This window comes from Mesocricetus auratus, unplaced genomic scaffold (genome assembly GCF_017639785.1).
Source record: "Mesocricetus auratus isolate SY011 unplaced genomic scaffold, BCM_Maur_2.0 Super-Scaffold_100015, whole genome shotgun sequence".
NCBI lineage: Eukaryota > Metazoa > Chordata > Mammalia > Rodentia > Cricetidae > Mesocricetus > Mesocricetus auratus.
In genome coordinates, this window is record NW_024429198.1 from 10,135,054 (window position 1) to 10,207,142 (window position 72,089).

Genomic DNA, 72,089 nt, shown 5'->3' on the forward strand with positions numbered 1-72,089 from the left:
CTTTGGTCTGAGTTGAGGTAGAGGTAAAACATAGTGGCCAGTTGCTTTGGTTTTCTTATCTTCATCTTGAAGCTCTAACCCAATATCCATCTCTGGGTCTTTTATGTACTGTATTACACTCCTGTACATGAATTCAAAGCACTTCTTGGGATATCAAATTTAAATGAAGAGACTTCTGTCCTAACCTTTTGTTTCTTATCACATTTCTCTACTTTCCTGCCTTTGGCAAAAAATTTTTTGTGCTACCATAAACAGCTGAGTTTCTTGCAGACCTGTGTGCCAAGGTTCTCATCATTCTCTTTACCTTGTCTTTTTACTTATGATTACATAAAAAACATAATCATCACAAAGACAACCTCTTAGACCTACTTTTATGTTAATGTCAAACTACAGAACACCTTTTAAGTGACTACATGAAAATTGCTTTCTGAACACAGTACTTTTTAATCATAACCTGTCATCACTGCTGAACCCAACCCATTTCTGGACATTTCATGATTACAAGAATATCAAGGATCCACATTTCACAAAATGAGTAACTACTGCCACATAGAGACTTACTATGATTCCTTAAAAGGAAGCTATGTTACTTTCCAAAATAAATGTTGGAGCTTTGTCAGATATCACTGTCCTCAATTCTCATCTATTTGTATATGAATGAACACAATACACTTATTTTCAACTGTAGTTTGTCTGCTAAGAGGTGGATCAGCTATCCATTTAGCACAACAGGGCACATGTAAACTTAAATTGATGTAGTAAAATCAAATCCTCATGCTCTATTTATAGCCTTCGATCCTATCTTATCTTATAATATATCACAGGAAAATTCATTATTTTGAAAAACTAAAATATTTTTTCTGCATGTGTCTCTGTGTATCACATACATACATAGTGCCTGTGCAGGTTACAAGGTATTAGATACCCTTTAACTAAAGTTCCAAAGGACTGGGAGCCATCATGTTGATGCTAGGAGTCAGATCTTGGTTCTTTGGAAGAACAGTCACTGGTCTTAATCACTGAGCAACCATACCAGCACCAATATTTCAATTTATAAATATTTATTGATTTTGTTTTACTTACTTATATGCATATGTACCTTGTGTATGCCTAGAGTGCACTGAGTCATTTCACCAGTTCTACAAAATCCAAGTTTTAATCATTTAAATAATTTCCTTTCTATCTCATGACAGTTAGAATATTTTAAGAATCTTCTTTCTTGAATTCTTTTGATGTCCAAAAATGTATTTGCAATAATTTATAATACTCATATTTAAAATTTTAATTTTTAACAGTGGTAAGGGTTAGAATAGTTGCATTCTGTTTTGTTTCTCCTGGGCTTTTACTAGAATGATGAAATGGCTTAAATTGCTTTGGGACAAGTACCTGTTTCAATTCTTTAACATATGTCAAAATATGTATTTGCCAGAGGCATATAGATATGTATGCACACAAAAATTAATGAAAATATTGAGGTATAGGATAAATGAGCATAATGGTCCATTAATATTATAATCTCCAAAATAAAATGAAAACATCCTTGCAAACAGCCATGAGAGTTTTGAACTTTCAAACAACCTGCTAGGGACTTGATTGGCAAGGATATCTTTCAAATATGCATGCTCTTTGTTAACACTGCACATCCCGTGTCAAACTTTGGTGCTGAGGACAATGTAATTATCTGGTGAGTAGAATAAGAACCATCTACATTTAGTAAACTTATTTTTTTCTTAAGCTTTACTAAAATAGGAGATTTCTTCAGTGAGGCAGATGAAAGAAGACAACCAAGGAGTGCAAAAATTCTTCTCATTTACTTTAATATTAGAATAATATTAAATAATAATAGTACTTGTCAAATAAATATAAGCCAAAATACTGGTAAATGGTTTCATATGAATATTTGCTATTCTCAGTAAGAATAATTTTCATTATTTTTGTTTACATGGTGCCTACAAATAGAAGTGAACTAAAAATAGCCTTGTAATTATTTACAATCATATATAAGAATATGATCCAAGGTTGGAATTAGACTATAGTTTGAAGACTAAAGTATCAGTCTATTAAAAAAGATTAACACAGTATAACTACTCTTTCAAGAGGAACAAGTCATTAAAACAATATAGAGTTTTACAATAGGATATAAAATGTGCTAGAAACATAAAAGTAGGGAGTATGAGTGAACTCACTTTCAATACCTAAAATAGCCTTTTACCATTGTTGTATGGAAGCCGTGATATTTCCTTAAAGTAAAAGTATATAGTAGTGCGCAAAAGAGCATAAGGTAAGAAATCAAGACACACCTCCACAGAAACTGACAGATAACAAGGAAGACAGCAAGACAGAAACACATTATGTTAATGGAAAGGGACATAGGTATCAAAATCTTACCTGATATTAATTCATTAAAAAATAGATTGGGTTGGAGAGGCAGATAAAGAGGGAGAGTAATGAAAGAGAAATCTTTCAGGGGGGGGAACAGTTTGAGGTAAGGCAGAAAATTAGTGCAAGTGAAACTCTTAGGAAACTCCAAAGATAAACTCAGCTAAGTCTCCTACCAATAGTGGATATATAGTGGGAACTGGCCACTCCTTTAATTAGATTGGTAACTACCCCCAAAATTGGTATCAAACAACCTTCATCTTGTTACTGATGGAAACAGATGCAGAGATCCACAGCTAAGCACTGGGCCAAGCTTGGGAAATACTATTGAAGACAGGGAGAATTGATTGTATGAGTCAGGGATTCAAGTAAAGCCATGGAAATAACTAATCGGGGTTCATAGGAGCCGGCAATGCTGTCTACATATGTGTGACAGTTGTGTAGTTTGATTTCCTTGTGGTACTCCTAGTAGTGGAAGCAGGTCCTGTCCCTAACACTTTGTCTTCCAGGAACCTATTCCTCATATTCTGTTATCTGGACCAGCCTTAATACAAAGAAGAAACTTAGTCTTATCTCAGGTAGATATTCCATGAGTTGTAGACATGAATGGGAGGCTTGCCCCTTTCTCAATAGAAACAAGGTGGAGTGGATTGGTGGGGCAGCAGCGGGGAGGTGGGGAGAGAATGGGAGGAGAAGAGGGAGAGGAAACTGCAGTTAGGATGTAAAATTAATGAATACACCATAATAAAAAGTGAAATAAAGAGACATTAAGTAAAAAAAAAACAGCTTTGTTTAACTTCCACAAGAGATACATTTTCGTTTTAAGACAACACAAAAAATAGGACTAGGAGATGGCTCAGAGGTTAAAGGTGCCTGTAGTCATAAGTGATGATGTGTGCTTAATCTCTGAGTTCTACAAACTGCAAAGAAAATAGTGACTCCCTTAACTTATCCTCTGACTTTCACATTCGTACCACAATAATGATGTTGGATAAATTTTACATAAATAAATGAATGCATAAACAAAAGAAATCTGAATATAGTATCACATCAACCAAGACAAGATAATTATTTTTCCATACCTACATAAAATATAGAATAAAAAGTATTGCAAATTTATGCAGGGTGAACTTCAATAAAATAATTTTAAGTATGTATGTGTCAATTATCATTGTATATAAGTACATAAAGCAGATATTTCAAAAATATATGGGGAGATAGGAACTGAGATAATAATTGAGCACCACAAGTACTCAATTAAACACTGGGGATATTGTCTAGCCAGAAAAGCAATAAGAATTGTTATACAACCCTGCTTTAGACCAAGCAATCAAAACAGACATATGGAACCATTCCATGTAGCAGCAGGACAATATGTTTTCTATTCAAAGCCATAAAAACAATCTTTCATAAGAGATCATAGGTTAGACTAGAATGAATAGCATAATGGATTAAAACATAATTAGATAATGCCTTTCAGACCAGTGTGTTACAAAGTTAGAATTAGATAAGAGGGAAGGTTTTGCCACATTCATATGTATACAAACCAAACAACATTTCACTTAACAAACAATGGCTTAAAGAAGATATTAATAGGTAACTTTAAAATGTTCGTGAAACATTAACAGTATGGAATCCAAAGTATCAAACATGTGGGGTTCATCCAAAGGCCTCTAAAATGAAAGTGTTAGTAACAAATACTTTCAGCCAAATTATTAAAATTACACAACTGTATAAATAACCAAGTAAATAATACTGTATTCCAAGAACCAGAAAAGCAACAAATTAAAGGAAAAGTTACAAAAAGAAAGAAAAAATAAGAGAATGGAACTATAAAAAGGAGCCAAGAAAATAAATATAAAATCTACAAAATTTTAACATTTTTGAAAATGTAAATAAAACTGAACGATATTTTAGCTATAATAAAAAGAAAATTCATAAATAAAATCACAAATGAAAAAGACTACATTCCTCGTGACAATACATAAACTTAGATTATCAAAGAATCTACTTGGTACAGACATGTAAAAATTGGATGACTTAGAAGAAATTGATAAATTCCTTGAAACTTTTAACCTAATATTATAGAATTACAAAGAAATATCATATCAAGTCATCAATAAAGGCTATTGAATCAGAAATCAAAATGTTCTTTCTAAAGAAAAGTGTAAATCTTTATGTGTTCATGGGAAAATCATATTCAAAAGGGAAAATGTCTTGTAAAAGTTCAACTTTTTTGTTTTAGAGAATGTTTGTGTGGTGTGCCTATATTTACATTTGTGTTTGTCTCCTTCGTGTGTGTATGTGGTGTGTGTGTGTGTGTGTGTGTGTGTGTGTGTGTGTGTGTGTCTGTTGAGGCCAGATGTTTATGTCAGGTGCCTTCCTTAATAACTTCCTAATTTATTTACTGACAGAATCTCTATCTTGAATCCACAGTTCAGTGGTGCTATTAGTCTAGCTTGCCAGCTTACTTCTAGTAACCCCTCTCCCCTCCTATAAGGGGCTGCGATTGCAGACATGCCACCAACAAAGCTTGTCATTTAAAACATTTATAAAGGTACACGTATTTGAAGTTACTCAGACTAGTAAGGTTACTCTCTGCATCACATCCCTTGCCTTAAATTTCAAATCTTAGCTTAAAGTCCTACAATCATGTGTGTGAAGTTTTTAAATGATTTTTTGTATGTGAATAGAGTTGGAATAGCAGCTGAATGGGAACTATAAAATATCAGCATGCATAAGATTATGTAAAATCTGTTAGCATTTTAGAAAGATATAATGATGTTCAAATGTGTTAGGAGATTGTTTAAGCATATGGATAAACATATGGAATAAAATAAGCTTTAATCTCACCAACTGTAACATCAAACTTTAACTTCGAGATGAACAGAAATTGAATATAAATGCTAAACAACTAGAAGTTTACAAAAAAGTATCTGTAGCTGGTTATTTTGAAAGTCTGAAGTAGATACAAACTTCTTAGCAAGAACATATTTTGATAGAATTTTTTATAAGAAGGGATAATAGTAAAGAGAAAATATAGTAACACAGATTTCATCAAAATAGAAAACAGTGAAATATTCAAGAAAAATCTCTAGCAGAATTAAGATTTGTGTAAAATGTGTACTCTTATAGTTCAACTGTTAAAAACAACACACTGGAGTCACAGATCTGGGGTAGAGTTCTTTCCTAGCTAGAGTCAGTCTCTAGTGTAACTGTACTATGATAATAATATTTTTAATTACAGTATACTATTATAGGATATCCCACAGATATTCTACAAAGACATGTGTAAAATTTTACAATTAACTTGATTTGAGATAAATACTTCATGATGGTATTGTATAAGAGAATAATATCCTGAAATAAGTGGAAATATATGCATTTTAGAGATATTAATTAACCAAAACAAAATAAACAAGACATGAAACTTGTGTGCTTAATGGTTCAAAAACTATTCTTGAATAAGACAAAGACAAATACATTTTAATGATATAACAATATCTTCCTCTGTAAGAGGCTAGGGTTCTAAATAACTTAGCAATGATATAAAGATAGTCTTATCTTAACAATGTATAGTCAGTTGTCATACATTCAATCTCTGCTTATTTCATTCTAATTCAATTTTATCTCAAAAATAAAATTGCATGGGAAATATTGAACTAATTGACTTAATTAACATTTTGATTATAAATTTTAAGTATTAAATTATTTTCCATTTTTATTTTATTTGGATTAGTGTGCCAACATAACGATATAAAAAGTGAGCCTCTTCCTGTTTTAATATATAAATGCATAAAATATGTCTTGAATTCCTGGATAATATGACCATAATTATGAATTCATCATGTCAATAGATGAACATATAATATATACATAATAGAGGAAACCAGAGGAGGTAGGGAATCCAGGGAAGCAGCTGTTACTGTGGAAGCATCAGATAAACAGGCCTGCTTCCTGGCCTGTGTTCCAGTGCCTGCAGATCGCCTGGAAATTGCACAGAGCTCCCAATCCTGCCTGGAGCCAAGCACCCCAGACTCCAGATCTTCTCTCCCACAAACGAGACCAGGAAACCAGAGGAGGCAGGGAGTCCAGGGAAGCAGCTGTTCCTGCAGCAGCATCAGGTAAACAGGCCAGCTTCCTGGCCTGTGTTCCAGTGCCTGGGGATCGCCTGGGAACGGCACAGAGTTTCTAATCCCAACGGGAGCCAAGCACCCCAGACTCCAGGTCTTCTCTCCCACCAATGAGACCAGGAAACCAGAGGAGCCAGGGAGACCATGGGAGTACCAGTTCTGGATCAGGTACAACAGGGCCCAGCATAGCGCCCCAGATTCCTGTTCTTCTTCTCCACCCATGGGAACAGAATGAAGACAAGGAATAGAAGAACCACCAGATTATTGGACTTGCTAGCACCCACCAAAAGGGAACTCTGGTCACCAGACCAGTAAGAGGCTCTTTCTGCACCCACTAGAAGAAGAGATGGGAAAAAGACAATACAAAAACACACTCAGCAACAGAAAAACAAATATGACACCACCAGATTCTAGAGACTCCACACCAGCAAGACTCCAACATTCCAATGCGAATGAAGCAGAAGAGAATGACCTTAAAACAACTTTCATGAAAATGATAGAGGCCCTAAAAGAGGATATAGGAAAATCCCTGAAAGAAATGGAAGAAAAAACAAACCAAAAAATGCAAGAAATGGAAGAAAAAACAAACCAAAAAATGCAAGAATTGGAAGAAAAAACAAACCAAAAAAGGCAGGAAATGGAAGAAGAAACGAAGCCAAAAATGCAAGAAATGGAAGAAAAAACAAAGCAAAAAATTCAAGAATTGGAAGAAGAAACATACAAAAAAAGGCAGGAAATGGAAGAATAAACAAAGCAAAAAATGCAAGAAATGGTAGAAAAAACAAAGCAAAAAATGAAAGAAATGGAAGAAGAAACAAACCAAAAAAAAGGGAGGAAATGGAAGAAGAAACAAAGCACAAAATGCAAGAAATGGAACAAAAAGCAAACTAAAAAATGCAAGAAATGGAAGGAAGAACAAGCCAAAAAATTCATAAAAGGCAACAAATGGACGAAAAGCTAAAGCGAAAATTGCAAGAAGCAATGCAAACACAGCAAGGGTTGAAAACTGAAATAGAGACAATAAAAAAAAACATAATCTGAAAAAAGGCAGAAAATAGAAAAGCTGGGCAAACAGTCAGGTACTACCGATACAAGCATTACCAACGGAATAGAAGAGATGGAAGAGAGAATCTCAAGTGTTGAAGATACACTAGGAGAAATGGATTCATCAACCAAAGAAAATCTTAAGTCCAACAAATCCTTAACACAAAACATCCAGGAAATATGGGACACCATGAAAAGACCAAACCTAAGAATAATAGGTATAGAAGAAGGAGAAGAAATCCACCTCAAAGGGGCAGAAGACATATTCATCAAAATCATAGAAGAAAACTTTCCAAACCTTAAGAAAGACATGCCAGTGAAGGTACAAGAAGCCTACAGAACACCAAATAAAGTGGACCACAAAAAAATCCCCTCGCCGCATAATAATCAAGACCCCAAACATACAGAATAAAGAAAGAATATTAAGAGCATCTAAGGAAAAAGGTCAAGAAACATATAAAGGCAGACCTATAAGAATCACACCTAACTTCTCCATGGAAACTCTGAAAGCCAGAAGGTCCTGGATAGATATTCTACCTACACTAAGAGACCAAAGGACCCAATTAAAAAGTGGGCTGCAGAACTAAATAGAGAGTTTTCAATAGAGGAGCCTAAAATGGCTGAGAGGCACTTGAGAAATTCCTCAACATCCTTAGCCATCCGGGAAATGCAAATCAAAACAACTCTGAGAAAGCATCTCACTCCTATCAGAATGGCTAAAATCAGAAACACCAAGGACAATTTATGCTGGAGAGGATGTGGTGAAAGGGGGACACTCCTCCATTGCTGTTGGGAGTGCCAACTGGTTCAGCCACTTTGGAAATCAGTATGGAGATTCCTCAGAAAAATGGGAATAAACCTACCACAATACCCAGCAACTCCACTCTTAGGCATATATCCAAAAGATGCCCATTCATACAACAGAGATGTCTGTTCCACTATGTTCATAGCAGCATTATTTGTAATAGCCAGAACTTGGAAGCAACCTAGATGTCCCTCAACTGAAGAGTGGATAGAGAAAATGTGGTACATTTACACAATGGAGTACTATTCAGCAGAAAAAAACAATGGAATCCTGAGATTCGCAGGCAAATGGATGACACTAGAAGAAACCATCCTGAGTGAGGTAACCCAGTCACAAAAAGAGAAACATGGCATGTACTCTCTCATATATGGATTTTAGACATAGATATGGGGAATGCCAGCCTACAATCCCATGGCCAGAGAGTCTGGGAAACAGAAACTTCATTTAGTGGCTGATCGAAGAAGAGGCAGACTCCCTTGGTTAAGTACTGAGCTGAACTCAAGAAAGCCAGTAACAGAGAGGGAGGACTGATGACCAAAGGGATTAAGACTGGGCTGGTTTAAGCCCCAGAAACAGCTGACCTGACAAAGGTTAACTCTTTAATCCCAGGCATCAGCCTGGGAATCCAGCATGGGACTGATCAAGACCCCCTGAGTGTGAGTGTCAGTGAGGAGGCCTAGGTAATCTATTGAGCCTTGGGCAGCAGATCAGTACCTATCCCGAGTATACACACGGAATTTGGACTCCCATCCAACAATGTGAGGTACACTCTCACCCTGAACTCTTGGGGAAGGCTCTAGGCCCTGCCCTATATGAAATGACAGACTAAGGACACCCCCATGGAGGTCCTCAACCTCCCTGGGGAAATGATGGGATAATGGGGGGGGGTTGGGGGGAGGGCAGGGGAGCTGGGGAGGGAAAGGGAGAGGGACCTGGACCTGACTTGTGAAGCAACCTTGTTTCTTATCTAAATTTAAACTGAAAAATAAATAAATGAATAAATAAAAAATTAATAAAAATAATATATACATAATATACATATATATGTGTGAGTGTGTGTGTGTGTGTGTGTGTGTGCGTGCGCGCGTGTGTGTGTTCTGCTCATATAGAAGGTATAGAATCTCTGCGAATACCTGGGTCAAGCCTTGATCAGAATTTTTTTCCATATGAAGACACAGGGACCATATCTAATTAGAAGCCAGAATTAATAAGAAAAAGTATGGTTGTGAGCCTATCATTTAGCAAGTGAGCTACCCTCTAAACATGTTATGTACTCACTCACTTATGGATATTAGACATAGAGAAAAGGATTACCAGCTTACAATCCACATCTCCAGAGAAACTAGGAAACAAGGAGGACTATAAGAGAGGCATACTCGGTCCACCAGGGAAGAAGAAAGGGACAAGAATCCCTGAACAATTGGGAAGCGTGGGGGGAGGGGCTAGGTAGATAGGAGATAGAGGAGGGGGAAGGAAAACATGAGGGATCAGGAATATTGAGTGAGGATAGTAATAGAGGAGAGCAAGAAAAGAGACACATCAATAGAGGTTTAAGGAAAATCTGGCACTAGGAAATTGGACAGAGATCCACAAGAATGACCCCAACTAGTAACATAAGCAATAGTGGAGAGGCTACCTTAAATGCTCTTCCCCTATAATGAGAATGATGACTGCCTCAAATGCCATCCTAGAGCCTTCATCCAGTAGCTGATGTAAGCAGAAGCAGAGATCCACAGCCAAGCACTGAGCCAAACACCTGGAATCCAGTTTCAGAGAAGGACGAGTAAGGAACAAAGGGGTCAAGACCAAGCTGGGGAAACCCAAACTAACAGCCAACCCGAACAAGTGGGAACTCATGGACCCCAGTCTGACAGCTGGAGAACCAACATAGGACCAAACCAGACCCCCTGAACAGGGGTCTCAGCTGGGAGGTCTGGGCAGTCTATGGGGCCTCTGGCATGGAATCAGGATGTATCCCTAGTGCATGAAAGGACTTTGCGCACCCATTTCCCATGGAGGAATACTCTTTTAGTTTAGATATACAGTCTAGGCCCTCCCCCAAATGACTTGAGAGATTTTGATGATCCCTCATGGAAGGCCTTAGCCTCCCTGGGGAGTTTGAAAGGGATGGGATGGGTGGTCCATGGGAGGCATGGGAGGCTGGGAGGGAGAGGGAACTGGGATTGATATGTAAAATAAGATTGTAGTCCTGAAAACAGCTTGGTATTGTCACAAAAATAGACAGGTAGACCAATGGAATCGAATTGAACACCCTGATATTAACCCACACATGTATGAACATCTGATCTTTGACAAAGAAACTAAAAATATACAATGGAAAACTTGTTTCTAATTTAAATAAAGTCTATTTTAAAAAAGTGTGATGCAAACCCTGACTGGTTCCACTGTCAGAAAGAAATGGATGGAGTTCTGAAGATCATAAGAAATGTCTCAAGAGTAAAGGAAAAATGACTCTTGAAACTAAGAGAACGTGTAAACAGCAAGTGTGTGTAACTGAAAAGACTCCCAGGGGCTACCTGGTAAAATTATTGATACCTTCTGAAACATGTTTAATTAAAAAATTCTTTTAATATTTTAATAAATTTCATCATTTCCCCTTCTCTTTTTTATCTCCTGTAACTCCTTTTCCTGATTCAAATTAATATATATGTATATATCTATGTATATCTATGTATATATATAATATCAAACCTCCTCAATGTGAACATTTTTGAACATATGAATTACTATTTCCTATAAGTTCAATTTGTCAGTTACTTATATTTATGTTTGACTAAATCATTAAAAATATATTTATGTACATATTCTTGTACCAGTGTATTTATATTCCATGTTCGTACAGTCCATAAGAAGCCATAAGATGGTATTCAGTTCTCTGAAGCTGAAGTTACAGGCAGTTCTTTGTCATTGAGATCTGCTTCGTGGTCCCCTGTTACAGCAGCAAGTGCTTCTTAATGCTGACTGATCTCTCCAACCTCTGGTATGTCCTTTTGTATCTACACTCCAGAAGCCTTAAAATATTCCTTCCTTGTTAAGCCTGATGTCTGACTATACTCTGTCAACCAAATAGATTTTTAAAATCTTCATCTCAATCCATTTTGGTTTGATAGATGTATTTTACTGAAATTTGGATTTTAAATATATTTAATTTCATATAAAGAAGGAAGGTGATACATATACATTTGCTAGAAAATTATTTTTTCAGTGTTGACAATAAGTATAAATTTATTTTTAAATCCAAATTCACATCTTAAATGTAAGCATTGTTTTATTTTGAATCACTCTAGCAGATTCAAACAACTGTTCAGTTCACATCTTGCACTATTTTCCCTCTTGTATAAGTAACATTTATTTCATAGTCATAGATCTACACTGCCGTTTCACTTACCAGCTTGACCTCATGTTCAATCTTTTTCCAGCCTAGCCTGATTTTGGTAAGGCCATATCATTATAATGTACGACAACACTTATCTTTCTTGCCTCCTGAACCAACAAAGGACGAGAAGTGAACAGATGTTCTCAAACTCCAGTGGCCATCTGCTGAGCCCTCAGCATTACTCCTGACAGGGCCACAATCTGCACAGCACTTACTCATAAAACAACCATTTTGTGAATGAAACGATTTTAGTGGTCTCCAAGGTGATCACATTGCCATCCTCTGTCAATACTGAAATTAGTGTGGAAATAAAAATAAACAAAGCATTTCCTTCTCATGTTTCCTAAAATTTATTGACTTGTTTAAACATCTAGCTTTACTACAAACATGGTTTTATTATAGTTTCACTTATACTTTGATAAAAACAGTGATGTCCCATCTTGTTGCCTTTCTTCTTTAAAGAGTAAACATACAAGCTTAATTATGAGATCATGAGATCATTAGGCTCCTCAGGTGAAAATGCAGGTCTTTCTTTTAATAAAGATTTGTTTTGTAATATAGAGACACTAGATTTTACAAGATAATATCCTAGTATTTCATGTTAAATTCTTCATGGATTTGCCAGAGGTCATAAAGGAGATAATTACCATGTGGTTGAAATAAAATAAATGTATTGTTCATAACTTTGAAAGCTAGTGATCCAAGGTCAATGTGTCTTTGGGTTCCATGAAAGAAGAATATTTCCCTAACTTGCCTTCTTCCCTGTAGAAAACCTTGTCTTAATTCATCTTCATGCATTGCTTCTTCTGTGTATGTGCATTGTTTCCTCAAACTCTGTAGCCTTTCTTATATAATTCATCTACCAATATCCAAGACTATTCTGTGCTTCTATCCTGCTTAGGCAACATAGGATGACTACCTATCAATTTCTCCTTTTCCCATATCTATTGAATATCCATGTAACTAAGCCTATTGCAGTCTTAGGACAGTGGTAATTTATAGATAGATATCTAGCTATGCTTATCTTCCCTTCAAAATTCTCATTGTAACAATCTCTACTTTAGCAGCATTGGAGGACATGGCCTCTGAGAAGTAAAAGTGTTTTTAAGTTTCTTCCTTCTGAAAGACCTTAGCAGACCTATAACAGTGTAAGAAGCAGAAGATTTCCCCCCTCTGGTCATTTTACCTCCTACTATGCTGCATTAATTACTTTTACATTGCTGTGATAAAATATCAAGTTCAAGATAATGTAGAAAGAATTTAATTGGGCTAATGGTTTCAAAGGGTTAGAGTCCATGATGACAGAGAGAAGGCAACATGACAGCAAGAGAAGAGATTTCACATCTCAAAATTCTCAAGGAGACAGAAAGAATATTCTGGGAACCCTCAAATCCTTTCCCCAGGGACACATTTTCTAATCCTTATCAAAGAGTTCTATGAACATGGGACTAAGCATTCAAACATATGCCCCCTGGGAGCATTCTCATTCAAACCGCTACACACTCCTCTGAATAATTCTGCTCAAAACAGATCATGGAATGTTTTGTTGTCTTGTTGTAGATTCTCCCACCAACAGATCTATGAGAAATTATCTCTCTAACAATCTCTTTAATCTGTCTGATATGTACATGTATGTAGATATTTTATTTGTTTGATGTATGGGTATATGTGTGTATATTCACACATGTGTTTTGTGTGTGTGTGTGTGTGTGTGTGTGAGAGAGAGAGAGAGAGAGAGAGAGAGAGAGAGAGAGAGAGAGAGAGTGAGTGCATGTATCATGATCTGTATGAGAAGGTTCATGGGCAAGCTCATATATCAGGTCTCAACAACTACCTCTTTTTGGAGAGGTTCTTTTGTTCACTGCTTTGTATGCCAGTCTAGATTGTAGATGAGGTTATTGGAGAGTTTCCATTTTTTTCAGCTGTTTCACTGACAAAGCTCTGCATTCCAGTTATTGCTACTGTGTTAGCTTTATGTCATTGAGTGTATGTGTACATGCTTATGAAACAAGTGCTCTATTCACAGAGATTTGTTATACTTTACAGTAATAATCTGGAGCAGTGTATTTTGTTACAAATGTACACAGCCACTGGAAAAACAAACTCACCTTTGCCTTGTAAAGGTATATTTCTTTGTGGAACAGCTTCTCATTGTGTGTGTTTACATGCAGGCAAAAAATACTTGCAATGTTCAGTGGACAAAATTGGAGAACATGTTTAAAAATGTTTGAATTTATTTAATTAGAGGAAACTGAATTGTATAAGGAGACATTATATAGAAAAGATAAAAGAACAACGTAAAGTTACACTTGAATTTGTGTAAATTGTTAAGATTTCCTAAGAAGACGACCTCTAATAGGAGAAGACAGGAAAGCCATCCTTCACTCTCAGGATCTTAGTGACCATGCATCCCATATAAAAACTAATCAAAACCTGGGCCTGAACTTCAGAATTCAAAATAAAAATGTTCTCTTATACAAAATTTAAAAAATAGTTGCAAGTATTTGTGCAAATTTAATAACAAAACAAAAAAAACCCAAACCTAAGAAAACATTGATTTTCTTCAAGGCCAATCTCATGCAAGGAAAAGGTGATATGTGATATTTATTCCTGCAAGCTTCCATTTTCCTTCTCTGCAACCTTGTCTTTCTAACTGGAGCTTCTCTGACTGCTGGGGTACACTGTCTGTTCTCAAGGTTATTGTCATAAGCTTTCATCTTGAATTCAGACTTCTAATGTAGATTTCTACCCTTGTCAAGGCAGTTTCTATCTGTGACAATTTCACTTGGGATTTTTTCTTTGCAGATTAAATCAGAACAGGGAATTAATTTTTATTCATTGCTCATCCCAAAGCCAAGCGTCTAAACAGTTTGCTGATTATGGGTCTTAAGTCAAATCACTGACGGGAAAGGAAGGTATAAATAATTTAGAGACTGAGGAAAGTAAAGTTGGCAAAATACTTAAATTAGATTTGTAGACGTTAATTCATGCTTTCTATTTGAAATAACATAAAGAAGGTATTTTAACCTCTAGATTCCATTTGCTAGAATGGGAGATTCATGACTCCTTAATCTTCAACTTGCTGTTCTCATCTAAATGGGAACATTCTTAAAAACCTTTATAATGGAAAGGGAAATTTATACTCAGTTTCAAAACAGGCAGATGAAGATGCCTAACTGTTTCTGTCTTTAAAGATCAATACGTAGTTAACCAGGTAATTCCTAACTAATTCTATATATTTGTCTTTATACCCATAGAGAAGTACAGTCCTCACTCCTCATCAAGTACAATTCTCTTTGTAACAGATTCAGACCCACACAGAAAACCACAACTGATTATACTTCAGAGTTGTGGAAGTCTGTCCCAAGGAATGCATCAAAACCACAACTACACATAGGCCTCTGGCATTATTGTAGAGCAGGGTACAGAAAAAAACTTTACGAGCCACAGTTTGGGGATTTATTTTATAACATTGTGTCTCATAGGAATGTCAGAGATACAGCTTTAAAGTGTCACCAACATGGTTGCCTAAACATGAGATGAACTACAGCATTAGCTACATATGTTAACATAGACAGGAGAAGGTATAGGAGGCCTCCACTCTACACAAAGAACTACATGGAACTGTTGAATTCTGGGAGCAGAAGTAGTATTACCCAGTAAAGAACACAGATTGGCCATATGATACTAAATGTTGAACATGAAGGCATGCATGCTGGTAACATTATACAGAGTGAGCTGGTTGTATGTATGCATTTAGAAATATGGATGTATATACATATAAATATGAGAAAAAAGGCCATGAATATGAAAAAGAACAGAACAAGAAGGTGTATATGTAAAGGTCTAGAGGACTGACAAAGATGTTGAAATTGCTCAAAACACACTTGACATCAAATAGCCTTAATCTAGCTTTAATCTACATAGGCCTTTCAGTAACCCAAGTCACCTAAGTGAGGACACTACTATTTCAGTAACATATCAGTGTTCCAAAACATAAAATTGTATGCTGTAGCATGAAAAATGAAAGACTCAGAGGCTGATTCCGGGGTTTAAGCTTCAAGTTGAACATCAGAGAAGAAAAGCAGCCAAGCCACTAGATCTTACCTCTACCCAGATGAAATGGCAATTCTGTCTCCATAAATCCTCAGAGGCAAAAGAATCTAAATTCCTGTCTCTTCCTCCTTGTATTACTTTCTCTGTCCAGCCATATTCTCCTGTGTCTAGCTCCCTAATGCTGGGATTAAAGGCCTGTGATCCCAAGTGCTGAGATCACCTTTGTTTGAGCTATTTCTTTTAGGACTAGATCAATTTTGTGTAGTCAGTGTGGCCTTGAACTAACAGAGATCTATCTACCTCCTAATCCTGAATCCTGGGATTAAAGATATTTTCCACCACCTGCCTAGCACTATAACTGCTGGGATTAAAGGTGTGTATCATCACTGCTGGACCTCTATAGCTCGTGGCTGACTTTGCTTTCTGAATCTTCAGGCAAGTTTTAATAAATCTAAATAATATATCATCACAATTCACCTTTTGTCTAATACAGAAAGAAGGCTACACCTAATATAAGAAAAGCTATATACAATAAGTACAATAAACATGTAAAGTATATACAGGCAGCAAGCTCATCAATAATGTTTATTCCATTTGCATTTGACAAATTTAGAGACTATATCTATTTGCATTTGACAAACTCAGAGAAAATACTTCATTATTTATCCTGCCATGGTGAGTTCAAATTCCTGTGCCTAATATACTCTCTGTTCTAATTTGCATTATCAAATTACCTTTCAGTGCCTTTCATCCTTTTATACTTTACATATCTTTAGTGAATTTCTTTTCTGAGTCTGGTAAACAATGGAAACTATAACTATACTATCTAGTCTTCAACTCCCTCAGAGATCAGAGATGGAAATGATTTTAACTAAGTGAGCAAGAAGTGTGAGCAAGGGACTTCCAAAAGCTGTGAGAAATGACAAAGATATCTGGCTGCCTGGACAGTCACCTGAGGTTCTTGTGCAATGTTGTGGCATCCATCTTTTTTTTCTATCGGTATAACACCTCTGTCAGACTTTCCTGTGAAGCAAGATTTTCTGAAGGACTGTCCCGCATTGTCTTTTGTTGTAAAATTAGTTTCCTGAATTACATAACACACACTGTGAGACAGTCCCTCTTGATGTGAACATTTGTCTTTTGCTTCATTTCAACCTTATTTTTATAAAATAAGATTCCCAGATTAGGTCTTAAAGAACCAGAGATAACTCTGGGGCCACCTTACTCACCTCCTTTTTGAGGAGATGATGAATACTTGTGATTGTTGAAGAATGATGATTTTCACTTTTATCTCCATATTTTCTACAAATTAAGTAAATTTAATAATGTGGAGGGTTAAATAAGTTCTTCTAGGTGTTGGCTGGACAAATTAAATACAATATTCTTGTTGCCACATCTGTGATCCCTCTCTATGTTCTCTTAGTGAATGTCTTTAGGCCACAGCTTATCTGATCAAGACAGTTTTAAGTAAGATATTAACACCCTGAGAAAATTTAGCTGATGGGGAATTTCCACACTGAAGTAACAACAGAAACAGAAAACCAAAACTTTAAACTTAATGAGTTTTCTGTTTGATTTGTTTTATTTTCTGTATCATTTTGTTTTTGCTATAGTTGTTCGTGTTTTATAAATCACACCTAAGGAGCCTCAGGGAAGGACTGTTGGCAATCTTCCCTAGGCTGCTGCTGCTGAAACCTAATGGAATCAAATGAAGTGAAACAAAAAGGAAATTGAATGTTTGATAAACTGGGATGGAACTCAGAAGTAACTATTTTGTTTGTGCCTTTTTGGTTGTGTTCTATGCATTAGCATCATGGGCATTAGAGAAATCCCAGAACCAAAGCACAGTTTGCACAAATCTTATTTTCATTTTAATTGGGAATAGCATACACAGACATGGACATGTGCTATTATATGAACAGGTACAAATTGAGTAGTTCCAAAAGCTGTATAGATATCAAAAATGGTATCCATTTCAATGAATGAGGGTCAATTTAAAATATTCTATATTTTATAAGATTATTCATTTATGTCTTAGAATGTATGAGTTACCATGCACATTAGAAGCTTCAAATATACATTTTAGAACAACAGAAGTTGTTTCTGAAGATCTGTATCAGACTTGGGCTTAATAGAACACACACACACACACACACAGAGTGGCACATACTTGTGAATGTATAAAAACACTTAGAAGCCTGATTTTAGTGTTTGAAAATGTCCCTCTGTTATTCAAAGGTTAGGCAAGTCTAATGGGAATTTGATACTACTATCATAAGGAGTACATAAGAAAATTATGAGTAAATAATGATGATAGGCCCATGGAAAATATTAGGTAACAAGTTTGTATTGTAGTAATTATAGAGTTTCAACAAATTTTAGTACTAGAAAGGTTACCAAATAACATTTTTCATAGGGACTTCTAAAATTTTCTTTTTCTTATGTTACCTAAAATTGTCTTTCCTTTTACTTGCTAACATTAATGTAATCTCTAACAACACATTCTATTCATACCTCCATGCAAGTACATTTTTCACTACAATGATCAGGTGTTAATAAAAATTAACATAAGTCTATCATGGTAATTCAGTTCTGTATTCTAATGGATGGGAAAAATATATATGCAATGACAGCACAGAGAAAAGTCCTGTGAGCATTTTAAGGAAAAAAATTATCACCATTCTTAAGACAAGGATCTGTAATTTCCTTATATTTCAAAGGTCACCATGTTTGGACATGACTTCTAGAAATGGAAAAGGTATATTAAGAACATGAGTGGGAGCAACTTGAGCTAAATATGATATAATCCCTAAACTGAGATGGAAATCTGAAAATAACATGGATCAAAAATGCTGTGAGGCCAGGAAGTAGTGGTGCACGCCATTTATCCCAGCACTGGGGAGGCAGAGGCAGGTGAATCTCTGTGAGTTTGAGACCAGCATGGTCAACAAGAGTTGGTTCCAGGACAGTCTCCAAAGCCACAGAGAAACCCTGTCTCGAAAAACCAAAAAAAAAATACTGTGAGGCAACTGTAGGTTGCAGAAATGGCATCTTGTAGATGCTATCTCATACCATGCTTTTATATACAGAATCTATCAGTACTGGTGGACTTTATCTCACCTTGACACATACATCAGTCAATCATTAGCTGAGGGGATAGAACTAAGGACCTAGAGAATCCACTATTTCAGGCTTTAATGTTGTTACTCCATGTTTGTCAGTATGAAACATTTCGACACCATCCTTAAGAAAGCTTGTGTCCTAGCAGCAGTAGCTAATAATAGAAAATAGGACAGATTAAGAAAAAAGTAATCAGTGTTTGTGGCTGAAACATCCTAATCACTTCTATTTTCTTATAAAAATGTGTATTTTCATCCATAAGTCTGTTCTCATAATGCTTAAACTATAACCAAACCACAGTATGAAATTTCAGTAAAAACGATCACGTTGGTGAAGGGCAGAGAAATACCATTTTTATGCTTCACAACACAGTTTTGTGTATCATATTCCCAACACCCAGATATGGCTCACAAAGGGAATATAGTAGCTGGCAGGGCTTAGATGACAGAGTACTTTACATAAGGAAGGCATTATCAAGGAATTGGTCTTGTAGGCACTTTTCAAGTGAAGAGAAAGGTCTGTGACATTCTAGTCTTTCCTGTATTCAGGCCAACATCCAGGAACATCTTGTTATAACCGCTCTGTAGGTTAGATCACTGCCTGTAAATCCTAGGGATTGCTGCATTCTTAAGATTCTGAAAGCCAGGGTTGGCATGCTAATCTTGCCACATTAATATAAGCCTTTTATGAATAAGATATATTCATATATATTTTACAGGTTAACTTTGAATGATATAAAGGAGAAGAAAGAAACACGTGAGTAAAAGCCCAAGTAAGGCTTAAAACAATGTTAGCAGCAATTTAGTATAACTAAAGAGCAAGAGTTTGTCGTATTTACGAAATTGACCTACAAAATAACTAACTGATTATAAATTTTAAAATAATATGTATATATAATTTAAATTGAAATAAAGACACATTAAATTAATTATGCAAAAGAAGAAGTCACAAGATAAGCATGAATTAGGTTTTAAAGAGAAGTCACCACAGAGGAAAAATGTAGGGATAAACAGAGGAATACAATTAAAATGTATGTAAGGACTTTTCTGAATAATATAAATAAGATGGTATATTATTTTATTCACAATTTGAAGCTAATGTTAATTATAAGTCATATTCATCTTCCTATCTTCAGAATACTGCCTCAAAAGTAAGATACTCAGAAAAAAACAAAATACACAGACAACCACGATTACACATGCAGGATTTTAAAAGTCTACAAACATAGGCATTGAGAATATTTACAGAGCAATATTAAAGGAGCTTTTGGTCCTTTAAGGGAAAATTCAAATTGTAGAAACCTTTCATAATTGGTAGAATTATATTTATAAGTACATAATTTACAAGTTATCCACCACTTAATAGGTGTGTGTGTGTGTTGGGGGAAAAGAGTGTGCTTCTATATGTGTAAAAAAGAAATCATCAATAAACATATTCTCTAAACAACTGCAAATTTGCAGAATTGTTATCAGTAATTGCAATTTCCCAGGAGGGGGGAACGTCATAATTTACAAGAAAGATTATTTCTTTTTTAAATTTATTTGTTTATTTTTTATTCTCTCAATTATTACATGCTGGCTACACTTTACCCTCCCTCCTCTCCACCTAGTCCTTCCCGAACTACCCTTCTCCCACAGATCCTCACTTCCTTTATTTCTACAGAATGAAGAGTGCAATATTCAACTCTTCATTTTATAGTGTCTCAACTTCCAGAACTTGTGAATAATTCAAAAGACAAAACCAGGATACCAAATAATCCAAGCAGATTGAAGAAATAACATTCAACTAAAGAAATATATATATATATATATAGCCAAGAAATATAAAAAATTTCATCAACTTTAGCCATCAAGTGATGCAAAAATAAAAATACCTTCATATACAGGAAGATAACTGAGTCAGGATAATGCTTGTCTTGCAAGCATGAGTACCTGAATTCAATCTCCAGAACCCATGGAAAGAAAACATAAGTAAAAAAAAGAAATTGGGGAATGGTATTCATGTGCCTGTACTACAGATACAAGGAGTAGAGACAGGTAGATTACTTGGGTTTTCTAGCCAGCCAGACTAGCTATATAGTTAGTACCAAGTGGGAGAAATTGGTTCAATAATCAAATGAAATTTTGTTTTTATAAATACAAAATAAGTAAATAAGCAAATAAGAAAACGAGGCACATAAAGCCTAAAAAAAACAAACAAGCCAAAAACATCCTCATCCTTACAAACTACATTCATGTAAACACACACAAACACACACACACACACACACACACACACACACAAACACTTGAACTACTTTAAGATATACTGTCATCCTGTCATCATTTTAAAACTTAAATTAGAAACAAGTTTGCTTCACATGTCAATTCTAGCTCCATCTCCCTGCCCTCCTCAAACCAAACCCCCCAACATCACACCCAATCCAAACTCTGCAATCCTGGGAGGAGGAGGCACTTCATGGATGATCTCCTAAGTCTGTCATATCATCCTGGGCAGGGCCTAGGCCCTACCCCATGTGACCAGACTGAGATAGCATCCCTCCACATGGAATGGGCTTCCAAAGTCTATTCGTATGCCAGGGATAAATACTGATCTAGTAACCGAGGCCTCAAAGCTTGCCAAGGCCTCCTCACTGACACCCACATTCAGGGGGTCTGGGTCAGCCTCATATTGCTCACCCAGCCATCAGTCTCGGGTCTAAGAGCTCCCCCTTGTTCAGGTCAGCTGTTTCTGTGGACTTGAACCCTTTGCTCATCACTACTCCCTCTCTGCAACTGGGTTCCAGGAGTTCAGTCCAGTGTTTAGCTGTGGGAGTCTGCCTCTGACTGGATGAAGGCTCTAGGATGGCATATAAATTAGTCATCAATCTCATTATCAGAGAAGGGCATTTAAAGTAGGCTCCTCACTCTAGCTTAGAGTGCCAGTTGGTGTTATCCTTTTAGATCTCTATAAATCTCACTAGTGGCAGATCTCTCCTCAAAACTATAATGACTCCCTCTATTAGGCTATAGCTCATTATGTTCTCCTTTGTTCTTCCACAGGGTCAAACTTCCTGCTCCCCGATGTCCACATCTCCCTTCCTCTTTTCCCCCTCTCTTTTTCACAGTTCCCTCTCCCCTCCCCACAGGAGGTCCTATTTATTAATTGTCAATCTCAGTGTCTGTGCTACTGGTGTTATGTTCAGGAAGCAGTCTCCTGCAGCAGTTCTTTCAAGGGTATCTCCCACTTTCTCTTCTAAGAGGTTTAGTGTGGCTGATCTTTGATCCATTTGGGCTTAAGTTTTGTGCATGGTGATAGACATGGATCTATCTGTAGTCTTCTTCTTGCCAGCATTCAGTTATGCCAGCAACAATTTGAAGATGCTTTCAGTACTTCCATTGTATAGTTTTAGCTTCTTTGTGAAAAATCAAGCATTGGTAGCTGTGTGGATTAACATCAGGCTTTTCAAATTGACTTCATTTTTTGACCTGTGTATTTTTGTGCCAATACCAGCTGTTTTCAGGACTGTAGCTCTATAATAGAGTTTGAAGTCAGGGATGGTGATGCCTCCTGAAGTTCCTTTATTGTACAGGGTTGTTTTGGCTATCCTGGGTCTTTGGTTTTTCTATATAAAGTTGATTTTTGTTCTTTCAAGGTCTGTGAAGAATTGTGCCGGTATTTTAATGGGAATTGCATAGAATATGTAGATTGCTTTTGGCAAGGTTGCCATTTTTACTATGTTGATCCTACTTATTCAAAATCATGAATGATCTTTCCATTTTTTGGTATCTTCTTTAATTTCTTTCTTCGAAGACTCAAATTTCTTGCTATACAGGTCTTTCATTTGTTTGGTTAGCATTATCCAAAGATATTTTATGTTGTTTGTGGCTATTGTAAAGAATGATATTTCTCTGATTTCTTTCTCAGCCCATTTATTATCTGTATATACTAGGGATAATAATTTTTTAAGCTAATCTTGTATCCTGGAACTTTGCTGAAGTGTTTCTCAGCTGTAGGAGTTCCCATGTAGAGTGTTTTGAATCACTTATGAAAGCTATCATATCATCTGCATATAGTGAAAGTTTGATTTATTCTTTTCCAATTTGTAACCCCTTGATCTTTTTTTGTTGTCTTATTGCCCTAGCTAGAACTTCAAGTACAATATTGAAGAGGTATGGAGTGAGTGAACAGCCTTGTCTTGTTTCTGATTTTAGAGAAATCATGTTGAGTTTATCACCATTTAGTTTTATGTTAGCTGTTGCTTTGCTCTGTATAACTTTATTATGTTTAGGCATGTTCCTGTTATCCCTGTTCTCTTCAAGACATTTATCATGAATGGGTGTTGGATTTTGTGAAAGGCTTTTTAAGCAGCTAGTGAAATGACCATGTGATTTTTGTTTGTCATCTTGTTTACATGGTGGATTACACTGATGGATTTTTTTTATATTGAGCCATCCCTGAATCCATGGGATGAAGCCGACTTGATCGTGGTGGATTTTTTTTTTCTGATGTGTTCTTGGATTCAATTTGCTAGTACTTTATTGAGTATTTTCGCATCAATGTTCAAGGGGTTATTGGTCTGTAGTTCTGTTTCTTAGTTGTATCTCTGCGTGGCTTGTGTTCCAAGGAAATTGTAGCCTCATAGGAAGAATTTGGCAATGAACCTTCTGCTTCTATTATGTCTGTTTAAATTGCTTATCTGTTCTTGATTCAATATTGGTAAGTGATATCTATCCAGAAAACTGTCAATTTCCTTTAAATTTTTGAATTTTGTGACATACCTGTTTTCAGAGTATGACCTGAAGATTCTCAGCATTTCCTCAGTGTTCTCTGTTATGTCCCTCTTTTCATTACTGATTTTGTTAATTTACATGTTCTCTCTCTTCCTTTTGGTTAGTTTGGATAAAGTTTCATCTATCTTGTTGATTTTCTCCAAGAACCAACTCTTTATATCGATTTCTTTCTTTATACTTTGTTGATTTCAGCCCTCAATTTTATTATTTCCTGGGGTGAGTTTGTTGCATTTTTTTCTAGAGCCTTCAGTTGTGCTGTTAATTCTCTAGTGTGACTATTCTCTAGTTTCTTCATGTGGGCGCTTAGAGCTGTAAAATTTCCTCTTAGCAATGCTTTCAAAGTTTCCCATAACTTTGAGTATGTTGTATCTTCATTTTCATTGAATACTATGAAGTCTTTCATTTCTTTCATTATTTCTTCCTTGACCCAGGAATGGTGCATTTGCATGTTGTTCAATTTCCATGAGTTTGTTAGGGTTTCTGCAATTCATGGTGTTGTTGAATTTTAACTTTAAATCCTGATGGTCTGATAAGATACAGGGGGTTATTTGGATGTTTTTGTACTTGTTGAGGTTTTCTATATTGCCAAGTATGTGGTCAATTTTAGAGAAAGTCCCATGTGGCACTGAGAAGAAGGTATAATCTTTTGTGTTTTGATGGAATGTTCTATAGATGTCTGTTAAACCCAATTGGTTCATAATTTCTGTTAGTTCATTTGTTTCTTTGTAAATTTTCTGTCTGGTTTTCCTGTCTAGTCGGGAGAGTTGGGTGCTGAAGTCTTCTACTATAACTCTATGAGGTCTTATGTATGATTTGAGTTAGTAATGCTTCTTTTGCCAATTTGGAGGCCTTAGTATTTGGGTCACAGATGTTCAGAACTGAGAATTCTTCCTGATGGACTTTTCCTGTGATGAATATGAAATGACCACCTTTATCTCTTTTGATTGATTTTCGTCTAAAGTCTAATTTGGTTCATACTAAGGTAGTAGCTACACTGCCTTTTCTCTTGGGTCCAGTTGATTGGAAAACCTTATCCCAATTATTTACTCCAAGGTAATGCCTTTTTTTTTAAGTTGAGGTGTGTTTCTTGTATGCATCAGAATGATGAACTCTGTCTTTGTATCCATTGTGTTAACCTGTGTCTTTTTATAGGCAAATTAAGACAATTAATATTGAGAGAGATTAAGGACCATTGAATGTTTGATGGCTGTGTGGAAAGCATGGGACTGACCCAGACTCCCTGAATGTGGGTGTCAGTGAGGAGTCCTAGGTAATTAATGGAGCCTTGGGTAGTATTTACTCTTGGCGTACAAATAGACTTTGAATGTCTCTGCCACAATATGGAAGGCTTTCTCAGCCAGGACTCTTGTAGGAGAGCCTAGGCCCTGCCCTAGATGAAATGACACTTGCTGGAGATCCGCCATGGAGGCCCTCACCCTCCTTGGTGATAAGAGTGGAGATTGGGTGGGGGACTGTGGGACCTGTTGGGGAAGGAGTGGGAGGAGGGGAGGGAGAGGGAGCTGGGATTGACATGTGAAACAATATTGTTTCTAAGCTAAATTAAAAAAGAAAGTCATTTAAAAAATCTTATTTGTTATTGATTTGTTGGTGTGTGTTATTGTTTGTGCATTTATCTCAATTTTTCTTTTGGCTTTTGGTAAAGTTGGATTATCTATTGCCCATGATTTTGTGAGTGTAGTTAACTTCCTTTGGTTGAAGTATTTCTTCCATTACTTTTTGTAGGGCTGGATTTGTTGATATGTACTGTTTAAATCTGGTTTTGTGGTGGAATATCTTGGTTTCTCCATCTATAGTGAATGACATCCTTGCTGGATTTAGCACTCTGGGATGATATCAGTGATCTCTTAGTGTTTGTAGAATATCTATCCAGACCTTCTGGCTTTCAGAGTTTCCACAGAGAAGTCAACCTGTCTACAGTCCCCAGTTCAGGAGATCCTAGAGAGTACAAAGGAAAGGAAGTTGGGACCAAAGGGGGCTGGAGCTCATCACTGCCCTGAGTGGAGGCAGGAGTAGAGTGGCATTCTCTGCAGGCTCCTGGTTGCTTGGTCCTCTTTGGGCTGCAGTACCCAGTCCATGAGATCCCAGCCAGAGGTTTCTTTTAAAAAAGCCTATTATTCAAATAGATCAAGTCATTATAGGCTTGAAGAGAGAGCTGACACTAGTGAGATCTCCAGAGATCCTCAAGGATAACAACAACTGGCAAACTAAACAGAAGTGAAGAGACTACATTAATAGCCCCTTCTTGATGATAAGGTTGATGACTACATTATATGCCATTCTAGAACCTTCATCCAGTGACTGATGGAAGCAAGGACAGATACCCTCAGCTAAACACTAAACTAAACTTCTGGAATGTAGTGACAGAGATGGAGGAGTGATGAGCAAAGGGGTGAAGACCATGATAGTGAAACCCACAAAGACAGCTGACTGGATAAGGTGGAGCTCTTGAATCCCAGACTGATGGCTGAGAGGCCAACAGGGGACTGATCCAGACTCCATGAATGTAGTGCCAGGAAGGAGGCCACAGAAATCACTGGGGCTGTGATAGTAGATCAGTGTTTACCATGGTGTATGAATTATCTTTGAGATCCCATTCCAAATAGAGGGGTGCTCTCTTATCGTGGACACATGGGGAAGGGCCTTGGTCCTGCCTGGATGAAATGACAGACTTTGGAGATCCCCCCCAAGGCTGGCCTCACCCTCCCTGGGGAATGATGTGGGGATTGGGTGGGGGTCTGGTGGGGTCTGGTGGAGGGACAAGGGAGGAGGGGTGGGAGAGGGAGCTGGGATTGACATGTGAAGCATTCATGTTTCTAATTTAAGTAAAAACATATAAAAAGTCTATTATGTAATGAAGCTATAAATTTTCCAAATATACATATAAAAGAATTGTATTGACATTAACTTACTGTAAAGATTCCTTCATTTATTATGAGCCTAGTAATAATAGCCAGAATATAAAATATTCTAAGAACCTTTGAGGGTATGAAGGAATAAAAAAAACCTACCATGTACATACACGAAGATGTTTTTATTCAGGCGTGAAGGAGAATGAAATTATCCTGTTTGCAGAAAAATTGATAGAACTGGAGATAATTGCGTTTAGTGAAATAAGCCACCCCACCATGACAAATATTGTTTACTTTTTCTAATGCATGAAATTTGTAGGGGAGTGAACAGGAAAGAAGAGGTGGGCTGTTGCCAATGAAAAAAATTGAAAAGTAAGTAGAGAGAAGTTGTATAACAATGGATTATAAAAGGAATGACTCTTACCAAATATATTATATACAAGAATGAACTTATTCCAATGAAAAGTACTGTACTGTATAGTTAAGATACAGTAAAAATTATTAATTAAAAATTGAGGCAATATTATACTTAGTTAAGAAATACAAAGATAATGAATATTTGCTGAACATAGCTAGAAAGCCTGTAATCCTTGTACCAGTGAAGCTGACAAAAGTACTTACAGTCACTCAACAATTCTCTGCAAAAATTTTTATTCATTTCAATACAGTACAAAAGAAATAAAAACATAATAAATATGAAGAAAATCTTTTTGTTATTTGAATCATACTGTGTAGGCACATATGCACATGTGCACATACACACACATCCTAAAATTAAGCACAACAGATATAAGTACATATGTATATACATACATAAATAATATAATACACCATTTATGGTAGGTGGTTCAGATATGGAATAAAAATAATACCATATGTAAAATGGTTCATTACAGTTGATAATAATTTTCATTTTATGCATCAGCTATATTAATATCACGTTTCTTTTATAGGTTCTGATTTTACTTTATTTAAAGAGATTAAAATTTTTCTGCCTCATGGTTCTGCCACACTTCATTTCGTTTTTCTAACACAGTTGTATGAATCTAACATGGAGAGGGAGGGGAAGAGAAAGAGTGAGAGAGAGGTCACAGGGGGAAGGAAGGAGGAAGGAAGGGAAGGAAACGGAGGGACCAATGGAAGGAGGGAGGACAAGAAAGAAAATTATGTGAATGACTGGAAAAAGGGAGGAAATAGAGGACAAGAAGTAATAGAATAAAAGAAAAATGATATGCTTCTATTTTTAAAAGGTAGAAAATTGTATTTATAAGTTTACTATAATCTATCAGTGGAACTCAGTACAATAGAAATAGCTAAAAGGCGATTTAACAAAGGTCGACTCTGTGCTCAAGAGAACATAGATTTGGGTAACCATTTAGTTCAACAAACTTTATCAACTGCATATTCAAGTATGAAGTCATCTTCTTAAGACAACTTCCCTTAAGTTCTTATGACTTAAATAGATATAACTCCATGCATACCTAGCCTGCTGAATCTTAATCATATTTTCAAGTTTGCTTTGTGTATGAAGGGCATTACGGTTTCTTTTCACTAATATTTTGCTTGTATAAAGTCATAACGGTGAGTGTCAGAAAAAGCTCAACATAGCATTGATTTTTGGAGTGTAGTAGCAGAGTTGAGGAGGAATGTATCCATTATCACTGTGATGAGTACATTGCCTGGCATCACAGTCTTGTCATCCTGGCTACTCAGGAGAAGGCTGAAGAAAGGACTCAAATGCAAGGACAGTTCTTAGCTATTGAGAAGAATTTTGCGTCCAGTTGTTTTTAATAAGAAACAGGCTTCAGATATTGCTCAGTTGTAGACTGTTTAACGTTTAAGAGGGCATAGGTTCAGTCACTGGTACTACAAAACATGGTAAATTTCTGGAATGGACCTTTAGGATACAAGAGAATTAAGAAGTCCGGATTTAATATGTGAAGCACGGCCTTGAATAGGAGTGAAACAAAGCATAAAATGACCAGGGATGTAGGCCATTTGTATAGTTCGTGTCGAATATTCATGAAGGACTGGATAATATTCCCGGTTCTGCATAACAATGAGAATGATGTCCTAAGTTTGCAATACCTTCGCCAGGGATATAGATGGAGGCAGTGGAAAAGAATTTCAAAATCATCTTCAGCTATTTAGCTAACCAGGACCAGTAATCTTGTCTCAGAAGAAGTAAACAAATGTGAATAAATAAGGTGCTAGAAACTCTGAGAAATGTTTTTAAAATCAGCTAAAATATACTTCTTCCTATACATTGTTGAAGTGATGTATGCGTATAGAGGCCAGACTTACCAAGAAATTATTAAAGGCAGAAAAAGTCAATGAAAGCAAGAAAACAGAATGTGAAATTTAAACACCTAAATCATTTGGAGTTAATTTCAAGATAGCCAGAAAGAATAATATTTCAAGATAGCCAGAGCAGAAAGTGACATGATGGGTAATTTCTGACGAATAAAGGTTAATTGTTTCTATAAACTCTCAACATATATATCAATGGTTAACTGACCCATTAGCACATTGCACACCACTGATTCATCGGTTTTACAGACTGATTACAGATCTGGGGTGTGGAAATTAAAAGCCTCACATTAGGCCTCAAAATTACATGCTTATATTTTACCTAAAAGACACACAGCATCAGAATGTTACAGATTTATAAGGAGTAATAGCTTAGATATTGTGTCTGTGAATGATGTTTTAGGGGACTGGTGAAAACAACAAACCATTTGTCCCTCTTGTCGCCAGAGATAGTTTAATTTCCCAAGTGAACTCGGTGTAACAACTTCTGCCTATGCTTTGATGTTGTAGAGCTTAGGATACAGATAACTTTTTTTCTGCTGCCTGCTTTCTTAAGCAGATAAATGCATAATCTCCAAAGTTATTAGCATATCAGTGTCTAATTGAGTGTAATAAAAAATGAAAAATCCTAATAACTTTCCTATATGTCACTCCCACAGACCTCAATTATTCAGAAGCTCCATAATGCTGCTGTTGCCTAGTGGAGTAGAGCCCATTAAATATGCAACTAGGCTAGATTATAAAATTTCCTCAAATACTTATCGGATGAAATCATGGTGGTATTTTAAAATTTAATGTTGCCTAACCTGAAACACAATGAATTCCTCTACTTGGATATAAAGTTTATGGTGTGAAAGCCCAAATTAATCCACAGTGCTTTGTGGAAATAGTCACAACTAAATTTTTATCTATATTCTTTTGCTCCTCTTCCATTTTTCTCATCTCAGTATGTAGTTTAAGTCTAACAAGTTTTAGAGTTTGAAAAGAAAAGTTGCTAACTAAAATATTACCATAGTTTTCATTTAATAAAAATCACAGAAAAAAAACTAATAAAAATAAAATTCAATTAAATGAATCATGTTGATATGTTTTTTTCCACTCTAGCTAAAAATGCACTCATCTGTCTATGATGAATCGGTGTAGTGCAGAATGCAGGATATAGAATAACCATGCAAAGTTTCATAAAGATGAAACCTTCAAAATAACTCCCTGGTTAATTTACATTAAGTATTAAACAATAAATATCAGCTAACAGACATATTGAATATTATATTTTTATAATTAAAAATATCTTGTCTGTAATCTTTATTATTAGAGTTTGATATTTTGATCACGACCGAGTTTATCTGAATTAGTGAAAGTTAATTTCAAAAAGTAATCTCTCCATGAAAGCATTTATTATTGCTTTTTGTTCTGATGATCTAAACTATACTTTAATAAAACTTAAAATAAAATTTCCTTAAGGAAATTGTCTCAAGGAAAATTGTGCTGGATCTTTGTTTATTTTTGACAGTTTCATGAGTCTATACAATGTACTATTATTATCTTCTACCCTATTATCCTCTATCATCCACTTCATTCCCTCTGAAAACCTTTCCAGCAATACCCCAGTGGCTAAAGCATTGAAGAAAATAACTCCCCCTCCAGAAGTAATCTTCAGTCAGTAACTCCTGAGGAAATACTGACTCCTCATAGACTGCTCCTCTAATCTAGATAGAATGTTGATGATCTCAACCCAGGCAACTATCAATTGTGGTGTGTTCATGATAGCTATAGTGCTGAAATAGCAGCAGGCCATATCTCACAGAACCCTTCTTCGCCCTTAGGCTCTTACATCATATCTGTCTTCTCTTCCAAAGACATGTGAAACTGTTCGGGGAAGCCTGAGGAAACTAGGTCTGCTCATGCATTCATTTTATTCCAGGGAGATGAATTAGAAACTTATTTTCTACAACAAAGGTAGAGAGAACAATTGTATTCATTTATGAAATAGTTTCCTTAATTATATTTAAGTATTTTTAACAAATATACTAAGAAATTTATCTCAAATATGTTCTACTTATATTACTTCATTTTATGAAAATTTTTTAAACAGCTGACCTGACAAGGGTTAACTCTTGAATCCAAGGCTGATGCCTGGGAATCCAGCATGAGACTGATCAAGACCCCCTGAATGGGGGTGTCAGTGAGGAGGCCTAGGTAATCTATTTAGCCTTGGACAGTAGATAAGTATTTATCCCGAGTATACACATGGACTTTGGACTCCCATCCAACAATGTGAGATGCACTCTCACCCTGAACTCTTGGGGAGGGTCTAGGCCCTGCCCTGGATGAAATTACAGATTATGGACACCCCCAAGGAGGGCCTCACCCTCCCTGGGGAAATGAGGGGATATTGGCGGGTTGGGGGAAGGGCACAGGAGGAGGGGAGGGAAATGGAGATGGAACTGGAACCAACTTTTGAAGCAACCTTGTTTCTAATCTAAATTTAAATTTAAAAATAAATAATAAAAAAAGAAAAAAAGTTTTCAAATTTGAGTTGCCGATTTCCTTAAATGATTAAATTTGCCATTTTTTGTGTGCTCATTTCTCTGTATATATACGTGCATTACAGTTTAATAGCATGTCTATTTAGCAAATGATACCAGTACATCCTACTCAAGACCTAGAACTTTCCCAGACATGAGTTCTTAGCTCAAGTTCCCTCTTGGGAACTTAAATCCAACTGAAAAGCAGTTGGCTACTTACATTACCTTAATGTAACAGTTTCACCAAAAGGTCTGTTTCTCCCAGCAAATAATTACTGAAATTTCTGAGGTGCAAAACTAAGTAAAACTCTTCATTATTTTTCTCTTCCAGCAGCTTATATAGTACCTTTGTATATCATGAAAGCTAGTCAGCAGAATGGGAGATTTATGGTCAGTTTCTAGTTAATTTCTGATTTTCCAGTGACCCCTGTGTGTGGTTTTCTTGAGCAAATGTTTCTTAAGATCAATTTTGTTAAATAAGCAAGAAAAAGACAACAGATTATTGTTTTGGGGTTTGGTAGATTCTCAGAAACAGCCTAAAAGGATGTATCCTGTTTAGAAGGCCCTGAATTTTTGTCTGATAATTAATGCTTAAAAGAGCATCATCATCTTCATAGTTGTGTACGAGGCCTGCATTGATATTTGTGTTTCTAGGTATTATATTTCTAGCAAGCTTATAAAATAGACGTTTTCCCATACGGCTTAGGAAACATTCCTAGTCCTTTTAATCCCTTTATGCACCTTTCCTCTATCCTTTCCTCTACGCTGCTATCCCATCACTTTCCCTGTGAATGGTATGGATAAATTAATGTAAGAGACATGTAAAGATTATTACACCAAAGCATCAAAGAATTTTCATTCTTCTCAGTAAGCAAGAAATCTTCTTAAAATGACCACATATTAAGACTCGGTATAAGCTTCAACTATTAGAAAGCAATTGATGTCATGGTCTGTATTGTATCTGGACTTAAATGGATGCAAGTAAGAAATAAACACCTAAAGAAACTATAGAAAATGCAATGAATGTCACTTGCTTTCTTTAAAATGGTCACCCCTGGGTCAAGAAAGAAGGAAAGAAATTAATCAAAGACTTCCTAGAATTCAATGAAAATGAATGCAAAACATGCCCAAATTTATGGGACATTATGAATGTACTTCTAAGAGGAAACTTCATAGGACTAACTGCCTTCATAAAGAAACTGGAGAGTTCCCACAGTATTGACCTAACAACAAGCCTGAAAGCAGAAAACAAAAAAACAAAAAGACAGAAACACTCAGGAGGAGTAGATGCCAGGAAATAATCAAATTGAGGGCTGAAATCAATAAAGCAGAAACAAGAAAACAATAAAAAGCAATGAAACAAAGAGTTTCTTCAAGAAAACCAACAAAATAGGCAAAACATTATCCAAACTAATCAAAAGTTAGAGAGAGAATATTCAAAGAAACAAAATCAGAAATGAAAAGGAGGACATAAACACAAAAAAAGACACAGAGGAAATCTAGAGAATAATCAGGCCATACTCCAAAAATCTGTATTTGACAAATTTGGAAAATTTAAAGGAAATGGACAATTTTCTGCATAGGTTTCACATAACAAAATTAAATTGAGAATATATAAACAACTTACATAGACCCATAACACCTAAGGAAATAACAGCAGTCATCAAAATCTCCCAACCAAAAAAGCTTGTGGTCAGATGGTTTCAGTGCAGAATTTTACCAGAATTTCAAAGAAGTGCTAATACTCCTTTAACTGTTACACATAATAGAAAAGCAAGGGACATTGCCAAACTTTGTTTACAAGGCTGCAGTTATCCTGGTATGCATACCACATGAAGACTCAACTAAGAAAGTGAATTACAGACCAATCTCCCTGATGAACATTGATGCAAAAATACTTAATAAAATACTGGCAAAGCAAATCCAAGAACACATCAGAAAAACTATCCACTATGATCAAGGAGGCCAGGGATGCAGAGATGGTTCAACATACAAAAATCTGTCAATGTAATACACAATACAAACAAAGTGCAGAAAATCATCATCTCATTAGATGCTGAAAAGACTAACAAAATCCAACATCCCTTCATGATAAAGGTTTTGGAGAGATCAGGGAATACAATGAATATATTTAAACCTATTAAAGGCATTATACAGCAAGCCAACAACCAAAATAAAACTAAATGGAGAGAAACTCAAAATGATTTCACTAAAATAAGGAACACTACAAGGTTGTTCACTCTCTCCATACTCAATATTACACTTGAAGTTCCATCTATAGCAATAGATAACAAAAGTGATAATGGTGATACAAATTAGAAAGGAAGAAGTCAAAATTTCACTATTTACAGATGATGTGATTGTTTATATAAGAGACCTAAAAAAATCTACTAGGAAACTCCTAAAGCTGATTAACACCTTCTGTAATATGCTGGGACACAAGACTAGCTAAAAAAATCATTAGCCTTCTTACATAAGATAATTAATGGTCTGAGAAAGAAATTAGAGAAATATCTCCCTTCAAAATAGCCACAAACAACATAAAATATCTTGGAGTAACTGTAACCACAAAAGTGAAAGACCTGTATGACAAAAACTTTAAGTCGTTAAAAAAAGAAATTAAGGAAAATACCAGAAAATGGAAAGATCTCCCATGCTCTTGAATAGGTAGGATCAATATAGTAAAAATGGCAATCTTGCCAAAGGGAATCTACAGATTCAGTGCAATCCCCATCAAAATTCCAACACAAAATGCCAAAGGGAATCTACAGATTCAGTGCAATCCCCATCAAAATTCCAACACAATTCCACAGAAATCTTGAAAGAACAATATGTGACTTTATGTGGAAAACCAAAGAAATCCTGGATAGCTAAAACAATCCTGTAGAATAAAGGAACTTCCAGAGGGAATCACCACCCTTGAGTTCAAGCTCTACTATAGAGCTATAGTAATGAAAACAGCTTGGTATTGGAACAAAAACAGACAAGGGGACCAATGTAATTGGATGAAAGGCCCAGATATTAATTCGCATACCTATGAATAACTGATTTCTGACAAAGAATCTAAAGTTATACAATGGAAAAATAAGAAAGCATCTTCAACAAATGGTGTAGGCATAACTGAATGATGAAATATACAAGACTGCAAATAGATCTGTTTTTGGGTTTTTATTTTTTCATGCTATGTTTAAAATTATGTTAACTCATTATTCCTTCTTAAATCTTACCTGTAACATAGTGTTGTAAACAAAATGTTTCCCTTTATTTACACTTTATTTTATTATGTGTATTAATATTTTCTCTGCATAAATATCTGTGATATATATTTCATGTGTCAGCAGAAATCAAATGGTACTGGATATTTTGGAATTAGAGTTATGGCTAGTCCTGAGCATCATGTGTGTTCTGGGGACCAAATACAGGTTTTCTTCCAAGCAGCAATTGCTCTTACCATTGAGCAATTTATTTCAGTTATGTAAAGTAGTCTCATTCTGAGGCCCAGGCTAGCCAGAACTTATAATTTGCCTCCCTCTGTTAAGATTGCAGGTATGATCTTTTACAGCTCAGCCTCTACTTTTTCAAGTACATATTCTTCCATTGACCACCAAACATTTTCAGTTTATGTATTTTTAAACTTTTATTATAAATGTATGCTTAAGTGTTTTAATTAATACACCTATTATGTCCCCATTACTGTTAAAATACATGAAACATCCATCTTAAGGCATGGAGGTACATTGACATTATTAAATATTAGGGTAGTCTTCTGTGACTGTCTTCCAAAAATTTTCCTAAAATATACACGACTATCTTTGATTTAGGGACTGAGCTGCTGACAAATTATCACTATGACATTGTATGTGTAGAGAAACAGCTTGGACCAAGATTGGCTACACAGGTGGTAAAGAACATGCTGCTTACTTACAAGTGTACCAGTGATGTTTGAAAAGAGCAGTCTTTGACATTCTCATACTTAAATCTGTATGCAAATGTCAGAAGGAGTAAAGCATTCCATGATACTGCTTCCTGATGATGCTAGCAAGGACACTGCAAAGGTAATCAGAAAATCCTGTGTAGCATGGCTCATGCCTCAACAGAAATGAAGTGGAAAATCCACAGCAGCGTGATAGCATCCACAAGAACATGTAAAATAAGCATTACTTTCAATATTTGTTTGTGCTTATCACTTAGTAGACACACTTGTAACCATCTGTCCCCCAGGAGGCATTCAACCTTTTCTTTTGATTCCCATAAAATGTATTTATATTTATACTATTATTTATATGTCCTTCTAAGCAATATTACTTTTCAATTATAAATCATACTAATTACTGGGCATCATATGAATGCTTAGACCTGTGTAGGTCCTAGGTCTTTTGCTACAATCTGTATGTGTTCATGTGTACACCATCCCTGTTGTGTCTGCAGGGTACTATTTTCTTGGTTTCTTCCATCTACATTAGCTCTTACAGGCTTCTGCCTTAGTTTTTTTTATAGTTCTTTATATTTCCCTGAGTTTTGAATGATACATTCCATTTACTATTGGCATCTTATTCACTGCACATTTTCTAGGTGTGGGGCTCTATGTTTGCTCTCATCTCCTGTAGAAGGAAGCTTTTCTGATGATGTAGTAGTTTTGTGGGGATTTTTTTTTGTTGTTTTGTTTGGTTTTTTGAGCAGTAATATTTATTTTTTAAAGACACTGGGCTATGTACTCTTAGGTTCTTTATCACACATGAAGTGTCTCATATAGGTCACATCCCATGGAGTGAGCCTTAAGACAAATCAGTTATTGATTGATTGATTGATTGATTACTCGTATAGCTTTGTGTGCATTTCATGAATCAAATGAAACACTTTATGAATCACCATAACTCTAGCCTATCTTACAGGCTAGACACCATGGTCAATCAAAGGGTTCTTAATAATAGAAACATTATACAGTTTGTTAATATTGCAAAGAAGGTACAGACTCCAAGGGAAATTTCATTAAAAAAAGCACCACTAAACATTGATACTTTATTGTTTCAAAGGTATATCATTTTACAAAAGTAATAACATTCCATATTTACAAATACTGTGAGTAATTAAATCTTATTCTAAATATTTTTGTTATCATTTGTAACCATACCATTGCATTATGATTCCTTGACCTGTTTTGGTTTGTTTGTTTTCCTTCTTGAAAACACTGCTAAAAGTCTGCCTTATAGAAAGGCCCAGTCTTATTTGTTAGTAGTTACCTAAAGACACTGGCAGTCAACATCAATTATTTCAGGAATGTGAGTCTTGAAACATCTACAAAAACAAAAACATTACTACAAATTTTTTTTACTACAAATTTTAATGCTGATTTTATCATGCTAAAAAGTTTGCAAACATAAAGTATCCATATCACCTATGGAGAAAAATGATACATCATGTTTAATTAACAATTAAACATACATGCCAAACAATTGTTGTCTATATATGGTCTTTCATTTGTTTAATGTGACATTTTCTGAATTATTTTCTACAAAGTATATTAATTGTTAAATTAGCATTATCCACCTCATTGACAGGAATTCGGGTAACCCATTCATGTGTATCATTTTGATTGTCTCACTATTTTCTTGGTGTGCTAAAGACTATTACATGTCAGTTTTCAATATTAAGACATTTGCTTCATTTTTTAGAAATTCATTTTTTTCTGGAACAGAAGACATGAGCAACATTTGGGTTTATCAAAAAAATCTCTTCTAAACCTAGCCGTTTTTAAAACTTGAACACAAAATGCTTCACTGACTATGTGAACTACATCAAATGATGAGTTTGTCAGAAATCAAGATTTTTGATATGCTTTCTGGAGAAATTCAATATAGGGTCTTGCTTGGTATTGCTATAGATGTTTTGTTTTGATTCATAAAATGTGCTGATCATAACATATAAGACAGCATTAATAATCATGTTTGATTAAATTGCTGGAAAGCATAGGGAAATGAGAACAAATACATGAAGATTTTGGGGACAGGATGGTTCCTGTGTTTTGATACTTCCAATGAAGATTTTTCTTTCCTGGAAGTTTGATTCTGCTCAGTTTTAAATCTTCATACACCTATATAATTTCATAGTTAGAAAGGGCTTTTAAAACCTTATTTTTAACTATCAGGACAAATCATACGAAAATAGTCTACAGTTCATTTAAGATTGAGTGGGGAGAGGTATGGAGAACAAGAAAAGAGATACATCAATAGAGGGAGTCACTATAGTTTTAAAGAGAAATCTGACACTAGGAAATTGCACAGAGATCCACAAGGATGACCCCACCTAGGAACCTAAGCAATAGTCAAGAGGCTACCTTAAATGTTCTTCCCCTGTAATGAGAATGATGTCTACCTCACATGCCATCCCAGAGTCTTCATCCAGTAGCTGATGGAAGCAGAAGCAGAGATCCACAGCTAAGCACTGAGCCAAACACCTGGAATCCAATTTCAGTAAGGGAGGAGTGGCCAACAAAGGGGTCAAGACCACAATGGGAAAACCCTCAGAAACAACTGACCTGAGAAAGCGGGAACTCATGGACCCCAGTCTGAGAGCTGGGGAACCAACATAGAACCAAACCAGGCCCTCCAAACGTGGGTGTCAGCTAGGAGCACTGGGCAGTCTATGGGGCCTCTGGCAGTGGAAACAAGATATATCCCCAGTGCATGAATGGACTTTAGGAACCAATTTCCCAAGGAAGGATACTCTCTTAGCCTAGATACACAGCGGAGGGCCTAGGCCTTGCCACAAATGACAGATTTTGATGATCCCTCATAGAAGGCCTTACCCTCTCTGGGGATTGGATGGGGGATGGGATGGGGGGGTCCATGGGAGGCAAGGCAGGATGGGAAGGAGAGGCAACTGGGATTGATATGTAAAATAAGATTGTTTCTAATTTAAATAAAATTCATAAAATCAAAACAAAACAATAAAACTACTATTAACCTAATTGTCAAGACTAGTACATAGGTCTTTTTGGTATTCTGATTGATTTCCTGCTTACACCTAAGCTCCCTTTCCAGGGAGCCTATTTCAGAGGAACATTTCTTTCATAATGGTTACATTAAGTTAGTTTGTTTCTTCCTCTTAGTAACCACACATTCAAAAATAAAATAAAAGTCAACAAATACACATGATACCAGCCTGGTTTAATACTTAGTCAAGGCCACTGTCTGCTCTTTTATTTTCCTTTAAAACATTGACTTTGATGTATTTTTATGCGTTTTTAACACATTAATAAAATTTTATTTAATTTATGTCCTACGACTGTTAAATTCATGCAAATGCTATTAGTGCAATATATGGAAACCTCCCCTGAAATCTTGTTAACAAACACCTCTGATAATTCATATTCATATCTATTGAAGAGAGTGAATAAACTCAATCTGCCTAATGTAATTGGAAGGAAAAAATCAATAGAATTCTCTTCCCAATGTTCTCATTGCTTCTTTATACAAGAAGTATAAAGAAAAATGCTATTTCTAATATTTAATTTGTTCTATTTCTTTTTGAAATAACCTTTTATTTCTTTGCTAAAGTAAAAAGGAATGCTGTATGCATTTTATACACAGACCCAACATTTGATGTGCTAACTCTCGATTACAATTTAAAAGGTAGAAATGGCACTGGGATGCTAAGCTTTCATTTTGTAAGGCATCAGATTTCAGAAGGAATCAACTCAGGACTAAAGGATATTTAATTCCAGACCACCACAAGAATTTAACCCATCATTCTCTCCTCTCTACCACAAAGGCTCTTACTATCTGTGTTAAGCCTTTACTGCATGAACCCATTTGTGAAATTCAAAAGTGTTGTATCACACAGCTGCACAGCTCATTAGAAACTGAAAATGTGTCATGATCAAAAGACAAAAAAATGCAGTTTTAATTATATTTTTCTTAAGATATTTAGATTTTATTGCTATAAATTTAAAACGTTTATTACTATGATAAGACCCTTGCTGCTTTGCAACAGTTCCTATAACCTTAGAGAGGCACAACCAAAGGAATCATCAGTGTTTGGCATTCTAATCGCAGGCCAGAAAGAGTAATTCAGAGGGAGAGGGAGCTGGGACAGACACGTGAAGCAAGCTTTCTTCTAAAAAATGTAATAAAAAATAATGAAGAAAAAAAAAAGAAAAACTAAAAAAAGAAGACATGGCCAAAGAGCAGGACAGATGCTAAATAACTGAACCAAACAGCAGGCTACCTACTCTGCACAGATGCAAAAAGGAAAGGCATAATTTAAGTTCAGTAACTTAATCACCAATTTCAAATACTTTTAACTATATTTGTCCACATGGTCTAGCTAGTCGTCCTGAGAGTTATGCAACAGGAATTTTAGTGCTTAAATTTGCAAATGGAAACAGTAAAGCAAGGAAAGGCTCACAAGTTTCAATATTCAGATAAGAGTAATAAATCAGTTTTAGAATTGCCCATTACTGAGTGGCAATTTGAATGCACATTATCCTTGAAATTTGTTTAGTAATACTCTAATGTCAACAAAAGATTTCAGAAGCAAGTTGTAAAATTATTTTTCAAATAAGAAACATGTTTTACAGTAATTTTGTAGTGTTGATGAAATGACTGTACACACACTCACATACACATATAATATATACATGTATATATTATATATGTATATATACATACATAGTATATATATATATCATACTCATTCTTCCACTAGATGAAACATCAAAATAACATATTTTACAATTTTGACACATGTACAAACTTCAAATATTTTAATTTATCAATGTAGTAGAAAAGATAGAAATCATTTTATTCCTGCATTAAGAACATTATTTTTGTAGATAATATCAAGATGTATTGATTTATAAAAATAAATGTACTTTTTAAATTAAAATTTATATCAAAAATCATATATCCATGGAATTAATTATAGTGCTCTCACTGCAATTTGAATTGGAAAGTACATGTCACACTAATTTAATAAAGAAAATTTTCCAATGTGAATATTAATAAATTATTTGTGCTAAGAAAGAAAAATATCCAGTCAAGTGAGTGCGAGGTATGGAGTCTAGAATATGCTCCTTTCCACTTTAAGTTCCCTCTTGTCAAAACGTACATATCTTTAGTCTTGCCTTCCTTGTTTATCTGACTTTTTTACATGACTCAGATTTCCAAGAAAAGTGCACATTAATCCTCAGATTTTAACGCCCCCATCTTCACCCTTTTTTATCTTCAAAACATGCTTATGTTTTTTTAAAATAAGAATTCACAGATTCTACTAAATTCATTTACTGATTCATATATTAAATCAAAGTATTGCCATAAAATTCAGTCACAAAGATGGCTACTCAAGGAGTGAATGATTGGAAATCAAACTTTATGTTAATCAATGTCTCCCATTTTTAAGCAGAGAAGAATACTGTATATATAATTTAATTCAAAGAGCTTTTAAGTAATGGTGAGCACTGCTCATTAAATTGAAGCAATATAGCTACAGAAGTCTCCTTGGACGAGCTCTGCTATGGTATCCCACTACTGATTAATATAGATTTAAGAACAGTTGAATGGCCAACAGGAATGGAATTAAGGAAGTCAATGGAAACATTCCATTGTCAGAATGTTCTCAGGAAAGCCAAATATTTAAAAGTGAGCCTTTTGTATGCTTTGCTTTTTGTAAATTAGTGTTTAAGAATCTGATTTTCAAATAATAATAACAGTAAGAATTTCAGTATATAAACAGCCATCTAAGTCTTGAATTGTGCTATATAGTACATGCTGGTTATACTGTGCACATAATGAATTGTCCCTCTCAATGTGATAAATTATGTATTAGAATAATGGGCAGATCAATCCGAGGAGCTGTGAAAGTGAAACACACAACTCTTGGCAACGCATGGTCTGAATGTTTACATTCATCACCCAAATGTGGTGACTTTGATACAGACCTATGTGAGGCATATATTAATCTTGATTTCATTAAAAAATTTGACAAACTAATGGCTTTTTATTTGTCAGAAATGCTACTGATGATCTACTACTGGTGTCCAAAATCACTAATGCTCTTTTTGCTACTTAACCTTCCATGTGACTGTTAAATCTGTAAACTTGTAAGAGACATCATACTTCTGAGGGCCAGAGAAGTCTCTTTGTAAGAAATAAGTGCATCTCAGGAGCTCCACGTCATATCTCCTCAGCTAAGGAAGAAGTCTGAATGTATGAAAAATAAAAGTTTTATTAGTATCATGATTATTGAAATATTCAATTTGTGTGAACTCCTCAAAATATTAAAATATATTTTCATGAGTTTTAAATATAAAATTATTGTGTCACTATATTAAGCCAATGACTTTTTTGTTTTGTTTTCTTTTTTGTTGTTGTTGTTGTTGTTTATTTTGTTTTTTGAGACAGGGTCTCACTGTGTTCCTGGATCTCCTGGAACTCACTTGTAGATGAGAGTAGGCTTGAATTCACATAGATCTCTCTGCCTCTGCCTCCTGAGTGCTGAGAATAATGCCACCATTGCTTTCCCAAACCAGTCACTCTTTAAAGAGAAAAAGGAATAATATTTTTATGGGATCATTTTTGTTTGCTTGTTTTTTTATTTATTTAGTATGGACTATGGTAAACAGTGATCAGGATATATTTTTTGAGAGAAAAATAAATTTTCAGTTAAAAAAACAAACAAGCAATTTCTCTAAGTACTTCATGTATATAAATGTATCTTATCTCATCCTTGTATATGACAAAACAAGAGGGAAACGGAATTTCAAGACCAAAATTCTCCTTCCAGAGTCCAAATTCTCAATAGGACATTGTCCTTCTTGTGTTATTTTAGTTGCTTTTAACTTTTGATATTATAATGAAGTTATATCATTCCCCCTCTCTTTCCTCCCTCCAAGCCTTCTTATATATTTCTTCCATGCTCTACCCCAAATTCATGCTCTCCATTTTAGATTGTTGTTATATGCATAGTTGCATATTCATATATTGTTAAGAGAAGCTTTTTCTTTGAGAGAAGCCTTCCGCCAGCCTGGTTCCAGAGCCGCTTTCCCGCCAGCCTGGTTCTAGATCCGCATCAGTCCCAAATAAACACCCAGGAGGCTATATTAATTATGAAGCTGCTGGCCTTGCTTGTCTCTTACTGGCTAGCTCTGCTTTAAGTAATTACCACATAATTGTTAATCTCTCTTACCGGAGAATAGTTCTGGGCTCCTACCCCAATGGCGTTACATCTCGACTCTCCTGTGTTTCTCCTTCCCAGAATCCTCCTGGATTCCTAGCCCCACCTATCTAGATTCCTATTGGCCAGACAGTGCTTTATTAGCATAAGACTTCCCCAACAATATATAGTATAAATATGACCTAATCAGTCTGTATAATGTTACTTGTATGTAAATGCTTTCATGGCTGACTATTCAGTATTGCAGAGCCAGTTAGTGTTTTGTTCCCCAGGGAAAACAAACTATTTCTCCCACTTTCAGAAGTTCTCAGTTGTTTATAATTTTTATATGGGGTTAATTCATAATTTGAAGGGATTTATGATACATTTAAATGTCTAGACAAAATTAAATTTATTAGAACCCAGAAACTAAGAAACAAGTTAGATAAATATTTAGAAAAAATAAACTAAAAATAAAAAAGAGTTCTGTAAACCTGTATTTGGAAAAAGAAAAGAAAACTTACTGTGATTGTTTTAATATAAAATATGTTTAATATATAAAATGTATCCTCATGCCGATGAACTGAGTTCTCCATATTATTTATCTCTTTGTGTTTATTCAAGTATGTTCTTCAATCTATTTACCAAGATAGTAAGTATTAACATCTGTTTACCTTGCTCTATTTTCATAAAATTAATATCACCTTCACTTGTTCAACATGGTGTAAAGAATTCATAAATCCAATTTCTAGCTGAAAAGTAAGAACTTTTCTGGTTTTAATTAGCAGTTAAAACCTCCTAGATTGACTAAAGTTCTGAGGCTCAATGCTGCTAATGTGAATCCTAACTCTGATGTCAGATGTTTCTCTGATTAAATAAAAATGAACTTCACTCTGCCAAGGGATTTTTTAATTATTTCATTTATTTTTTGAGATTATAGAATAATTACACCATTCCCTTGCATTTCCTACTTTTATACCTCTCCATATGCCCCTTTTAATTATTTCTCAAATTCATACCCATTTAAAAATCAATTATTATTGTTTTCTTCTTTAGTGTAGAACAAAGTTAATTATGATTCAAAAAAATCCTAAAATTCTTTATATGAGAAAGAAAAAAGACATTAAAACACCAAAATTCTTAGATTTTTGTTTGTGAGTCTAGTCTTTAACAGCTGAGCCATCTCTGCAGCCCAAAGGAGAACCCTCAAATAGACATTCATGAATCTTCCTGGGAAGGAGAAATAAATAACAAGATCTCCTGAGAAAGTTGGGAACATGCCAGTGGGGACAGCAGAAGAGGATGGCGGAGAGAATATGAGGGAATGGGATGGTCCAGATGTGGGAAGGACAGAGAGGGAGAGCAAGGAAAAAGATATCTTGAGTGAAGAAACCTGACACTAAGGAAATTCCCAGGAATCCACAAGGATGTCTCCAGCTAAGACCTTAAGTAAGCATCAGTGGAGAGGGTACCTGAACTGGCCTTCCCCTCTAATCAGATTGATGACTACCTGAATTATCAACATAGAACCTTCATGACAACTGAAGGAAACAGATGAAGAGATGTACAACTAAGCATAGGGATGAGCACCTAGAGTCCAGTCGAAGAGAGAGAGGAGCTAGAATATGACCAAACTGTGGCAAGACCATTTTGGGCATATCCACAGAAACAGCTGACCTGAGCTACTGGGAGCTCACTGACTCTGAACTAACAACTGGAGAACTTGCATAGGATAAAACGACCCTCAGAATGTAGGTGGCAGTTGTGTGGCTTGGAAAGTCTGTGGGGCCGCTGGCAGTGGGGTCAGGATTTATACCTAGTGAGTGCTTGAACTGGTTTTATGGAGCACATTCCCTTTGGAGGGATACCTTGCTGAAACTAGATAAAGAGGGTAGGGCCTTGGTCCTGTTCAAAGTGATTCCCCAGACTTTGTTGGCTTCCCACAGGAAATCTTACCCCCTCTGAGGTGTATAGGGGATTTTAGGTGGGGAGAAGAGTGGAACAGCAGGAGGGCAGGGTGTGGGAAGTGGAATTGCTATGTAAAATGGGAAAAGATGATTTAAAATTTAAAAAGATAAAAAACAATTTTTTCATTCTAGTTGATTTTTATCATTTGCTCTCTGGTTTAAATCTAAATAAAATAAATTATTTTCTTAACTTAGACTTTGACTTAAACCAAAATAAACTGTTCTAAAGTGGGTATTGCTATGCGAAATAGTTTGGGCTCTCTGCATTTTAATCAATTTAATTCATGAAACATATACATATATAATCTTGTTTGAAATGTATATGTGTGCACATGTGTCCACCATGATAGAGAACTATATGTTATATATTCAAAATTGAAGTTAATTCACACACAAAATGAAATTATGCCATTTGTGAAAGGATGTGCAATTGTACACTTTGTACAGTTTAGTAAGTGAAATAAATAAGGAATAAAAACAATGAGCAAAGAGGTTAATACTGGGCTGGTTTAACCCCCAGAAACAGCTGACCTGACAAGGGTTAGCTCTTGAATCCCAAATTGATGCCTGCAAATCCAGCATGGGACAGATTAAGACCCCCTGAATGTGAGTGTCAGTGAGGAGGTTTATGTAATCTATTGAGCCTTGGATAGTAGATCAGTATTTATCCCGGGTATACACATGAACTTTGGGCACCCATCCAACAATGAGAGATGAACTCTCACCCTGGACTCTTGGGAAAGGGTCTAAGCCCTGCCCTGGATGAAATAACAGACTATGGACACCCCCATGGAGGGCTTCACCATCCCTGGGGAAATGAGGGGATATTGGAGGGGTTGGTGGGAGGAGGGGAGGGAAATGGAGAGTGACCTGGAATTGACATGTGAAGCAGCCTTGTTTCTAATTTAAATTTAAATTTAAAAAATATTAAAAAACAAACCAAACAAACAAACAAACAAACAAAAAGTTGCCCTTGTACTCTCATATGAGGATCCTCTTCAGAGTATGCAACCTTATATACATAAAATGCAAACACAGAGGACAGAAGAGGGTGATTTCTAGAGAAGGAATGGAAAAGCATAAAATAGATGGACAGAGAGGATGAAAGGGAGGGCTGAAATAAGTGATGAATATGGTCAAAATACATGAAAAGGGAAGATAAAGCTCTATGAATTCCCACATGTGTTACACTTAACTGCTGAAAACGACCTAGTAGAAACATGATCTCATCTGAGGGAAATTAAAAGAAGACTTAGAGAATGAAATTATGGTATCTGTATAAATGAGATGGAAGGTGAGATTTCTAGAGCTGAGTAGGTGAAGGAAATAGTACTAATTTAAAGAGAAGAAACTAAAGAACAGAACTCCACAGTGTCCTAAAAAATTATGTTTTTGCTCAATGTTGCTCTCCAAAGCTGCTTTCTGAAATGGTTGAATACTCAAATGCTCATCAATTTAACACACACATCTGACCAGATTTACTTAAAAGGTATCAGGTAAATAATAAATGTTTGACTTTTAGCTTGCATCTGTCTTTGAGCAAACAGAGGCACATAATTATGTAAATAATATTTTGATTATCTATAGATGAAAAACAGTTTAAAATGTTATTTCATTTTATCTTTTACTGCAAAGTAAACCAAATCAATAACATAGTATCTTTACTAGCACTAAGGAGAAGCCTATGATGATAGCCTCCTGTTACAGAGATGCCCCCTTGCTTGATGCTGTAATAGGAACAGGAAAAGGTAAACCCAAAGTGTCCTAATAAATAAATAACATTAGGATTCATATATTTTAATCAATTTAAGCAATAGATTAAATAATAGTAATGTACTTGTGGAATCAATTGAGAAAGTCAGTGTTTAAAGTAGCAAAAATTATACTGTCAAATGAGAATCTTGAGTAAGATGTATTTTATCCAGGAGGCAATATTATCTTGTTGACACATAACTTTAATATCCTCATTTAAACTGGCAGTATAAATTAGTTGAAAAATTAGGTAAAGTCAAGTTTGGCATTTGAATTATAGAAAAATGTTCATTTGACAACCTTTAGAAAATTATTTAATGCAATACGTAAAAAGCAAGAAATAAAAAAATTAAATATTATCTAGAAATGTGAGTAATATCTATTAGTTCTAATCAATTACTTGTGAACAAATGTTGACCAAATAGGATATAGTACTTTTGAAGTGCTATTTTTCTCACAAACTATTTACTCTATTCCTGTAGCATGAAGAATGAAGTAACTTTAAAATTTTCATTATAACAGATGTGTTGTTAGCTATGTATTAAATGCTATTTAATTTATTGGTAAAATAAAACTGCAATTAAATTTATAACAGTTTAGTGGTTTCAAAAGGAAATTCTTCATCACTATACATTTGCTATGGACTTCAATTACAGGTCAATAGACAATTCCATTAGAAAGAATATTCTTCTTTTCCCAAGGCTGAAAATGCACTTTTTCTTCTATTCAAGAAGCTTAAATAATACATCTTTCAGCTAATAACCCTAGAGTACTTGAGTTGGCTTTCATTTACTTTTATGCTTAAATTGAGAGAAGTTTGTTTCCTCATCAACACAAATGCTATTTTTAAAACACTAAGGATTTAGCAAGAGGAATACATCACTTCAACTTCCTTCATAAAGATGAAAGGAAGGAGTGGGGAGGAGTCAGTTAAAGAACCTTTTATGCAATTTAGAGAAAATTTTATAGGTGTCTGTAATCTACAAAGATTCTTCAGGTGCCACCAAACAAACACCCTTACATTCTTGAATAAGGCAACAGAAGATGAGTGTTAGGGTTTCCATGGAAGCTGGCAGTTGTGAATTCCAGCAGAAAACTCAGACTGTGGTCAACCACAAAGTATAGTGTAGAATATAGGATCGGGACAAAGCCATATTTAGAACTAAAGCTACCATAGAAACTGAAGATTAGAATTCTTCATTTTATAAATCTGGAAACTAGTGTCCACAGAAAGTATGTGTCCTACCCCAACTGACTCGTAAAGTTTGCAAAAATGTTTTATATATCGACCAACTTACAGAATCTGAATATATTATTTTTCTTCCAAGCCACTCATCTCTTTTATTATAAAAATGAGTTTAGCTTGCGTATAATTTAGTACATTAATTTACAATTTGTGAATACGATAGTAACCTACAAAATACTATATATATGCCCTTGTGGAACTTATATGTTAAGAGCTACATTGATAGATACCTGTATCACAGCAATTAAATAGTATTTTCTAAAGATTAGTGTTTTATAGTTGTGTTTCAACCAGATGGCACATTAAATCACCAACATTCTGAAACTCATGATCCATTTTCTTCCAACCCTCAGGCTACTTGAAAACAAATCTTATGATAAAAGTTATGATACTTTATTCCAAGTTTTATATTTCAAGAATTTGTTTAAAAAATAAGTGTAGTGTTGTGATACAGTCAGTCAGCTATTCCAGCCAATATTTTAGCTGACTTATTGGAAAAAATGCCTTTATTTGTGAAAGTTTTTCTCCTTATTGAGTACTTGGCATTTCTACATAGGAGACAAAATAATAATGAGGGGGCAGAATGAAATCTTTTGAGGGCATTTCAGTTCCTGTGGAAAATGAGTAAGCAAATTAAATTTGTCTTAGCTTTTACTTCAAAAATTATAGTGGTGCCTACTATTTCTCCAGCAATAAACATAAAATGTGGTCACTGTGAATCAAATGAAGAATCTCCAAATTAGTGTATTCATTTTGTCTACAAACATTTTAAATTATCTGGAAACGGTGACCTCAGAATTTAAGACGATAATTTTGTGGTTAACTGCTTTAATGTTTAACTTAACATTCCATTTTCTTTTTTCCTATAGATAGTAACAATGATCTCAACATATGATTTCCCCCCCTCTAATCCCACACCAAACAAGAAAACAAACTAAATATTCACATTTCTTAAAGACTTTGATTATGCAGCTTAAAGAAACAGAAATTTGAATGAGTTTCCTACTTCTAGTCAACAAAGTGTCGGCACCATGAAAGTGACCTTCAGTTCTGATGCTGTAAGTGGTTTTGTACATTCTGCTTTTGCCAAATGTCTTTTATCAATAATCCAAATTCTCCAAAGCAATCCACAGTAAGGTATTTATGGAATGAAATCTAAATAATAATGTGCTCGTTTACATTACAAATTGTGATCTTAGCACGGAGAAAACAGAGATGTTCATCATCAGTGTGTCTGATGCAACTAATACACTTAGTAATTATTTTTAAAGTCAGGTGAAATAAACTATTCTAAACTACTTAAAGAAATAAAGTCATAGTTTAAGATTGGGCTTGTGTAGTTTTGTTGTTTTAACTTTCTGTAAGCATTGTTGTAGACAGAATGATTAACAACACAACAAAAGAATCAACGTATTTTGTTATGTCTGGCACTAGGATATTGTAACTTTTCTTACTAAATGGGATCAGAAATTATTAGTACTTCATGAAACTATGAGATGCCCTGGTAAAATAAATATGTACTTCAGTGAAGAATTTAACACCAAGAGTGTTTTAGGATATTTCTCTAATAAGAAGCAATGACTAAATTTGCAACGTAAGTCTGTTGTTTGAAAACTCTCTGCTCTTACCTCAGTGTCAATCAAGAAGAGAGACATCTATTCAAAACAGAAATTCCAACAACTGCTAACTAGCCAGAATAAAAGGGACTGTGATTCTAGATGCTGGAAATGAATGCTGCAGAAATGACTTCGTGGTACTGCTGCATAAAAAAGGAATTCACTTTATTTCCCCTACACTTTTGATGAAACAATACTTTAAGCCATATATCTTAGCATAAGAAAAACAGTCCCCAGAATGTAGACTGTCTTGATATGGAAAGAGCGCACAGATTTATAAATTGACCTCTCACATTTCGTACATTTCTGGGAAAAGAGAAGACGCATCTCTTTCTTTGTATGAAATGCTCATACTATTGAATTATTTATTATATTAAACTGATAAATATGCCTTTTTAAAGTAAAACACTTCCACTTTAAAATTATTCTTTGAGAATTTCACAATTGTGCACAATTTTTGATCATATCAACCCACTATTTCTATTCCAGTTCCTCTTGGACTCTCTGCAAGCTGCCCTCTCAACTTTATGTCCTCTTTCATGGATGATTGTTTCCGTTCACTGTCTTCCTTATGTGTGTGGTAGACAGAAGTCATCTAGTAGAGTCCAGGCAACCTACTAGGGTCAATTCCCTGAAGAGAATTCTCCCCAAACCTTCAATTGCCAAAGCTTGTTTAGGTAGGTATGAAGCTTTTTGCATTTCGTCCTTATTTATGTAGTGCTTTTTTGTACTGGCTTTGTCTTATGTAGGTCTTGTGCAGGCAACCACAGTTAGTATGTCTTCAAATGCTGCGAGACTGTCATGTTCAGAAGACACTATTTCAAAAGAATCTTCCCCAGTCTGTGGCCCTTAGCATCTTCCTCCAACTCTAAAGCAGTGTTTTAAATCTATCTATCTATCTATCTATCTATCTATCTATCTATCTATCTTTCTTTCTTTCTATCTATGATCTCTCTCTGTCTGTCTGTCTATCTATCACCTATCTATCTATTCCATAATCATTTTTTATTTTTAAAATAATCTGATTTTACATACCAATCCCAGTTACCTCTCCCTTCCATCCTCCGTCTCCCCAATGTCTCCCCATGATACACCCATCAACTCCTCAGAAGGTGAGGTTTACCATTTCATCAAAGTCTGTCATATCATTTGGGGCAGGACTGAGGCCCTCACACTACATCCAGGCTGAGCAAATTATCTGTCCATGGGGAATGGGCTCCAAAGGGCCAGGTCATGCCCTGCCAGCAGTCCCATAGACTACCCAAGCTCCATACCTGACATACATGTTCAGGGAGCCTAGTTTGGTCTTATGTAGGCTTCCCAGCTCTCAGTCGTGAGCTCTCACTTGCTTAGGTCAGCTGTTTCTGTGGGTTTCCCAAACATGATCTTGAGTCCTTTGCTCATCACTCTCCCTCTCCGCAGTTGGATTCCAGGTGTTCTGCTCAGTGCTTACCTGTGAATCTCTGGTTCTGCTTTCATCAGCTACAGGATGACGGTCCTATGATGGCATTTAAAGTAGTCAGCAATCTGATTATAGGAGGAGGGTAATTAAGGTACCCTCTCCACTATTGCTTAGATTCTTAGCAGTATTATTGGCATGTGTGGAGCAGACTTATGATGCGATGTTTTATTTAGGACTGAGCATGTCACTTTCTGTACTTTAATGTACATGAAAAGCTGATTAGTTTCAAAAGGTAGCTTCTCTAATAAGGGTTAAGAGCTTCCCTAATCCATATGGTATATAAATACAAGTATTTCCCCACCTGTGAAAATAAATAAAAATGAGTCAATTTTCAGGCTCCCATATAGGTCTTAGCCTTAAATTTTTCCACATGTATGATTAACTTACAGTGCATTTGAAAGTAGAGAAACTAAAAGGAGGACACAGAAATATTTTAAAGGAGGAGAGGTATAACACAAATGGTATAAACATGAACACAGGAATTAAGTGATTATGGGTTGAGAATCAGGGTAGAAGGGAGAGTAAGACAGAGATATGTAATGGCGAGGATGCTTGAAAAAAGTCATATAGTAATTTACTATTTTAGTTGTATGTGTGTTCTGCTGACACTACAGGTTATCAAATGAAGACTTCAGTGCAAGGAGTGGGATGCTACCTTTGTGTTGTTCAATGAAGAGTCATATAGATCTTCAGGACAAAACAGGCAATTGTTGCAACTCTTGGTTACCCACCAGAACTTGATGGTAAGATTATTTCTGATGATACTACATGACTGAGTAACAGGATATGGAGAAATCAAGCTGGAATTGATCTGTAAAATTTCTACCTAAGTTTAGCTACCATACTGTCGGGAGATACTGTACTACACAGACTTCTAAAGGACATAAGTTATCAAGAATCTTGCCTGGCTATATCCCTTGGAAAGTAAAACATCACCTGTCTCAGAAAGATAGTCCCAAATGTATAGTAGTTGTCTGAATTTTACAGAAGTAACCAACTGTTTTCAAATTTAATATGAAACCCTTTCTATAGGAGGAAACTCATGTCTGGTACTATGACCCAGACCAAGCCACTTGGTTGCTTATCCACCCCAGGAGAAAACATACTAATCTTTTGTTAAATGGACATGATATCAAACTGACGTCTAAGTAAAAAATTCTTATGAATGGTAAGTGGAGGTATGGCACCACTTTCACAATGCAGAAAACCCACAATGAACAAATCATATTTTCTTTTTTCTTCAATATATATTTTTATTTGAATTAGAAACATGAATGGTTCACATGTCAATCCCAGCTCCCTCTCCCACACCTCCTCCCTTGTCCCTCCACCAGCCCCCACCCAATCCCTACATCATTCCCCAGGGAGGGTGAGGCCTTCATTGGGGGAATCTCCAGAGTCTGCTATTTCATCCAGGGCAGGACCTAGGCCCTTCCCCATGTGTTCAGGCTGAGAGAGCATCTCATATATAATATATGGTTAGTATTTCCACTAAATTTTGAGGAGTGCCATGGCTTCAGGACTACTGCATCCCAAGTGATGAGTCAACCATACTGAGTAATCTTTTGTACAAATTACTGGGGAGTATTTAGTGTAACATAGCCTTCAGGATACCATTGAAGTTTTACATGCCATAGCACATTTTTTAAAGTTGTTTATTTTGTTGTTAGAGTCAATGAATTCTGAGAAACTGTCTGTTATCCAAAGATAAATGAAGAGACTGAAATCATGTCTTCACTTGGTGACAAATATGATGATTTACATGATGTTGATGGTTATTGTAATCATTTGCTCCATAATGATAGACAAGTTTATGACATTTATATTGATCTGAGAAATTGTTTGTTCTTAAGAACTTTTATCCCACATATTCATTAAAATAAACTTATAAACGAACTAATATGAATGCTCTGTTTTAAACATAAAAGTTTATAAATGGTTGACACAACCTATATTCAAGTTCTATAAATAAAACCACACCATCATAGAGTTTATGCTTACATATACTAATAATATTATTAATATGTGTGAAAGGAAATACATAAAATATATCATATAAGATGTGTACTAAACTTGTACAGTATCATTTATATTGAAGAGAGTTGTCAAAGTCAAAATATTGTTGATTGTGAATTGTCTTCCTCACTAAGTAAAACAACAATGGGAAGTCACAAATGATGATCTATCCTGTATTTACTTCATCAGGCACAAAAGAGTTGATCAGATTCACAGCTATGTATAAACAGAACATTTTACATAAAAATATTTTTGCAAGATGACTGCTCAACAGTTACCTGTATAATTTTGGACTGGTGCCACCTTTGCTTTTGATCCTATAGTCACAGATTAGGATTTCATCGTGATTTATATTCTCCCTGTCATTTTGCCTTAAAAGCTTCCCAAAATGCTCATCTACTTGAGTGCCTCCTGACTTCTACAAAAAGGCTACAATTTCCAATAATTTATTCTTTCAGGTATTTTTCTTTAGTAAGAATCCTCATCCAAATTGCAAATTATTTTGGCTTGCCTCAGTGACTGAATCATCCATTTGATAATATTAGAAAAAAACACAGCGATGGCTTAAAGCCATATGAAAATGTGCATTGATATAAGCTGACTAAAGGAATCAAACTAGATTAAAATAAAAGTTTATTTTGGTATACCTAATATTTATGTTGATATGCTGAGTTGAATTTACTTAATCTTCAATTTAGATTAATGTAAGAATTTAATATATAGGAAATGTGGTTTTCTGAGATTAAGTAAGTTCTGTGAAATCCTCCAAACATAATTAGATATATAAGATATCCCCATGAATTAAACTCAACAATTAAGGACAACAACTTTATCTGAAATTCTTCTTACTGCATGTTTGTTCTTTCTCTTTATAAGAAACTATGTGGCTCCTGTTATGGATAAATGTTTGTAATCCTACCAATTTTCTGCAGCACATCTCTGACTTCTCATGCAATTCTGTCTGTGAAAAGGACTCTATGATATCTCTGTTTTTAAGTGGGGTTTTGCTGTAGAGGTTGGCATAAAGGGGTTAGCATCTTTTTTATGAGAAATCCTATATTTTCTTTATAGAAGGATACCAATAATATATGAGTACATGTGAGATTACTATTTATTCTAAGCCATAAAAGGAGACATCTGAAATTGGATGTGCTGTTATCTTCTTCTCAGACTCACAACTCTTGAGGTATGAATAATCAACTTAGGTTAAGGCACCCACTAATATATATATATATATATATATATATATATATATATATATATACTCATTTGAAAATATCCATTCACACAATCCCATAAAATAAAACAGTATTTTGTTGAAAATTATTGTTAAAATACACTACTGTAAGTTATAGTTCATAGTTTTCTAAGACATTTTATTTGAATTCCAGAGTTACTATGTTGTTCTTCCATGTAGTGTTCAGGAGCTCTGGGTGTTGACACTTGGAAATGTGGAGATATCATTCAGTTCACACAGGGTTCATATACTGATACACTTATAAAACACAAAGAGTGTTAATTTGTTTGGAACAACTTATAAACTTCATGTGTGAGCTACACTGTATTCCATGTTCTTCACAAGATTATTGGTGCCTTCCACTACTGCTGATGGCCAGTATTGGGAGAAAAGTTGAGAAGGAATAAAAATTTAAAATTCATAGTCCTGTTTCTATTTAGAAATATGACTGTTGCATCTTGTTGAAGAAACATAATGAAAAAAGTAGGTTGAATTATTATTATAAGGCAGAGTTTGTAAATATTTCTTCCTAGTTCTTTGAGTTATTTTTTTAAAATTATGCCATCAAATCTTTGAATCAAATGGTCCAAGTCAGTTAAATAACATTTACTTGTTCCTTGGAACCTTCCAGTTTTAGTATTACTTTTAATTTTTTATTTATAATGGATTTGGGGTACAGATAAAATTATTCACAAATTTTATTGATAAGTCATTTGAATGTATCTATTAATAAAGCAAAAATACATTATAGAAATATTAACCTGGTATTAAGTAACTTACATATTAAAATATTCTTTTTTTAATTTGAATCTTACTTTACATATCAACTCCTCATTCTATCTCCCTCCCATCAACATATACTCCCCACTGACCCCACAACCCACTCCCCAAGGATAGTGAGGCTTTCCATGAGGAATCATAAAGATCTCTCACATCACTTGAGGGAGAGCCTAGGTCCTCCTCCATGCATCTGGGCTGAAATATTATATTCTCCCTTCCTAGGAAATGGGCTCCCAAAGTCCATTTGTGCAATATGTATAAATACTGGTCCACGGTTAGAGGTCCCATAGACTACCCAGGCCTCCTAACAGGCACCCACATTCAGAGGGCTTTTTTCAATCCGATGTTGGTATGCCAGATTTGTGACTGGGGTTCGTGTGCTCTCACTAGGTCAGGTCATCTGTTTCTGTGGGTTTCTCTATCACGGTCTTGACTGCTTTGCTCATTCCCCCTCCCTCTCAACTGGATTCCAGGAATATTTTTCAGGGCTTAGCTGTGGGTCTCTGCTTTTGTTTCCATCAGCTACTGAATGATGGCTCTAAGATGGCAACCAAGGTAGTCATCAATCTCATTATAGGGGAAGGACATAAAAGGCGGCCTCTCCACTACTGCCTAGATTCCTAGTTGGGGTCATCAATATTCTTAAACTCTTAGATTTACATCTTGAGTGTTAATTCAACTTCTATTATATATACCTAACACATGGCTTATATCGTATGAAAGGATGACAAATGGTTGGAAACAAAGACTTACACGTTTCAGTTAGATGCTGGTCTTGTTTGTTATGCAATAAGAACCAGTAATTAACAATATTTGCAACTTTTGAAACATCCTTATCAAAATATTAAGGAAAAGAATCTTTGCAGTAACTCAACATTAGTATATATTAAGCAGTTTGAATGGTCTTGGAAATCTATATGAATAATCATCTTTAAGAATATTCATTTGGAGAGACAAAGTTATTGAAATCTCTTAAGGAGGTCAGTAAATTCTTAACCTACTCTAGAGAGAAAGGAGAAATAAGAATGTATAAACAGTGTTGACTGGAGAATTCTAAGCCATAAATATCAATACTATATTATGGCATTATAAGATGTCTGACTCTGCTCATTGTTATACTATAATTAGTGTAGTTGTGCCACTGGGGAGTAAAGTTTAATTACAAGGCAGTAAGTATGCCTGTGAGTTAATAAACAATCACTTATTTATGGGTGTAGTTAATGTGATATTGATTCCACACCTCAATGTGGACCAGGTGTCAAATCTGGATATTAAGTGAACAAAGAGGATTTTCCTTAAGGATACAGTCAAATCTCATGAATGGCTTTGTAATTTCTTACTTTTAAACAAAAGCTTTCTTACAAAGTTTGAAGAGTAATGATTTAAATTAAGCCATTTTAGTGCGTTCTGAGAGTGGAATTCCTCTTGCCATCTTTGGGAGTTAGCTTGAAGGAAGTATCTACCTCTGGAGAACTTAGGTTTTGTAAATGTCTGATTTATTTAACCCCCAATTTTCACAAAGCAAACAGCACTGACCATCACTGGAGAATTTAATGTTTGAAGAAGAAACCATTTGGTCTTAAAGCCTATGGAATATGTTTTATCATCATGTCAGTCTGGGTAAGTAAACAGTATCTTTGTATTCACCAAGGGTGGTGGAGGAACTCTCAATATATATTTAATTTTTTTGTAACTCATTTAAGCTAAAGAAATAAAGATTCTATGGAATTGCAATATACTCTATTTAGCCCCTGCCTTCCACTTCTACTTTATGTTTTGTAAGCTGATCTTACGTTGGTACATATCTTTGGTTTCTCTAATATATATTTATCCTAAGCATGCCATTAATGAGCAGTCATTGTTTTTATTTGCATAGTAAACCCTAAAAGAAACATGGAATGTTAATGTCAAGATTAATAGTTACACAGGCAAGTTTAGAAATTTTAGCTACTCTACTTTTCCATTTATTTTAGTCTTCTCCTATCTACCTCTCATCCCTCCTCCTTCATTTGCATATGATAATTGCATGTTTTATTCACTCTCCCAAAACAATATAACTGTGGAATTAAAGAAAATAGAGACGCTGAATCTATATCAGCAACTCAAATGCATATTTACTCTTCTTTTTTTAAGTGAAGTCATAAGTCCAGAAACCATCAGTATTCTCAAGAGTGTATGTTCAGACATTTAAAAGAAATTATTTGTATTATTCCTGTGTTTCTTAGGCTTTCTATTTTATGATGCATGAAAAGAAAGTTTAAACGATAAGACATTATTTACAACATTTAGCTCCATAAAAATAGCTAATGGGGTTGTTGCAAAAAAATCATATGATTATTTATAGTTAGTCAATTTTCACTAAAATTATAGTTTATACTGTGTTAAACACATATTAATCCTTAACATTAATGACTGTATTACATAAAAGCAAATGTGTGATAGCACTTGCTAAATGCTTATTTACAAAAGAAAGAATCAAAGGTATTAAGGGATTCATTTAAAGAGTAAAAACCAAAAATATGCAGACCCAGATATTCAGAGTGAAGGAAATCATTGTTCTAATCTAATATTTCCATGCCTGGAGCCAAAGTTGTTTCCTTACAGTGCTTTCTGCTGAAGCAGGCTTATGATGACAAAAATAAACCGAAAAAAATGTGTTTCTTTTCAGAATTTAGCTTCTCTCAGAATGCTAAAATGTATGCATCTGTAATGCATCTGGCAGTAATGCCTAAGGAAGTCAATGTCTCTATTGATGGGAATGGGACTAACATGTGATTGCAGATGTTCTGTTTACTTCATTTGTTTCTTCACCGAGAACATGAGCTGGCATGCCAGTGTGGCATCTTTCATCTGTCCTCTGGTTATTATTTGTCCAAGTCTCTCTCTAGCAACCTGCTTTAATATGCATTCAATGTGACTCCATAAATCATTGCTCAACTCCATAGTGTCTCCTTTGTCCCATTCCATTTATCAGTTTAAGTAATTCATATAACAAAAGCAGGTGATACAATTAATAATCCATCAGGTGAAGCCTGATACAATTAATAGTGTAGTAGTATGTACGTTTTGTAGTTTTCATCTCACTGCTAAATTGTGCTTACAAAATTATGAATACAGACATAATACTAATGTCAGGAGTCTCTCAGATAAGTACTCACAGTGTAAGTACTTATAACAGGTATCTACAATTTTACAACTATGCTAATTTCAAACAATGCATTATATCACAGTTGTACTATGTAAAGCTGAATTGTAATATCTAATTCACTATGTGGTAATAGGCTGCTTTATATATCATTACTTTTATTACTAGTGTTTACTTGGAATATTCCAGAAGCAGTTGTAAACACATCTTCATTGAAAAGGTTGTGTGTGTGTGTTTATTTTTATAATGGTAAACATAGGCAGTTGACTCCTTCTAGTGTGAAAGCATGCTTCAACCATGCTTTGGAAAAGATTTCTGTTCTAACTTCCTTTGATGATGATTGGTAATATGGAAGTGTAAGCTAAATAAAACCTTTATTCCCCAACTTGTTTTTTTCAGTCCAGGGGTTTCATAACAGCAATAGAAACGCTAAGAGTATAGTAATTACAGATTTTAAATAAAAAAACACAAATAAATGAAGTTTTCCTACTAAATTTTTAAAAAGGATGGAAGGACATCAAACTGGTAGTGACTGGTGATGTTTCCATCATGGCTCTGCCATACAGTAAGTGGTATAAAGCAAGATACCTGATATTCTGGGCCTTTGTGTACCCACCTATTAAAGAAGATGCCAATGTTGACATTGTAGAATGCTTTCAAGGTCAAACGAGAACATCATCCTGTGAAGTGACCCCAGTATAAACTTCAGCACTACAGATTCAGTCTTGGTTGGTGTACTGTCTGAAGAAGCACTGGCCAAGAAACAAGTACTTACATGAGCTAGCTTGTTGGAGCCCATCCCTTATGGTGGGATGCCATGTTCATCCTTAATACATGGGAGATGGACTTGGCCCTGACCCAACCTATTGTGTCAAACTTTGTTGACTTCACAGGAGAGCCCTTAACCTTTAGGAGGAGTGGACTGTGGATGGGCTGATGGGATGTTATGGGGCAAGGAGGGGTGGGATGGAGAACTGTGGTTGTAATATAAACTTAAATTTAAAAGAATAAACAAATTATATTTTTAAAAAAACTCAGTTCAATCAAATAGAACAAACAATAAATGTTTCAAACTAAAAATGTGGCAACACAAGTTCATTAGCTGGTACAATGATTTTTATTAGCATATATAAGATGCACAAAGTGACACAATTATGAAGCATCCATTGATTTGAAACCAGTACGTTTATCATAGGAATACCCTATATATGCTTTTTGTTCAAGGGATTTCCCTCACCACTGGACATATGTGGTATAAAACAAGAATTATACAATTAATGTTGTCAGCTCACAAATGGCTGATAATATTCTAAAGCACAAATGACTTACAAGCCAACAAAAGGAAATTAAATTACATCATTCCTATAGAAAAGACTACATAAAGAAATAAGAAATTAAAAAATATACCAGGAAATGAAAAGATCTCCCATGCTCTTGGATAGGTAGGTAGGATCAAAGTAGTAAAAATGGAAATCCTGCCAAAAGTAATCTACAGACTCAAGTCAATGCCCATCAAAATCCCAGCACAATTCTTCACAGACGTTGAAAGAACACTTCTCAACTTTGTATGGAAAAACAAAAAACACAGGATAGCCAAGAAAACCCTGCTCAACAAAGCAACATCTGGAATCATCACCTCCCTGACTTCAAGCTCTATTATAAAGCTATAGTCCTGAAAACAGCTTTGTATTGTCACAAAAATAGACAGGTAGACCAGTGAAATCGAATTGAAAACCCTTATACCATCCCACACATTTGAACACCTGATTTTCGACAAAGAAACTAAAATTATACAATGGAAAAAAGATAGTATCTTCAACAAATGGTGCTGGCATAACTGGATATTGGCATGTAGAAGACTGCAGATAGATCCATGTCTACCACCATGCACAAAACTTAAGTCTAAATGGATTAAAGATCTCAACAGAAATACAACCACACTGAACCTGTTAGAAGAGAAAGTGGGAGGTACCCTTGAAGGAATTGGTACAGGAGACTGACCTCCTGAACATAACACCAGTAGCACAAACACTGAGATCTACAATTAATAAATTCGACCTCCTGTAACTGAGAAGCTTCTGTAAGGCAAAGGACACAGTCAGCAAGACAAAAGGCACCCCACAAATTGGGAAATGTATTCACTAACCCCATATTTGACAGAAGACTGATCTCCAAAATTTACAAAGAACTCAAGAAGCAAGTCTCTGAAACACCAAAGGATCCATTTAAAAAGTGGGGGACTGAACTAAATAGAGAATTCTCAACAGAGGACTTGAGAAAGTACTCAACATCATTAGCCATTAGGGAAATGCAAATCAAAGCAACTCTGAGATATCAATTTACTCCTGTCAGAATGGCTAAAATAAAAAACACCAATGACAGTTTGTGCTGGAGAGGATGGAGAGAAAGGGGAAAACTCCTCCACTTATGGTGGGAATGCCAACTCGTACAGCCACTTTCAAATCAGTATGGAGATTCCTCAGGAAAATGAGACCCAGCAATTCCATTCTTAGGCATATACCCAAAAGATGCTCATTCACACAACAAGGATGTCTGTTCCACTATGGTCATAGCAGCATTATTTGTAATAGCTAGATCCTGGAAGCAACCTAGATATCCCACAACTTAAAAGTGGATAGAGAAAATGTTGTACATTTACACAATGGAGTACTACTCAGCAGAGAAAAGCAGTGTAATCTTGAAATTTGTAGGCAAATGGATGGCACTAGAGGAAACCATCCTGAGTTAGGTAACCCAGACACAAAAAGACAAACATGGTATGTACTCACTCATATATGGATTTTAGATATGGTTCAGGGGAGTGTCAGCCTACAATCCCAGTGCAAGTGAGTCTGGGAAACAAGGAGTTTCCCAAGAGAGATGCATGATACCCCAGAGAAGTGGAATGAGGCAAGATCTCCTGAACAGATTGAGAACATTGGGTGAGGGCAGAGGGAACCAAGAAAAAGAGAGGGATAAGAGAAGGGGAGAAGAAGGCATGGGGGAGCAGGAAGTTTGAGTTAAGGTAAGTATAGAGGAGAGCAGGATGAGAGACACCATAATAGATGGAGTCATTATAGGCTTGAGGAGAGAGTTGACACTAGTGAGATCTCCAGAGATCTACAAGGATAACACACACTGGCAAACTAAGCAATAGTGGAGAAACTACATTAATAGCCCCTCCTTGATGATAGGGTTGATGACTACTCTATATGCCATCCTAGAACCTTAATCCAGGGACTGATGGAAGCAGAGACAGATGCCCACAGCTAAACAATGAACTGAACTCCTGGAACATAGTGACAGAGATGGAGAAATGAGGAGCAAACTAGTCAAGACCATGATGGTGAAATCCACAAAGTCAGCTGACTGGATGAGGAGCAGCTCTTGAATCCCAGATTAATGGCTGAGAGGACAACAGGGGACTGATCCAGACTCCATGAAATTAGTGCCAGTGAGGAGGCCACAGAAATCACTGGGTTCTTGGGTAGCAGATCAGTGTTTACCATGGTTTATGAATGATCTTTTGGAGTCCATTCCAAATAGAGGGATGTTCTCTCAACCTGGACACATGGGGAAGGGCCTAGGTCCTTCTTTGGATGAAATGACAGACTTTGGAGATCCCCCCAAGGAGGGCCTCATCCTCCCTGGGGAATGATGTGGGGATTGTGTGGGGGACTGGGAGGGAGTGTGGAGGGACAAGGGAGGAGGGGTGGGAGAGGGAACTAGGATTGACATGTGAAGCATTCATGTTTTTACTTTATATAAAAACATATATTGAGAAATAAAAAAGAAACAACAGCCACGATGCATTCTTTTGCAGACAATCTATACAAAAGATTAAAAGTATTAGTGATTCAAAATAAAAAATAACAGATGGTACTGGTAATTACATGACCTCAAATACTGATGACAATAGATATGTGACAGAATTCAGATTATGTAGATGTCTCTGCTAGGTATAATATATCTCTGTGTTTTAGTTGTAGTTATGCTATATCCTATTTGCACCTGAGGTTTTAAGAATTATAAACAATGCTACATTGCATCTTATAAAGAAAAAAATAATGGTGTTTTAAATTTATGAAATATTTCATGCTAAATCTGAGAGCTCAATCAAATTTTCTATTTATAATAAGAAAATTGACCAATTATCTTTAATTACTACTATTTGACTATATTATGTGCATTTCATAATAGACCACTTGATTTGATGGCAATTAACTATGATAAGAGCTATTATTTATTTAACTGTATTTCTATTAACTTATGGTAGATACATTGAACATTGAACATTGCTTGGCAGTAACAGAATGTCAAGAATATAATCATTTTTAATATATTGTTTCTAAGAAACGATATTCTGAATAGTAGAGAATTTAGCTATAAATGGATAATTAAATGTCAAGATTAACTTTGTTTCACAAGGATTAGTTACTTATGTGAAGTACATAAATCATTTAAGCTTTATTATGAAAAACATGGATTTTGAAAAATTCCATGATTATCTTCCGTGAATAAGTAAATCTAATTTTAGTCAAATTGCTTACTTTCTACCTGTGCAAGTGTAAATAGTACTCATTGTTACTATTAGCTTTTTTCAGTTCAAGGTCAGGTTGTACCCATGCATATGCTTTGGCCATATGTTATGTCAGTATTCTGCCATCAGGTGATATTTGTAATATGTCATACTCAGATTATTAAAATTATCAAAGGACACTTCATATTACAATTTTTTCCCTTGGTGGACCTCTCAGTCCCTAAGGGGAAGACAATTTAATATTTCAACTAATACTATTTTGTTTCCTGCCATGACAATGGAAAAGATGTCTTTGTATAGAGGAATTCCTACTGGCACCAAGAAAGTGAGCACATTACAAACAGCACTTACTCACTAGTAGAAAGTATTGTTGAAGGCAAGTAGAGAGTAGAAGGAAGCTATTTCCTTTCTTGCTAGCCTGAATATATCTCTTGCTGAAATCACTGAACAGTGATCAGATGTTTTGATAATTTGAGTCAAACAAGATAGTCCAGTTACTCTGTATGAAGCCTGGAATGTTTATGGATCAAGGGTATAGTAATACTATTCATTTTGAAATTTACATTATGCTTAACCTGTTATATTCATTAACATAGATTAATTAATTTTGTTTGTATGCACAATGAAATCTCAATTAACTTTGCAACAATTTAAAATTAATGATGACAAATCACTTGGTAACAAAGTCAACACTAGAACTTATCAGTACACATATCTTTATCGCCTGTTCAACTTCCCAAATGTCAGTGGCTAAAACCATTGCTAAATGTTTTATGTGAACAAGTTATGATGTTAGAAGAAGAACATAGTAGTCTCTGACTTGTGAAGTTTGAAAATTTACATCAATGGCAAAAATCCAGAACAGTAAATTCACATTTAACATATTGCTATTTTTAATTATGAAAGTTTAGTATTTCATTGCATCATTTTTTAATTAAAAAGAAATTATTGCATTTATTTATTTAGGTGGAAGGCTGCATACACCAAGGTGGGTTTGCACATGGAGATGAGAGTATACAGGTGAAGATGTGGTTATCTCCTTCCAGTAATGTTTGTGGAGTGTAAGGCAAAGAAGAACGCTGTACTGCAGCTCCCCACATACAATCAGTCTTTCTCAACTCCTGACTTTTACCCAGTGAGAATTCTATCAACCTTATGACCTATAGAGCATTAAGGTGCTTCATTTGTTTGTTGTGGTATTAAGCTATTACATTTTTAGTCATTTGTTAGAATATGATGATAATGGGTATTAATTTCACACTCTCAGATGACTAACAGTAAATTATCAACTACGTGATATGGTAACCATTCACCAAAAGCAGAAAACAGGCTGGGAAAAAATATGTGACCACAAATGGTGAAAACAATATTTATAAACATAACCTGACATTGGTGTGCTTGTAGTATTGCATGTTTGGGGGTTTTAGAGAAAACAACTTAAAGCCTTTGGATGTCTATTAAAGATTTCTGTAAATGATCCCCCATTCCTTCCATATGTGATGTTTTCTCTTCTACTCAATAAATACAAAGCAAAGCCCATTAATCCGTCGTATGTCCTCTAATGTTACACTCTTAATGGTAAGTTTTTATTAGTATAATTCCAACCTTTACAAAACACTAATTAAAACCATTCAAACCTCAATTATACTTTGATACTTTGAGAACATTATTTGTAACTATTGGTACCTCAAGAAAAATTATTGAATTGCACTATTTGCTACTGCCATGCAAGTAGGCCCAACAATAACCACTTTAGGGATTAATGAATCTATCAACCTGTATTTTTATCTGTATGCATGCTTTCCTTGCTGAAATATTGTTCATATGCTCAAGATCTCGTATTCATACTCTCAATAATGAAGAATGTATCCAAAAAGTAGGTGATTATGTTGAAGCTAAACCATTTACAACTACCTCATTAGCAAATGAAAAACTAACGCTTAATATATATATATATTATTTCTAACAGGATTTTATGAAAATGTTTGTCTTCCAGTGCACAAACATGGCATCTATTGGCATCTATCAATACATGACTCCTGATACACTAATTGCTACCTCCCTTTCCTGGTTTGGTTTCTTTTCTGTGACAAAACTCATGGACAAAAAACAATGTAGACAAACAGGGTTCATTAAGCTTATAAATTCATTCATTCCTAGGGAGCCAAGGAAGAAGCCTGGAGATATGAGCTGAATTAGCATCCATGGAAGAATGCTGCTTACTAGACTTTACAAGGTAGTCATCAGTCTTATTATCGGGGAAGGATGTTTATGATACTCTCTCCACTATTGCTTTGATTGTTAGTTGGGGTCATCCTTGTAGGTCTCTGGACATTTTCCTAGTGTCAGATTTCTCTTTAAATCTATAATGGCTAAATCTACTATGATATCTCTTTTCTTGCTCTCCTCTATTCTTACCCCTGCTCAATCTTCCTTCTCCCCCATTCCATAAATAATTGTATCTCTAGACCTTAAAAAAGAATATCAGTAATGCCTCATTTGTTTTTTGAAGCATTAAGCACTCCTTTATTTACTTACTTTATATAATCAGCATCTCATTATGAGGAAACTCACCTTTTTCTGAACAGCTACATACTATTTCATTATAGGCCTTTTCCTAGAAATCTATTATATACCAGACACAATTGCTGCACTTTCGTCTGTCATTCATACCTGCTGAGTTGTAATATATGAATGAATCACCTGACAACTACCTATGCACAAAGAGATCCTCTATATTATTTATGTGCTTATTTCTTCATGAGGATGAGTCCTGAATTATGGTTAATACATTTTTCTGGAAACATGAAAATGACATTATCTGCCACAGTAGCAACAGTATTTATAAACTATGTCTTACCTAGAAAACAAGTATCTTTGCGGGTCCTCTTTTCTTTTTTGAAGTGAATATTTGTTGTTAGTATAATTCTTGATTTTAGATATTATAACTAGGGCAAGGTAATAGTCTCAAAGTAATTCAAATTTCCAATTTCAGTGAAGCTGCACCAATAAAAACTCAACAATATGTTTTGCTAAATAAGACCTGCATAATCACCATATTAGAGAACATTCCAGAGGACAATTTTGAAAGGCCCCATCCCTATATTATTAGCAACTGAGAGTCAATGTTTGTTGATGGTAAGAGAATTAGTCTTCTTCATATCTGACCACTCTCCTAAGTCAGCCATAAATAAATGTACACATGAGCACCACTACAGAGACTTTGTCAGTTTTGTCTGTAAAATCATAATATGTGTATATAACTGGCAGGAACCTGGTGATTTCTTCAGGGAATAATGCCCAGAATAGCATAAATGGCTCTCTTTGTAGCAAGACCCTGGAGACTTAGAACCATTGGCAAAAACCTATAATTCTGGTATTGACCCTGGGAAAATGTGTACTATGTGATCTCCTTGCTTTCATTATGCTAGTCATACTTCTGGCTTGAATGATTAACAGAATATCATGAAGTTTAATGATAGATGTCTGCATTATAGAATGATTTTTAATCATAAAACCTTTAAATAGATAATGCTATTAAATAGATGATACCAGGAGTTAATAGGACATTCAAGGAACAGGAAATGAAGCAGAAACATAACATCCCACTAGTCCCTGATTTCTTAAAACTTTGTCAATACTCTGAGAAGATAAGAGAGATAGGCGTAAGGACAAGGGATAAATAGTGCCAAACTATTAAGAGTAATTTTCTAGGATAAGCTACCTATAGGATATGTGGAAAAGCATGGTATGTCCTTAGAGGAGACAGAGTAGTAGAAAATATAGACTGCATTGATCCAGCTTTGGGGGCTGAGTTGATAGTGAGAACTCAGACCCGACCAAACAGAAATAGTAACTGCAGGAGACAAAATTTGTCTCTCATTTTGCATAAAGCTATAATCACATGTGATGCCCACCAGGCACATTGTTCTACCTGTGGTGTACCTAGTAAGAAAAGTTCCTTTGTAGCTTGGAAACTGCTTATGCTTCTTTTTTAAGATTTATTTATTGTTTAAAAACACACACACATATATATATATGAGAGAGAGAGAGAGAGAGAGAGAGAGAGAGAGAGAGAGAGAGAGAGCATCCTGTCTGCATAACAGTAGAGATACAAATGCTAACAGCTACCAGTAGGAGGGTTGGGAGACAGAAGGTGAAAGAGGCAAGAAACAAATTGATAATTATTATAAGTGGTTTTAGAAACGTAGGATGTAAACACTGGTTGTAAATCTGTTCATACAATCCAATAAAAATGTAGAAATAGACTGTTCAAGATATCTCGGCCAGTTGCTTGAAGAACAGGTGGTCACATTTTCTTCATGGCCACAACTCCTCCTCATATCCATCCCAGGTCCATGAACTCATCTGGAGCAAGGATTCCTACATATAACAAAATTGGAGAGATGTTGTGGGAATCCATTCAGCTAATAGCTCTTAACATGTGGTCTGGAATGCTACATGTGGACTGTTAAGCAAAGAGAAGTATGTTTGCTGTCTTGGGTGGTGGTCCAAGATCTGACCTCAACTTCCAGTGCCCCTGGGCAGAAGACCATGGTTGTGCTCTACCTTATTGTCATTTATGAATATTCTCCAAATAAATAATCGATATCCCTTTATTTCAAGCTATGGTAAACCACTTTAGCATTTGTTCCCACAGATAATGTGTATAAATCTAAGAGCAACTGGGAAAATGAGAAGGTGGAGGGGGAAGAAGGAGAGGTAAAAATGACATGAATACTCGACACTCCTATATGGAATTCTTCCAAACAATATCCCATTAGAAAAACAACATTTTCTCTGCATCTCCCAATATTGGAATGCCTTTAATATAGTCAGTCTGAAGCAGATTCTCACCTCTAATCATTACTTTCTACTTCATCTTACTAGTCATATACATCTATAAGCATTTTTACCCTTTTGTGCACATTTGAAGATATTCTGTTTATGGCTTTCACTGTACTTTCTTTATCTAGTACTTCCCTGATTTTCTAGGAGATAGAGATAATTAAATACTCATAACTCCCTTATTGTATCATCCCATGTTTAAACCAAAATGATATTTACTCCTTGGGTATGCAATTCTAGACTAAAAGCCCAGAAAGTCATATTCAACATGGACCCTGCCATTTGTGTATGAGGTCAAGTCTCTATAATCCAGGACCAAGATTTTTCATGCCTGCAAGGCTATACTCAACTTTTTTTTTACTTGAGTTGAGGATTTGAACTCAGGGTCTTACATTTTCACAGTAGATTCCTAAGCCTCATGGATTTCATTCTTTTTTTTCTGCCTTTTTGGGACAAGGTTTCAGCTCTGTCTGACTCCCGTTGAAATCTCTTTGTAGACCAGGTTGGCCTTGAACTCACAGAGATCCCCCTGCCTCTGCCTTCCAAATGCTGTGATTAAATGTGTACATCACCACTTCATGATTAGATTTAAAATTCTTAACAGATAAGGAGAATGTAATCAGGAGTGAGCACTTTCCAAGTCTAATGATGCTGACTACCCTGTCCTTAGCACTGTATACATAGAGGCTACTGAACTGGAACGAACAGCTGCAGAATCATTGCTTACATACTGCAAGAATGAACTATGCATGTTATATAATGTTCTTACTGGAGTAACCATCATGTTACCTTTAAACTGTCTTTTTTCCCCCAATCATTGCCAAAAGCTTAGCTGAAAGCTAATGTAAGATAAAATTTTTAAAGGAAGTACATTGAATTAATACGTTTTAAGGGCATCACATTGTATGATGGAATTCAGAAGCCTAGTGGCATCGAAGCAGGAATTTGAAATATGCAATAAACCTTTAGAATCAAGCTTCTATCTTTTTTCATCTGATTCATAACATTTCTTCTGTTTAGTACTAGCTTCTCATATTTAGTCATGGCTAACAGATGCTAATGACTACAGAGTTCACAATGGGCATGGGCATTCCTTCACCAATACCTTTAAAGACATCATGAAATTGCATTCTTAAACTGGCCCGTTAGGTTGGATAGATTTAAGCTATGTGTTTATGTTTGTCAACACAGCTTTAACATCTATAACTTACCTTTCAAATATGTTGAATAGAAGTAGTAGATAAAATAAATAAAGCATGCCACAATTCATGTTAAAAATGTACCCAATTCAAAATCCATGTCTTTCATGAAGCCACATATTCTTGAATGTCATAAGTATTTCCCTCTCCTTCTAATCACCTCTTACCTATCCTTTTCCTCCTCTCCTCCCTGTTTGTTCATCACATTATTAGTTACTCTGAGACCTTTTTAGTATATTCATTTACTTTAATTATAAGTTCAAACCATCCAATGACTATTGCATATCTACATAATTTTAACTATAATAGCTACATTACTTAATGAATACCCTAAGTAGATTTACTTGTATGTTTATGAGCCATTGAGTCAACAGATTATTTTACTTTTTAATGGATTTGGGTTAATGAGAAAATAATGGGGTTACCAAATAAACAAATAACCTTTCCTTATTAAATAAAGATCCAGGACCTCATGACACACTCTAGGAGCTTTCATTTTAGAATATTTAGAAAATAAATCTAAAAATCATCCAGGAATTGAGGTGTCATGTTACAGATACTAGACTGACCACATTGGACTATCAAAGCCCATGCTAGTGTCAATATTCTGTGTTTTTTAAAATGGTGATTTAGTTTCAGCAAATCACCAACTCATCACATTATATTATGTTGATTTATTACCTAGCTCATGCATATTTCAATGTTGTTTATATTTAATTAGTAACTTTTAGGTTTAATAGCACTGTAAATAATATACTAGGGAGTATATTACTTGCTTCATGTTTGTGTACACTTAATTAAGTTTGTGATAAATACTTTGTCAAAACTGGTTTATAGTTAAATACACTCTTCTCTTAATGGTCAAGATATCAGGTATTACCAGATTATGCCCTGAGTTGAGGAACTCAGATTGCTTTCAAAGAGAAGTATTTCTGTTGATTTGAACTCTTAGTTTAAAATCTGATGGTATCTTATTTAATAGAATGCAAACTAGCATCTCACTTCATAATTGTAACTATTTAATGGGAATTAGACCTATGATTTAGCAGCAATTAAAAGACAAATATGCTTATGCTGATGCTTTCAAACACCTTTTAATTTTTCTGAGGTTAAGAAGATGGTGTAAGATATCTGATTAGAAATGTCTTGCAATTCATTCTTCCTGTAAATTCTGACTATCTTTGGTTGTTATTGGACATAGCATGGCATTCCAGCTCACAGGAAATGTTACCTCATTCACGACATTCATATTAGTTCTATGAATGAGTAAATCAGATAAAAATATTCAATAAACCTATTTTATAAACACATTCTTTCTCTCTTTCTGCTTGTTCTTTATTTTCTCTACTCTGTGAGATAGTGAACCTACTCCCTTGTAATATTAGGCAGAGTTCCTACTACTAAGTTACATCTCAAACTCAGGAATTTGTCCTTCTTTATCAAAGAACACATCTCAGGATCATTTGTCAAAAATAGGGTCTTTTTGTTGTTCCTGATTGTTCCATTCTACTATCGATTCCTTGGCATTTTAATATTCAGAGTTTCCTATCAGCACATGGTATGAAATGCCATAAAAAGTCAATGAAATTTCACTATTATGTTCTTAAGCTTTTGTATGACATGTGATATGCAGCATACTTACAACGTATAGTAGATGTAGCTAGAGAACATATCATCGTATTCACATTCTACAAAGTATTAAATAGTAACACAACATTTTATCAAGGATTTTAATCTTCTTACTTCAATTATTGCTGGAGGTGGTAAGAAAAAAGAAATAGTAAGAGCAAGAGAAGGAGAAAGACAAAGAGATATGAGAAAGAGACAGAGAAAGCAAAGAGAAAGGGTTAAGAAGACCCCATTCTCAGGCTACAAGTGATGGGATCATCCTAACCTGCATACCTCCTTTAGAGATGACCTAATTACATGGATCTGGACATTGCTTTGAGATGTTAACCTACACAGAGCTCTATGACAAGCTTACCATGAGATTGCAATTTCTTCACTTTGAAGGCAGTGTATTCCAATGCATCTCTACCTTAGTATTCATGTATTACCTAAAGTATGTTAACACACACTTTGAGAAGATGCTGCTGTTTTGATATGGAGGTACAGTCTCTGGACCTGTCATATCAATGGATCCTTGTACTGTGTAGAAGAATCCATGCTTACGTCTATCCAATAGTGCCACCTGGAGTTACATTACAGTGGTACTTAACAGCAAGAAACCAAAGTGAAGTCTCAGAGCTCAGGAAACAGTGGTCAAATGATCATGTATCCTATACAAGTTGGCTTGCCATAGTGAACAGAAATCCAAGAGAAAGGCTGCAACCGGGAAACTTAAAACTACAAATTTCCAAAGATTAATTAGTCCTGTAAATCTGAATGACAGTAAGTAGAGGCTAGAATAATCCTTCAATGAAATCAGCATGAGGAATAGAATGTGGAAAATAGATTTGTTAATGAAACTATAGGAGATTACACTGTAGAAGACAAAACAAGATACACTTATTTTTGCTGCCCAAGATTTCTCCCTGAAAGAGAATTATGCCAATAGAGCATAAACTTGGTACAAAGTTAAGATGTGTGATGAGCATTGTGAATGGGGTATTGTAATGACTGCATTGTGTGTATGCTAACAATGTAAAGAATTCTCAGAACAGATTTTATGTTTTAGCTTACTATGTATATTTTGAAAAGGAAGCAGTTAACAATTGCAAATTCAGACACCATCAAATGATTTATCAGAAAGATTAAATAGGAAATGTAAAATCTTCCTTCACAAGCAAATTTGTCTTCTCTACCCCAAGCAAAGTCTGGTGTTCTATGATGTGATTCAGTATCGTAGTTCTCTGCCCATTATATTCCCTTCTCAATATATTATCCTAATCCAGTGACCTAGTCAAAGCTGAGCATGAGACCAAATCCTCTTCACAAGGCTCCTTTCTGAATAAGAATAATCAGGAAATGTTAAAAGACATTAATTATGGTTAAACCTACCCTTAAACACTTCAATAATTACATGTTAAAAGTTTAATGCTGTAGTACAGGACCAACCAGTTATTTTTAACACCTGCTGGTAACTCACTGTGGACACTATAATGAACATCTGGTTCACCATATAAATGCTAATTTTCAGTCATAGTAAGTGAAGAAGAAATTTGTGTCATCATCCTTTTTCATTTATCACTAATATTCAATGTTAAGATTTATTTTCTCTCAAACCCTTGGACTTTAAGTATCTTTGATAACGAAGACAGTTTCACTAGACACCCTGTCAAGGCAAAATTGACACAAGCTTTTAAGGTGTCTGAAAGAAGCCTTATGACTGCTGTCCTCCGTGTTCTGTTTTGATGTTCTATAATGTTTGCTTCTTTTCTTGAATAACAAATCACCTATTGCTCACTTTTTAGTGTTTACATGTAGAAAGGTACCTTTTAATTAATGGTTGCAAAAAGTAAAATTATCTAGATGTTCATCACATTCCCATTTTTCATTGCTCCCATATTCTCCTGTTTTTCTTGCAAAACACATAGAAGGGAATCATTACAGTGGATCATGTGTATTATTCAAAGATACATCGGAGTTATGTCTCAACGATAACTGTAAGAAATCGAATAATTTCCTGTTTAAGTGGCCATTTATCCTTAATGAACTCTGCTTGTGATAGTATTGTTATTTGTAAACTCTTCTATTTCAATTGTGTGAGCAACCTC